Source organism: Syzygium oleosum, unplaced genomic scaffold (genome assembly GCF_021117445.2).
Source record: "Syzygium oleosum isolate NSW1041296 unplaced genomic scaffold, Sole_v2.1 Sole_v2.31, whole genome shotgun sequence".
In the NCBI taxonomy this organism is placed as follows: domain Eukaryota; kingdom Viridiplantae; phylum Streptophyta; class Magnoliopsida; order Myrtales; family Myrtaceae; genus Syzygium; species Syzygium oleosum.
In genome coordinates, this window is record NW_026607515.1 from 1,793,851 (window position 1) to 1,858,026 (window position 64,176).

The 64,176-nt window shown below is 39.7% G+C and overlaps 4 protein-coding genes and 1 long non-coding RNA gene across 5 annotated transcripts; 3 read left to right on the top strand and 2 right to left on the bottom strand.

Annotated features, from left to right (window-relative positions):
* The first annotated feature begins 12,101 nt into the window (after positions 1 to 12,101).
* LOC130135332 (uncharacterized) lies at positions 12,102 to 13,454 on the top strand. Its single transcript, XM_056304171.1, has 3 exons — positions 12,102 to 12,261; positions 12,347 to 12,673; positions 12,944 to 13,454. Exons 1-3 carry the CDS (start codon positions 12,192 to 12,194, stop codon positions 13,090 to 13,092), a joined length of 546 nt encoding a protein of 181 aa, XP_056160146.1. The 5' UTR covers positions 12,102 to 12,191; the 3' UTR covers positions 13,093 to 13,454.
* A 13,080-nt stretch (positions 13,455 to 26,534) lies between these two features.
* Positions 26,535 to 27,888, top strand: LOC115664476 (uncharacterized). Its single transcript, XM_030586403.2, has 3 exons — positions 26,535 to 26,713; positions 26,798 to 27,124; positions 27,395 to 27,888. Exons 1-3 carry the CDS (start codon positions 26,644 to 26,646, stop codon positions 27,541 to 27,543), a joined length of 546 nt encoding a protein of 181 aa, XP_030442263.2. The 5' UTR covers positions 26,535 to 26,643; the 3' UTR covers positions 27,544 to 27,888.
* An 11,434-nt stretch (positions 27,889 to 39,322) lies between these two features.
* On the bottom strand, positions 39,323 to 40,264 carry LOC130135340 (uncharacterized). Its single transcript, XR_008814761.1, has 2 exons — positions 39,884 to 40,264; positions 39,323 to 39,636 (listed from the first exon to the last, which is right to left on the bottom strand). It is a non-coding gene; the product is annotated as an uncharacterized LOC130135340 (long non-coding RNA).
* Positions 40,265 to 40,642: 378 nt separating this feature from the next.
* On the bottom strand, positions 40,643 to 44,368 carry LOC115694564 (tubulin beta-1 chain). Its single transcript, XM_030621662.2, has 3 exons — positions 43,865 to 44,368; positions 42,282 to 42,551; positions 40,643 to 41,512 (listed from the first exon to the last, which is right to left on the bottom strand). The coding sequence occupies exons 1-3, from the start codon at positions 44,256 to 44,258 to the stop codon at positions 40,833 to 40,835; spliced, it is 1,344 nt and encodes a 447-aa protein (XP_030477522.1). The 5' UTR covers positions 44,259 to 44,368; the 3' UTR covers positions 40,643 to 40,832.
* Positions 44,369 to 47,800: 3,432 nt separating this feature from the next.
* LOC115694566 (uncharacterized) lies at positions 47,801 to 53,400 on the top strand. Its single transcript, XM_056304134.1, has 9 exons — positions 47,801 to 48,222; positions 48,565 to 48,706; positions 49,132 to 49,223; positions 49,389 to 49,479; positions 50,659 to 50,857; positions 51,124 to 51,329; positions 51,688 to 51,824; positions 52,209 to 52,468; positions 53,025 to 53,400. The coding sequence occupies exons 1-9, from the start codon at positions 47,920 to 47,922 to the stop codon at positions 53,173 to 53,175; spliced, it is 1,581 nt and encodes a 526-aa protein (XP_056160109.1). The 5' UTR covers positions 47,801 to 47,919; the 3' UTR covers positions 53,176 to 53,400.
* The last annotated feature ends 10,776 nt before the right edge of the window (positions 53,401 to 64,176 follow it).

The following is a 64,176-nucleotide window of genomic DNA, read 5'->3' on the forward strand; positions in this document are numbered from 1 at the left end:
CCTTGTGGAGTAAATGGGTCCATAGTACCAAGTGTAGAGGCAATTCGATTATGCAGCTTGAAATCAAGGGCTCTATGGCATGGAGTTGGCGTTGTATTCTTCAACTAAGACCGGCTTTAGCTTCAATCATATCTAGACCAAGATATTGTTGCCAAGAGGTATACGATGAAACCAGAAATGTGAGACCGGTTGTGGAATGGTCCCAATTGATATGGAAAGGAGGTATTAGCAAGCATAACTTCATCGGCTGGCTAGTTTGTAGAGATAGACTACAAACAGCAGAAATCATATCACGTTGGAAGCCTGAAGTAGATATTCATTGCAATTTTTGTATGTCCGGTCTGGAAAGCAGAGACCATCTATTCTTCCAGTGCACCTGGACCGGAAGCATTTGGCGCACTATTCTGGCACAATACGGAATTCGACGCCCTGTAGAAGGATGGAATGATGAACTTAAATGGATGATCAATGCTACAAAAGGTAAGCACTTGGCGGCGAGACTTCTGAAGGTATCTTTCCTAGCGATCATATACTGTATTTGGATGAAGCGTAATCGTAGACGCTTCCAACAAAAGTCAAATGATGCCCATATCATTTTGGTTAAAGTTCGCAAACTTGTTAGACGGCGAGCTTTGCACTACAAATCTTTTAGACCGTCCCGAACAAATGAAACTTTGGCTACTATATGGAGACTCCCCCACTCCATTTTTTTGTAATCTTAGTTCTATTTGTAATGCTGGGGAATGCCCCTAAGCTTCTGTATGTTATCTTATACATACTAATTACATTTACACACAAAAAAAAATCTCTGGTAGTGCCATGTGAAGATTGTGCAATCGCGGATAGCTCCTACAAAGAGGTTTCTCAATCAATTAAAGTCTGGAATTAAATGCTCATTATTGGCGATTAACGCTTACGATGTTGAAACTGTTGAGAATCTATAGCAAATCATCGGTTCATTGAAGTTATGTGTTAGGAAAATATCAATAGGGAAGAATGGAATCAAATTTTGAGGTTAGTGTCTTTAAATAATTGTTTGCCCCACAAAATTGCTAATGGTTGGTTATCGACAGAGTGGCGAAATCTTTATGTGAATTTCAAAAGGACACAACTATTTATGTTTTTTAATTGTAAATTCAAATTAAAAATAATTTTCGATGTGGGACAATGCACCTCTTAATTTGTTTTACAAACAAACTATCAACATTAAGATTATAATTAAAGCCGACTACTTATCTATTGCTTCTAAAAAAAAGTGTTAGTTTAAATTAATTGGTGATATATGATCGAAATACTTTATGATGTTTGGATCTTGATGGGTTTTATAATTTTGGGCCGCCCATGTTGGGCTAACCCAGCCCGTTAGTCTTGAAAAGGTCCATGGGAAAAAAAAAGGGGAAAAAACACTCTGTGTGAATGTGCGTGAGTCAAGTATTCTCCCGCTCAAGGAGAAACTTCTCTCACTCAAACAGAAAAAAGGGCCCTCACTCGACGGTCAAAGAATCATACTCTCTCGGCGTTGCAATTGGAGCATTTAATCCGTGGAAAACTAGATACATCCTTCTTGGTCATGTACTTTAGATGATCGGTGATTCAAGTTCTCTTGGACACGTTTCAGCAAATGCTTTGATGTTACTCGATAGTTTGAGTTTTTCGTCTTTTAGGAATTTGTTTCGGTCTTTCCGCATTTTTTTAGGAATCCGTTTCCAACATTGGTATCAAAGCATGTCTTCTTGTTTCCTAATCATTTAACATGTTTATAAAATGGATTGTTAGTCGGAATTCGTGAAATGGCGCCGACGAACGCTCGGGTACGAAAAATCGACACCCGGCCGTACTGTTCGAGGTCGTTTTCTCGATTTTCATGCGTAGAAATTTATTTTTGAAAATGTAGGGTCGTAGTGCTCGTCGAGACGAGAAAAACAATGGGTGGTACGCCGCCGAGGGAGGCTGGACGCGCCTCCACGCGCGGTCGCAAGCGGCGGTTTCGCCAGCACGTACGTCGCACGTGCACAGCGGCCAAAAACCGCTGGCACATGCGTTGCGCGTGCGTGTCACGCAAGGGTGAGTGTGGCTCATGTCAACGTGACGTCAGCCACGCCGGTTATTCTCCCGGCCTGACCCGGCAGGTTTGACCCGACCTGGTTGGTCTGATCCAACTCGGTTTTCTGACCCGATGACCCGACTTGCGAACTAGTATGACCCGTTGACCCGACCCGGTCATCCGTTGACCCGACCTTCATCCGTTGATCGGCATTGACGGGTATTGACCTGCGTTGACCTGCCTTGACCTTTGTTGACCGATGTTGACCACCCAAAAAAAAAATTTGCTGATCATATGCTCTAAGGATTATGTGTAATCCTGTTTGGTTCTGCATTTGTTGCAAGAACAATGTCGCCTTGTAGGATGTGCATACCTACTATCCCATGATCAACTGAACAAAAGGCAAGACTTGCAGTGTTGAGAGTTGAGTTAGATGCTTATCAATGGGAAAGTGGCGATTTGGAGAATCATGTGGTCAAGGTCAATAAGATGATACAGAAAATCATCTGGAATGGTTATTGTATGTCGAACTTTGAGAAGTTGAATGTTCTGATCAACACTCTTCCATCTAAATGGAAAAAGGTGTTGCATCGCCTATGGGAGGTCAACGTGGTCCCAGACTACAAAAAACTTTCAATAGATTTTGTAAGGGAATATTATAGGATTGAGGCAACAAAAATTTCAACCTTAAGGATGAATGGAACTTGGCAAAGAATGAATGCACTATGGAGAAACCCTAAGGAATACCCAACAGTCTTTTCTTGGTTGCCAAAGAAAAAGATTAAGTTTTCAAAGAAATTTGATAAATCATTCCCTGTTTATTGGAAAGTTAGGTATCGTTGATTTTATATATATTTTTAGGTTGGTTTTAGATATCCTAGGTGGATATTTCTTTTCATGTTGATGTTGATGTTTCTTTCCTATGCTAGATTCGTTCCTTATGTAAATAGTATTTAGTTAATGAATATTGATGGATATTTTTTTGTTGTGAATAGTTTATGGTACTATTCTATTTTAATATCTATCTTATTAGTATCATGTGATTGAGTGGGAGTTCTAAAAGTTTTAGTAACTTTAAAGAACATAATTTTACCTTAATAATTATATTAACGATAATTTCAAATTAGATTTTTAGATAATGATTGGGAACATAGTGAATTTTTGAATCTAAGACCCATGTGAAATTACTCATTAATATAATCAATTTGTGTGAAATTGATGCATAAATGAGTGGCATTAATAACTCGTGCGTATATGTCTAAAATGTTAAGACTCAATGGCTCTAGCAACTAAGAACATAGTAGTTGAATTGAACAACAGAGAGAAATTGAACGGCGAAAATTATGAAATATGGAACATGAAAATCCAATATGTGCTGGAAGAGCAAGAGATACTAGAAGCTCTTAACCAAGTCATGGAAGAGCCTGAAGATGGAAACACTGCCCAACACAAGAGGGACAATGATGCATTTGCTGCTCGGAAGAAAAAGAACTCTCTTGCTTGCATTACGTTGCTGAGTAGCATGGAAAATGATATCATGCGAAAGTTTAGGCGTTTTGAGCATGCTAAAGAAATGTAGGAAGCATTAGCAGCAAGATTTGGTCATACATCGGTGACCAAGCTGGAACAGCTCACTGTAAGGTTTGACTTGTATAAAAAGCCTCATGGTCAGACCATGAAACAACACCTGAGAAAGATGTCGAACATGATCAATGAGCTGAAGGATGCCAGCCACATTCTGACTGATGAGCAGCAAGTGCAAGCAGTGATCCGTTCCTTGCCTCAAAGCTGGGAGCACATGAAGGTGCACCTGGCCCATAATGAGAACATCAAGACCTTTGAGGATGCCATGCGCCATCTTGAGTTGGAAGAGGATCGCCTCCTGGTGGTGAAACGAGAAATCGACATCTATTACGCTGGTTCTAGCTCACATGGGGCTTCGAGCTCCAAGCGCAAGCAACTCGAAAGGTTCATGAAATGGAAAGGTAAGGGAACAAGTTCTTTGGCTAATAAACCAAAATTTAACCAACATGATAAAGGAAAGCGTTCTTTCGTTAAGAAGATGTCAAAGGTGAAGTGCTACAATTGTAGCAAGAAGGGCTACTTCGCTCGTAATTGTGGCGAGCCAAAGAAGGTAAGTACCCCTTGCATTCTTGAGAACTTTGCTTGTGTGTTAAGTTATGTATTTCTAACTGAATCTAATCCATTGTGGACTGTAGATTCAGGAGCCACAGACCACGTAGCGAAGGAGAGAGATGCCTTCATGGAGTTCCGACGAGTTCCGACCAGAATGAACTAGATCTATGTAGGGAATAACTCCAAAACTGAAGTAAAAGGGATTGGCACCTACTAATTAAATATGTGTGGTGGACGCATTTTATTCCTACATGACGTATTATATGCTCTGGAGATTCGTCGGAATTTAGTGTCTATATTAGTGTTGGTTAAACTTGTTTTTTATTTGAACTTCCATAATAATGGTGTTGACTTGTATTTAGATACAAATTACTATGGTTATGGATACTTTCGGTATGGTTTTATTGTATTAGATGTTAACTGTGGTGATGCTAACGTTTGTTATTCCCTATTTACATCTTCCAAACTCCTATGATAATGATGTAAATGTGTGGCATGCTAGACTTTGTCATATTGGCCAACAACGAATGAATAGATTAGCCAAAGAGGGCTTATTAGGCAATATTAAAAAAGTTGATTTACCTATTTGCGAGCATTGACTGGTGGGAAAAACAATAAGGAAACCATTCGGAAAAGGCACAAGAGCTGAGTTTCATTTGCAACTAATCCATTCTGACATCTGTGGTCCAATGAATGTAAGAGCAAGGCATTGGGCTGTATATTTTATCACATTCATAGATGATTGTACTCGATTTGGATATGTCTATTTGATTTCTCATAAATTTGAGGCATTAAGTTGCTTTAAGAAATTTATGAACTTGATCGAAAATCAATTAGATAAGAAAATAAAAGCGTTAAGATCAAATCGAGGTCGAGAATATTTATCTGATGAGTTCAAAAATTTATGTCATGAAAAAGGAATAGAAAGACAGTTGTCTATTCTATATACTCCTCAATAAAATGGTGTTGCCGAAAGGAGAAACAAAACCCTATTGAAAATGATTAGGTCCATGATGGCACAAGCTAACTTACCAATCAATTTTTGGGATGATGCTTTGTTAACTGCTACCTATGTACTTAACTGTTTGCCTTCTAAATCAATTATTTCCACTCCGTATGAGTTATGGACAAGTAGAAAATCAGATTTAAGCTTTCTTAAACGTTGGGGTTGTGCTACTTATACTCACGAGCCCTCTCACAAGTATGGGAAACTGGGTCCCGGAGGCAAGAAGAGTATTTTCATAAGATACTCAGAGCACTCGAAAGGGTATGTGTTTATTGGAGAGCAAAGAAGTGGGGGTATAGCTGAATTTGAATCACGAGATGTCACATTCTTAAATAATGAATTTCCTAAGAATGGCGAAATAGGTGAGGATTACTGACTATTTGAAACCTTAGATCCTGATAATGAACTTAATGGAGTTCGTCTAAGTGGGAGCAATGTGAGAAGTGAGGAGTTAAATTCGACTCAATCTCAATTGCAATTGTTTGATGAGACGATACCGTCATTATCTAATCCAAGTGGGAGCGTAATGAAGAATGATGTAAAAAATGTACAATCTCCCGTACGTCGAATAAGTCGCAAAAGTATTCCACGACGACGTTTTGACATAGAAGGGGAAACTTTCATGATCGCTCCATAAGATAAAGATGAGCCAAGGAATGTAAATGAGGCTCTAAATTGCCCTGACAAGAAAAAATAGATGATTGCAATGGAAGAAGAAATGGAGTCACTGAAGTCAAATCATATTTGGGAATTGGTTGGTCTTCCAAAAGGACGCAAAGCTATTAGGAATAAATAGGTTCTCAAAATAAAGCGTAAAACTGATGGCTCAATAGAAAGATATAATGTTTGCCTCGTGGCGAAATGGTATAATTAACAGGAAGTAATTGATTATGAAGAAACTTTTTCTCCTGTAGTGAGATTTACCTCAATTTGCCTTATTCTGGAAATAGTGGTAAGTATGGTTCTTGAATTACATCAAATGGATGTAAAGACTGTTTTTCTAAATGGAGAATTAAAAGAAGAAATTTACATGGAACAACCCGTTGGCTTTATTGTGAAAGGCCAAAAAGATTTAATATCGATAATATGTTGAGTAATGGCGTTTTTAATACTATAGGATTTTATATTAATGAAAATTTGAGTATATATAATGATCCAAAATCAATTTTGTCTTATCATTATATGTTGAGAATATAATTGAAAGAACATGGGTGGCTATAAGGCTGGTTATATTCTTTGATGTTTGGAGTTAAGATTTCAAGATATTGTTCCAAGATATTATTGTCTCTTTCGCAAGAGACTTATATAAATAAGGTTCTTGAACGATTTTGTATGCAAGACTATAAATCCATGGATACTCCTATTGTAAAAAGTGTAGGATTGAGCTGTAGATTGTATCTTAAGACTCCACAAGAGAAGGAACAAATGAAACGTAGTCCTTATGCTAGTGCTGTTGGAAGTTTAATGTACGCTATGATATGTACAAGACCCGACATATGTTTTTCAGTTGGAATGGTAAGTAGATACCAATCTAATCCAGGTCAAGCACATTGGAAAGTCGTTAAAAGAATCATGAGGTATCTAAATGATACTGCTAATTACTCTCTGAGTTATCAAGGAAAGGATCTGCGACTTGAAATCTACTCAGCTGTTGACTGGGGATGAGATTTGGTTAAAAGAAAATCTACCTCTGGATTTGTTTACTTACTGAATAATAGCACCATATCTTGGAGCAGTAAGAAACAAACTTATATAGCCTTATCCACCATGGAAGCCGAGTTCGTGGCATTGTCAGCAGCAGTACAAGAGGGAGTTTGGCTTAAGAGATTTTTGGATTATTTAAGTGTTACTGAGAATGCTGCAAGCTCATTATTGGTTAATTATGATAGCCAAGCAGCGATAGCTTACACTAAGGATCCAAAATATTATTGCAAGACCAAACATATAGATACCAAGTGCAACTTTGTTAAAGATATGATAGCACGAAAGGATGTGAACTTGCAGTACATATCCACATATAGAATGATAGCAGATCTTATGACAAAGCCAATTCCTAGAATTGTTTTCTATAGTCATGTAAAATCTCTGGGACTGCGTAGAGAGTGATGTACTGAATATTGTATTTTCCCTGAATGTTCATGTTTAATAAAGTTGTTCTTTCATTATTAATGCTTATGAGTTTATTTGATATTTATGCATCTTAATGCTTAGTGCATTATATTGAGAAAGTGTGTCGGACAGATGAGATTAGCTCACTCACACGGATAATCGCCTCTATTTACCGTGTGATAAATAGAGATGAGACAATTTTAAGCTTATTATCTGGGTGATAATCGAGAGCTCAAGCTTAAAATACAGATGTCGCCTTAACTAAGTGTTAAGATGAAGACGTAATATTTACAATGCGCGAAAATAAAATAACCCACATAGTTTACTTTATCTGTCTTTGATACCAGATGTGAGTTCTGATGGATTCTTTGGAAGAGTAGATACGTGAACTCAAGTTTAGACATTGAGTATGTCTGAACTATCATCCGTACGGTATTGAATGTGAAAACATACGCTCCATGGGAAAGGAGTTAATACCGTAATATGTATTTTATGCTACGTATGCATGAGCCAACCAATAAGAGTGGCAAAAGTTTTTATCTCAACTATATGCTGTGTGAGACTCTTGAGAATAAGAATTCCTCATTTAGTGCCCTTACGACTCTGACTTATTTTCAAAGTTTCTATTTAGTGTTCGCTATCTTAGGGTGTTGCCAATGGTCATGAATGATTTGATCCAATGGGACATTTCTAGAAAAGCGAGCTAGATTGAAATGGAGAGGTTTAAGGAAAGAGGAAGATCAATTTGTTTATGATGTCACATTCTACAGGTCGACCAATTATGATTTTGAGTAAATCATCGTTGTAAATACAATATACGAGATACTAAAAGAGATCAAACGAGATATAAATGTGACTAATTGATCTGGGATACTGCATACTATATCTACTCGAAAACGTTATGTCCAATTTGAGCTGTTATGTATTCCTAACATATGCATAGCAACGAGCTCTCAAAGTATGCTGGTCGTATGTATTATTTGCTAATATGAACATTGCAGAAAAGAGAGAGTTATGTTTTGCCCATGTGTGAGTGGGAAAATAATGGATTTTATAATTTTGGGCCACCCATGTTGGGCTAACCCAGCCCATTAGTCTTGAAAGGGCCCATGAGAGAGAAATGTGGGAAAAATAAAAAATAAAAAAGGAAAAAAACTCTATGTGTGAGTGTGCGTGAGTCAAGTGTTCTCCCGCTCAAGAAGAAACTTCTCTCGCTCAAAAAGAAAAAAAGGGTTCTTACTTGACGATCGAAGAATCGTACTCTCTCGGCGTTGCAATTGGAGCATTTAATCCGTGAAAAACAAGGTAAGTCCTTTTTGGTGATGTACTTTAGACGATCGGTGATTCAAGTTCTCTTGGGCATGTTTCCGCAAATGTTTTGATGTTACTCGATAGTTTGAGTTTTCCGTCTTTTAGGAATTTCATTCCATCTTTCCGCATTTTTTAGGAATCCATTTCCGAGAGATCTCATTGAAAAATAATTTTAATCTCGTGATTTTATCTCAGACAAAAACAAATCCAAAATTTTTAATTACTTTTATTTTTATTTTTATTTTTTCTATATTTTTTTCAAAAAATTTGAATTTTTTATTATTTGAATTTTCTTTTTTCTCTTTTCTTTTTATTTTTCTTTTTATTTTTCCTCCTTCCTCTGCTGCAATCGGCCAGCGATGGCCACGGGTGAGCTCGAGCCCATGCATCTCAAGATAGATGCATGAGAGATGCACGAGAGATGCTCATATAAGAGGAACTCAAGAAGCTCAAAAACGAATGATTTATGTAACTTCCGAAAAGACTTGATTTGAAATAGACAATCAAGGAGATGGATCTTACAAGGACCTGGTTTTGGATGACAAATTATACTTGGAGAAGAAGCTCGAGGTTAAGAATAAGCCATTGCAAGGCACGAAAGAAAGATCAAATGAGACTTCCAACCCTCGGGAAAACTTAATTACTGAGAAATGAAAGGTTGAGCAATTTTATAATAAAGGTGTGCTCTACGCTTCTATCTTATAGATGCATCAAAACAAGTTTATTAGTTAAAGCAAGCTGCGAAATAATTGATGCAATTTTTATATTTTTTGTTTTCTTTTATGCCGCAACAAGCAGGATCTCAAAGAAATGATAGACTAAGAGGTGCTAAAAAAAGTCTAAGAGACTTCACCATTTTCTAGAACCGACTGAAATTCATGCATTTCTATTTGTTTGGCGTAATTTCCTTCTTAAATTTAGCTCCTCCCTTGTAGAGAATCTCAAGTCCATTTATGAACTCATGAAACCAAATGTGTATTTGTTGTTTATTCAATTCAGAGGCAAGAGGACATCTATATGAAAGGTGAGGTCCGTGAGATTCAGCTCTGAAACTAGAGAACAAGCGGCTGATGCGGACAATCACTTTGACAATCACTCTCTTGGAGGATAAGAGCGTATGGGAGTTGTGCTTGGGGATTCGAAAGAAAAGGAAGAAAAGCTCCAAGAGACAGAAGAGCTAAAACTCCCTCTTATCTTAAGATGTATGCACGTGAGATACATGAGAGATGCACTGGCATGTTTTCGAGGGGAAAACACGTGCGTTCTAATATAGAAGAAGAAGCTAAAAAATCTATGATTTATGTAATTTCCGAAAAGACTTGGTTTGAAACGGACAATCAGGGAAATGAATCTCACAAGGACCTAGAATTGAATGATGAACAAGCCTTTTAGCAAGTGTGAGACTTCGAAGCTTTTAACAAAAACACGTTGAACAAGCACAAGTTTGACTCCAAAGCTGCTGTGAACACCATTAAAACTGGAGACGAAGTACTTATTGATTAAAACTCCTAAATCTAGAATTAGATAGGAGACAAAAGCTCCCAGATCTAATATCGGGAGAGCAAGGACAGAAACAAAAAGAAATTAAACAAAAAAACAACGGGGGGAGGGGAGGGGAGGGAGAGATGTAGGTGAGAAGTTGAAGAGATGAGGAACGGACAAAACGCAAGAGAGAGAGAGAGGGGGGAAGGGAGAGAAGACCCTAGCCCGTTTTTCTTCAAGTGGTATCAAGTTAGGCCATGCCATGTTTGACCAGAAAGGAATGTGTCACGCAATGGGAACGTTGAAGGATACCACGTGACTCCGATATGCCACATCTTTAACTGATATCGGGTGCCTACTAACCATGATTTATCTTCACGCTTAATAGCGTGCTTCGCTAATTTCGCAATTCCAAAAACCGTCTCTGTCATTCGTACAGGCAATATCGACTAATGACATGATATGATTGATTGAATGCATTGAATAATTCACGAGCTTTTACTTTAATATTTAGGATGATAAAAAAAAAACTGGGGGTCCTTCTTGTCAGTCTTAGTAGTTAATATTTACCTAACCTAGAAACTTCTGGCACAACCTATAACCAAGGTCATCAAATTGTGAGCGAAGAGTACGGCTATGAGAATATATAGATTTTGCCCACCTCAAGCCTCATTAACGCACAAGAAAGTTGAGCTCAAGACCACTCTAAACACAGTTGATTAAGGCAGAGGACTTAAGACTGATTAAACCCATGAACTCAATTTTGTAGAGGAACAAGAGGGCTGGGTCAAATCAAAGATCCACGTTTAGGGAAAAGGGAAAGAGTAACATCTTTCTGGGTGTCCTAAGCTCGCAAGTGTCGCCATCAGATGCACCAAACTTTGACCCTCAGGTTCCATTAAACTACAGAAAGCATGGAAAAAGGGCGGCAGAAGGAGATTGATTTGGATCCATGTGTTGATTCAAACTTCTCTGGACGACCCGCCGAGATTGAAGTTCCACATGGCGGCAGAGGCCCCCATCCGCCACTGATGGCGGAGCCTTAACGGGCTTGGCCTCCGATGGAACATTCAGTCACAACAAAATTGGAGATGACATTTGGACATCTATGGACATTAAGTCTACCGTGTAGTTGGGATGAAGCTGATCTCTTTTTGCATGTTAGATATACTCATTTTTGTGAATAATTTGAAGATTATCAAGTTGAGTTTCCGTTTCGTTGCGAGCTTTGTTAATGTGTAACTTGATAGGAGACGGACTCTCTTTGTAGATAAGCACTATGTTGATTTCGAACCAAAGTTCGCATTAATGAACATACGAATTCGAATATAATTACGAATGACTCCATTTTGTTTCGCGAAAAAAGAATAATTTGAAAATCAATTTCCAAAAAAATGATCGCTTGTATTTCTTACATAAATGAACAAACGAAAAAACTTTCATCGTCCATGAAAATATTTAGACGTGAATTATTGTCGATAATGAAAGCATTTCTCGTTGACCAATTATTATAAGCGATACAAGCGATCATTTTTAAGAAAATATTTTCCAAATTGTTCATTTTCCGCAAAAAAAATGAAACCTTAACTTTGAAATTGGAATAATAATAAATCAAAAAAAAATTTACATGTGAAGGTTATCTATCTACTTGTCTATCTATTTATATTTACTCAATATTTATCGATCTGTTCATGCATAATAGAAGAGAAAAAGAGGATCTTTTCTGGGTTTGGGGATGTCAATCTTCTTCTCTTGCCAAATTGCCTTTGAAGATTATGATGGCGGAAGTGTGAGACAAAATGGGACTTTCCCTTCAAACACGTACCGTAATATCGTTTGACGAAGTTTAGCAAATATGGATCTAAAATGGAGTTCGTATCTGTCACTTTTTTACATGTCTCCTTCACACATTGAAAGTCCATGCTAAGTCTACCCATCTACACGCACGTCAACAGTTCCATTGACACCCCTATAAATGGCCTGGCCTCTCGCATTTGTTAGGCACTACTCGAAAACATTGAGAGAAAGAGTTCCATAAGCTTCCTCTCTAGCTCTCCCCACTCTCACCTTCTCTTCCTCTCGGAGCTTTGAATTCAGAAAACAATGGCTTCCAGCTTCTGCAACCTCGCGCTCCTCGGTCTCGCCATTGCATTCTGCGTTCAAGGAACCCTAGGTACTTGTATGCGTCGTGTTATCTTGAAAAGTGTTGATGTCTTTTCATGCATCTTGATATATATATGTTGGTGAGTCATTTGCAGGAGATATTGCATGCGAGAATCTTGACCACGGGTCGTGCGCGTTCGCCGTGTCGTCCACGGGCAAGCGGTGCGTGCTCGAGAAGCAGGTGAGGAGAAGCGGGGAGGAAGCGTACACGTGCCGGTCCTCAGAGATCGAGGCCGACAATCTGAAGGACTATATTGAGACCGACGAGTGCATCGCCGCGTGCAGGCTCGACCGGAAGACTCTTGGGGTCTCCTCGGATTCGCTCCTCGAGTCTCACTTCACCCAAAAGCTCTGCTCCTCCGGGTGCTACGAGAACTGCCCCAACATTGTCGATCTCTACTTCAGTCTCGCCGCCGGCGAAGGTAATTACATCAACTACGTTCCCTCGTCAATAAACCAAACCACTCGTAGTCGTAGCATCCGCTTGAAAAAGAAACGTAAAGTATTACAAGCTTGTCCAATATCTTAATCCCTCACTTAACAGTTTAGAAGAGCAGATTGGATTCGCCGATTAAAGAACAGAATCTTCATCTTAAAAATTGATTTCAATAGAGATTGTACATGGTAATCCTTTAATTTTCCGATAAGTACGCCTTTTGATTCAACTGCGCGCGTAAAATTTCTTTGTGCAGGTGTGTTTCTTCCCAAACTATGCGAGGCACAAAGAGGGATTGCGCGCAGAGGAATGGCAGAGATCCGAAGCTCCGGCGACGTGGCTCCAGGACCAATTCAACCTGTCAAGTTCATAGGTGTCGCCCCCGCGATGGCGCCTTCTTACTAATCGCTTCGCTTCATTCTCCAAAGCATATCTCTGCAGAAGTTATGTCAATAGAATAGGCTATACGGGTTTGTTTTGATTTCATTATACTCCTCGACCGATGGTTGCCGGGCCTGCACGCTTCGCCGTCGTGTCACGTGCGTGCAGACGTGCATTGGTATACTTAAACGATGTATGCACAAAGCATTTTCGATTGAAGCTCAAACATATAGATATCTGCAATAAGGTGCTCTATAGGAGCATCGAAGTTTATGTATTGTTCCGAGTTGGGTGGTGTTTTTGCTTCAAGTTTAGTTCGTTGTCCATGGATTTTGGAAATGAATAAGATTCTGTAACGCGTATTCTGCATATTTAAAGTTGTGAAATGAGCAGAATTCCATCGTATCGCTTATAAAAAAGTACATATTTTTTTTTCCATCTTGGTAATTCTAATAAGTATTGACAAATATCAACAAAATTGTTGGTTCAAAAAAAAATGATGGGTAAATTTTTTTTAGGTGAATTGTTGGTAATTTATTAATAATTTTATGAAATTACTAATTTATTACGATAGTTTGCAATTAGTAATTTTGTACAAACTGACCAATTTTTAATCGCATAGCTTACCAATGTTTCCATTTTACTAGCTCTTTTATGAAATGATGATCCGAAACTAGAGCGATTAACCAACTTTTGTCAGGTTAAATTACCTATTATTCACCGGTCATGAACTCTCATATGAGTTACCGAATAACTTTTAATTCAGCTATTCCTTTTGAGTTATCAACTTTTATTTGTCTTGGTCAATTACCCCTTACAATTATTAACTCTGAATTACCGTGACTAGTTAACTTTTCTCCCATTAATCCGATAGTTTCTCCTATGTTTTTTTAGGAGAAGGCTTTTACAAATATGGTACAAGATGGGAAAAATTGATAATTTGCATGGTACTAAAAAAAGAGTCGATAATTTCATAAAAAGTGTCGGTAAATTACCAATAAACTATCAAGAAATTAGGTGACCTTTTAGCAACAATTCACTAAATAAAGGTTTTTTTTTCCTAGAACAAAACAATAGAATCATCCGATGGGATGAGATGAGATCCAATAAGAACAATAAAATTTTAAAAGAAAAGCGGCGATGAAGTTCCTTCTTTATTCATTTATCTAGGTATAAAGTATGAATAATGGAAGATTATTCTATGGTTTGAAAATGCTTACATCATCGGAAGTAACCGATTTGGTTTACAGTTCGTTGATCAAGGATAGCCGGGGCATAACCCGCCGCAATACATCAAGCAGACATCCTTGCTGAGGTTTCCACACTGCTTTTTCGAGTGAATGCACTTTTCGTAACATCGCAACTATGGCGTTACATATGTTACATACGGAGGGTATTCCGAAGCTTCCGCACAGCTATCATTGTCCCAGCAATCCTTCGTGACGCCAAAAGCCACCAACTCCGTCGAAGATAGTACACAGGCGCAACCACCTGCAATGTGATGTTAAAGCCAAAGCATTTTATCTACCAACCATACCGAAATTATATCTGTCCTCATCAAATGAAGCTTTGCGTGTGTGGGGTCTAAGCTGATATTTTCTCTAGTAATGAATGACGAGCTCAGGTTAATTGATCATGCTTTGTACTAGTAAAAACATTCTTGATGCAAGTTGATGTACACCACGTGTGCAGAAATGCTGAATCGTACCTGTATAGTCCTTGTTGTTCTTCTCTATTCTCAAATTTGTAATGGGGTTGCGAGCTTATTACATAATCTCTGGTAGTGCCATGTGAAGATTGTGCAATCGTGGAGAGCTTCTACACAGAGGTTTCTCAATCAATTAAAGTCTGGAATTGAATGCTCATTATTGGCGATTGATGCTTACGATGTTGAAACTGTCGAGAATCTATAGCAGATCATTGGTTCATTGAAGTTACGTGTTAGGAAAATATCAATAGGGAAGAATGGAATCAAATTTTAAGGCGTCAATATATTGTCTTTAAATAATTGTTTGCCCTACAAAATTACTAATGGTTGGTTATCGATAGAGTGGCGAAATTTTTATGTGAATTTCAAAAGGACACAACTATTTATGTTTTTTAATTGTAAATTCAAATTAAAAATAATTTTTGATGTGGGACAATGCACCTCTTAATTTGTTTTACAAACAAACTATCAACATTAAGATTATAATTAAAGCCGACTACTTATCTATTGCTTCTAAAAAAAGTGTTAGTTTAAATTAATTGGTGATATATGATCGAAATACTTTATGATGTTTGGATCTTGATGGGTTTTATAATTTTGGGCTGCCCATGTTGGGCTAACCCAGCCCGTTAGTCTTGAAAAGGCCCATGAGAAAGAAATAACCGCCAAGGCAGTTATTTGTGGGGAAAAAAACACTCTGTGTGAATGTGCGAGAGTCAAGTGTTCTCCCGCTCAGGAAGAAACTTCTCTCACTCAAAAAGAAAAAAGGGCTCTCACTCGACGATCGAAGAATCGTACTCTCTCAACGTTGCAATTGGAGCATTTAATCCATGGAAAACAAGATACGTCCTTCTTGGTCATGTACTTCAGATGATCAGTGATTCAAGTTCTCTTGGACACGTTTCCGCAAATGCTTTGATGTTACTCGATAGTTTGAGTTTTTCGTCTTTTAGGAATTTGTTTCCGCCTTTCCGCATTTTTTTAGGAATCCATTTCCGACATTGGTATCAAAGCATGTCTTCTTGTTTCCTGATCATTTAACATGTTTATAAAACGCATTGTTAGCCGGAATTCGTGAAACGGCACCGACAAACGCTCGGGTACGAAAAATCGACACTCGGTTGTATTGTTCGAGGTCGTTTCTTGATTTTCATGCGTTGAAATTTATTTTTGAAAGTGTAGGGTCGTAGTGCTCATCGAGACGAGAAAAACGATGGGTGGCACACCGCCGGGGGAGGGCAGATGCACCTCCACGCGCGGCCGCAAGCGGCGGCTTCGCCAGCACGTACGTCGCATGTGCACAGCGGGCAAAAACCACTGGCGTGCGCGTCACGCGAGGGTGAGCGTGGCTCATGTCAACGTGATGTCAACCACGCCGGTTATTCTCCTGGCCCAAACCGGCAGGCTTGACCCAACCCGGTTGGTCCGATCCAACTCGATTTTCTGACTCGATGACCCGACTTGCATACCAATATGACCCATTGACCCGACCCGGTCATCCATTGACCGGCATTGATCATTGTTGACTGGCATTGACCACCGTTGACTGGTATTGACCTGCGTTGACCACCAAAAAAAAAATTGCTGATCATATGCTCTAAGGATTATGTGTAATCATGTTTGGTTTTGCATTTGTTGCAGGAACAATATCGCCCCGTAGGATGCGCACACCTACTATCCCACGATCGGCTGAACAAAAGGCAAGACTTGCAGCGTTGAGAGCTGAGTTAGATGCTTATCAATGAGAAAGTGCCGATTTGGAGAATCATGTGGTCAAGGTCAATAAGATGATACAGAAAATCATCTGGAATGGTTATTGTATGCCGGACTTTGAGAAGTTGAATGTTCTGATCAACACTCTTCCATGTGAATGGAAAAAGGTATTGCATCGCCTATGGGAGGTCAATGTGGTCCCAGGCTACAAAAAGCTTGCAATAGATTTTGTGAGGGAATACTATAGGATTGAGGCAACAAAGACTTCAACCCTACGGTTATATGCAACTTGGCGAAGAATGAATGCGCCATGGAGAAACCCTAATGGATACCCGACAGTCTTTTCTTGATTGCCAAAAAAAAGATTAAGTTTTCTAAGAAATTTGATAAATCATTCCCTATTTATAGGAAAGTCAGGTATCGTTGATTTTATATATTTTTTGGGTTGGTTTTAGATATCCTAGGTAGATATTTCTTTTCATGTTGATGTTGATGTTTCTTTCCTATGCTATATTCGTTCCTTATTGAAATAGTATTTAGTTAATGAATATTAATGGATATTTTTTTGTTGTGAATAGTTTATGGTACTATTCTATTTTAATATCTATCTTATTAGTATCATGTGGTTGAGTGGGAGTTCTAAAAGTTTTATTAACTTTAAAGAACATAATTTTACCTTAATAATTATATTAACGATAATTTCAAATTAGATTTTCAGATGATGATTGGCAACATAGTGAATTTTCAAATCTAAAACCCATGTGAAATTACTCATTAATATAATCAATTTGTGTAAAATTGATGCATAAATGAGTGGCATTAATAATTCGTGTGTAGATGTCTAAAATGTTAAGATTCAATGACTTCAGCAACTAAGAACATAGTAGCTGAATTGAACAAAAGAGAGAAATTGAATGGCGAAAATTATGAAATATGGAACATGAAAATCCAATATGTGTTGGAAGAGCAAGAGGCACTAGAAGCTCTTAACCAAGTCATGGAAGAGCCTGAAGAAGGAAACATTGCCCAACACAAGAGGGACAAGGATGCATTTGCTAGTTGGAAGAAAAATAACTCTCTTGCTCGCATTACGTTGCTAAGTAGTATGGAGAATAATATCATGCGAAAGTTTAGGCGTTTTGAGCATGCCGAAGAAATGTAGGAAGCATTAGCAGCAAAATTTGGTCATACATCGGTGACCAGGCTAAAACAGCTCAATGTAAGGTTTGACTCGTATAAAAAGCCTCATGGTCAGACTATGAAACAACGCCTGAGAAAGATATCAAACATGATCAATGAGCTGAAGGATGCTGGTCACATACTAACTGATGAGCAGTAAGTGCAAGCAGTGATCCGTTCCTTGACTCAAAGCTAGGAGCACATGAAGGTGCACCTGGCCCATAATGAGAACATCAAGACCTTTGAGGATGCCATGCGCCATCTTGAGTTGGAAGAGGATCGCCTCCTGGTGGTGAAACCAGAAATCGACATCTATTATGCTGGTTCTAGCTCACATGGGGCTTCGAGCTCCAAGTGCAAGCGACTCGAATGGTTCATGAAATGGAAAGGCAAGGGAACAAGTTCTTCGGCTAAGAAACCGAAATTTAACCAACATGATAAAGGAAAGCGTTCTTTCGTTAAGAAGATGTCAAGGGTGAAGTGTTACAATTGTAGCAAGAAGGGCCACTTCGCTCACGATTGTGGCAAGCCAAAGAAGGTAAGCACCCCTTGCATTCTTGAGAACTTTGCTTATATGTCAAGTTCTGTATTTCTAACTGAGTCTAATCCTTTGTGGACTGTAGATTCAGGAGCCACAGACCACGTAACGAAGGACAAAGATGCCTTCGTGGAGTTCCGACGGGTTCCGACCAGAACGAAATAGATCTATGTAGGGAACGACTCCAAAACTGAAGTAAAAGGGATTGACACCTGCTAATTAAATATGCATGGTGGACGCACTTTATTCCTACATAACGTATTATATGCTCCGGAGATTCGTCGGAATTTAGTGTCTGTATTAGTGTTGGTTAAACTTGATTTTTATTTAAACTTCCGTAATAGTGGTGTTGACTTGTATTTGGATACAAATTACTATGGTTGTGGATACTTTCTGGATGCTTTTATTGTATTAGATGTTAACTGTGGTGATGCTAACGTTTGTTATTTCCTATTTACATCTTCCAACTCCTATGATAATGATGTGAATGTGTGGCATGTTAGACTTGGTTATATTGGCCAACAACGAATGAATAGATTAGCCAAAGAGGGCTTATTAGGCAATATTAAAAAAGTCGATTTGCCTATTTGCGAGCATTGCCTGGCAGGAAAAATAATAAGGAAACCATTTGGAAAAGGCACAAGAGCTGAGTTTCATTTGCAACTAATCCATTCTGACATCTGTGGTCTAATGAATGTAAGAGCAAGGCATTGGGTTGTATATTTTATCACATTCATAGATGATTGTACTCGATTTGGATATGTCTATTTGATTTCTCATAAATCTGAGGCATTGAGTTGCTTTAAGAAATTTATGAACTTGGTAGAAAATCAATTATATAAGAAAATAAAAGCGTTAAGATCAAATCGAAGTCGAGAACATTTATATGATGAGTTCAAAATTTTATGTAATGAAAAAGGAATAAAAAGACAGTTGTCTATTCCATATACTCCTCAACAAAATGGTGTTGTCGAAAGAAAAAAAAGAACCCTATTGAAAATGGTTAGGTCCATGATGGCACAAGTTAACTTACCAATCACTTTTTGAGATAATGCTTTATTAACTGCTACCTATGTATTTAATTGTGTGCCTTCTAAATCAGTTATTTCCACTCCGTAGGATTTATGGACAAGTAAAAAACCCGATTTAAGTTTTCTTAAACGTTGGGGTTGTGCTACTTATACTCACGAGCCCTCTCACAAGTATGGCAAACTGGGTCTCAGAGACAAGAAGAGTATTTTCATAAGATATTCAGAGCACTCGAAAGGGTATGTGTTTATAGGTGAGCAAGAAAGTAGGAGTATAACTGAATTTGAATCATGAGATGTCACATTCTTAGAGAATGAATTTCCTAAGAAGGACGAAATAGGTGAGGATTACTCACTATTTGAAACCTTAAATCTTGATAATGAACTTAATGGAGTTCGTCCAAGTAGGAGCAATGTGAGAAGTGAGGAGTTAAATTCGAGTCAATCTCAATTGCAACTGTTTGATGAGACGATACCGTCATTACCTAATCCAAGTGGGAGCGTAATGAAGAATGATGTAAAAAATGTATAGTCTCCCATACGTCGAACAAGTCGCAAAAGTATTCCACGACAACGTTTTGACATAGAAGGGAAACTTTCATGGTCGCTCCATAAGATAAAGATGAGCCAAGGAATGTAAATGAGGCTCTAAATTGCTCTGACAAGGAAAAATGGATGATTACAATGGAAAAAGAAATGGAGTTAATGAAGTCAAACCATGTTTGGGAACTAGTTGGTCTTCCAAAAGGACGCAAAGCTATTGGGAATAAATAAGTTCTCAAAATAAAGCGTAAAGCTGATGGCTCAATAGAATGATATAATGCTCGCCTCGTGGCGAAAGGGTATAATCAATAGGAAGTAATTGATTATGAAGAAACTTTTTCTCCTATAGTGAGATTTACCTCAATTTGCCTTATTCTGGAAATAGTGGTAAGTATGGATCTTGAATTACATCAAATGGATGTAAAGACTGTTTTTCTAAATGGAGAATCAAAAGAAGAAATTTACATGGAATAATCCGTTGGCTTCACTGTGAAAGGCCAAGAACAAAAAGTATGTCAACTTTTAAGATCGATATATGGCCTTAAGTAGTTTTCGAGACAATGGTATACACATTTTCATAATACCATAGCGGCATATGATTTTACAATGATTGATGAAAATCATTGCGTATATATCAAAACATCCAAAGATCAATTTATGATCCTATCATTATATATTAATGACATACTAATTGCCAAAAGCAATATGAAGTTGGTTAATATTGTTAAGAGTTGGCTATTGTCTAACTTTGAGATGAAATATATAGGTGAGGCTGCATATATTTTTAGAGTTAAGATTTCTAGATATCGTTCTAAGAGATTATTGTCTCTTTCGCAAAAGACTTATATAAATAAGGTTCTTGAACGATTTTGTATGCAAGACTATAAATCCATGGATACTCCTACTGTAAAAGGTGAAGGATTGAGCCGTAGATTGTATCCTAAGACTCCACAAGAGAAGGAACAAATGAAACGTAGTCCTTATGCTAGTGCTGTTGGAAGTTTAATGTACACTATGATGTGTACAAGACCCGACATATGTTTTTCATTTGGAATGGTAAGTAGATACCAATCTAATCCAGGTCAAGCACATTGGAAAGCCATTAAAAGAATCATGAGGTATCTAAAGGATACTGCTAATTACTCTCTGAGTTATCAAGGAAAGGATCTGTGACTTGAAGTCTACTCAGATGTTGACTGGGGAGGAGATTTGGATGAAAGGAAATCTACCTCTGGATTTGTTTACTTACAGAATAATGGCACCATATCTTAGAGCAGTAAAAAACAAACTTGCATAGCCTTATCCACCATGAAAGCCGAGTTCGTGGCATTGTCAGCAGCAATACAAGAGGGAGTTTGGTTGAAGAGATTTTTGGATCATTTAAGTGTTGATGAGAATGCTGCAAGCTCATTATTGGTTAATTGTGATAGCCAAGCAGCGATAGCTTACACTAAGGATCCAAAATATCATTGCAAGACTAAACATATAGATACCAAGTACAACTTTGTTAAAGATATGATAGCACGAAAGGATGTGAACTTACAGTACATATCTACGTATAGAATGATAGCAGATCCTATGACAAAGCCAATTCCTAGAAATGTTTTCTATGGTCATGTAAAATCTCTGGAACTGCGTAGAGAGTGATGTATTGAATATTGTATTTTCCCTAAATATTTATATTTAATAAAGTTGTTCTTTCATTATTAATGCTTATGAGTTTATTTGATATTTATGCATCTTAATGCTTAGTGCATTATATTGAAAAAGTATGTCGGACAGATGAGATTAGCCCACTCACACAGGTAATCGCCTCTATTTACTATGTGATAAATAGAGATGAGACAATTTTAAGCTTATTATCTGGTTGATGATCGAAAGCTCAAGCTTAAAATACAGATGTCGCCTTAACTAAGTGTTAAAATGAAGACATAATATTTACTATGTGTGAAAATAAAATAACCCGCATAGTTTACTTTATCTGTCTTTGATACCAGATGTGAGTTCTAATGGATTCTTTGAAAGAGTAGATACGTGAACTCAAGTTTAGACATTAAGTATGTCTGAACTATCACATGTACGGTATTGAATGTGAAGACATACGCTCCATGTGAAAGGAGTTAATACCGTAATACGTATTTTATACTACGTATGCATGAGCCGACCAATAAGAGTGGCAAAAGTTTTTATCTCAACTTTATGCCGTGTGAGACTCTTGAGAATAAGAATTCCTCATTTAGTGCTTTTATGACTCTGACTTATTTTTAAAGTTTCTATTTAGTGTTCGCTATATTAGGGTGTTGCCAATGGTCATGAATGATTTGATCTAATGGGACATTTCTAGAAAAGCGAGCTGGACTGAAATGGAGAGGTTTAAGGAAAGAGAAAGATCAATTTGTTTATGATGTCACATTCTATTTTTGTATTCACAGGTCGACCAATTATGATTTTGAGTAAATCATAGTTGTGAATACAATATATGAGATACTAAAAGAGATCAATAGAGATATAAATGTGATTGATTGATCTGGGATACTGCATACTATATCTACTCGAAAACGTTATGCCCAATTGGAGCTGTTATGTATTCCTAACATATGCATAGCAACGAGCTCTCAAAGTATGCTGGTCGCATGTATTATTTGCTGATATGAACATTGCAGAGAAGATAGAGTTATGTTTAGCCCATGTGTGAGTGGGAAAATAATGGGTTTTATAATTTTGGGTCGCCCATGTTGGGCTAACCCGGCCCGTTAGTCTTGAAAGTGCCCATGAGAGAGAAATAACCGCAAAGGCAGTTATTTGTGGAGAAAATGGAAAAAAAAAAAAAAGGAAAAAAACTCTCTGTGCGAATATACGTGAGTCAAGTGTTCTCCCGCTCAAGAAGAAACTTCTCTCACTCAAAAAGAAAAAAGGGCTCTTACTCGACGATCGAAGAATCGTACTCTCTCGGCGTTGCAATTGGAGCATTTAATCCGTGGAAAACAAGGTAAGTCCTTTTTGGTGATGTACTTTAGACGATCGGTGATTCAAGTTCTCTTGGGCACGTTTCCGCAAATGTTTTGATGTTACTCGATAGTTTGAGTTTTCCGTTTTTTAGAAATTTGTTTCCGTCTTTTCGCATTTTTTTAGGAATCTGTTTCCAACAGATCTCATTGAGAAATAATTTCAATCTCATGATTTTATCTCAGACAAAAAAAAATCCAAAATTTTTAATTACTTTTATTTTTATTTTTATTTTTTCTATATTTTTTCAAAAGATTGAATTTTTAATTATTTTAATTTTCTTTTTTCTCTTTTCTTTTTATTTTTCTTATATTTCCTTCTATTTTTCCTCCTTCCTCTGCCGCAATCGGCCAGCGATGGCCACAGGTGAGCTCGAGCCCATGCATCTCAAGATAGATGCATGAGAGATGCACGAGAGATGCTCATATAGGAGGAACTCAAGAAGCTCAAAAACAAATGATTTATGTAACTTCCGAAAAGACTTGGTTTGAAATAGACAATCAATGAGATGGATCTTACAAGGACCTGGTTTTGGATGATAAATTATGCTTGGAGAAGAAGCTCGAGGTTAAGAATATGCCATTGCAACACACGGAAGACAGATCAAACGAGACTTCCAACTCTCAGGATTGAGCAATTTTATAATAAAGGTGTGCTCTACGCTTCTATCTTATACATGCATCAAAACAAGTTTATTAGTTAAAGCAAGATGCGAAATAACTGATGAAATTTTTATAATTTTTGTTTTCTTTTATGCCGCAACAAGCAGGATCTCAAAGAAATGATAGACTAAGAGGTGCTAAAAAAAGTTTAAGAGACTTCACCATTTTCTAGAACCGACTAAAATTCATGCATTTCTATTTGTTTGGCGTAATTTCTTTCTTAAATTTAGCTCCTCCATTGTAGAGAATCTCAAGTCCATTTATGAACTCATGAAACCAAATGTGTATTTGTTGTTTATTCAATTCAGAGGCAAGAGGACATCTATATGAAAGGTGAGATCCATGAGATTCAGCTCTGAAACTAGAGAACAAGCGGCTGATGCGAACAATCACTTTGACAATCACTCTCTTGGAGGATAAGAGCGTATGGGAGTTGTGCTTGGGGATTCGAAAGAAAAAGAAGAAAAGCTCCAAGAGACAAAAGAGCTAAATCTCCCTCTTATCTGAAGATGTATGCACATGAGATGCATGAGAGATGCACCGGCGTATTTTCGAGGGGAAAACACATGCGTTCTAATATAGAAGAAGAAGCTCAAAAATCTAAGATTTATGTAATTTCCGAAAAGACTTGGTTTGAAACGGACAATCAGGGAAATGAATCTCACAAGGACCTAGTATTGAATGATGAACAAGCCTTTTAGCAAGTGCGAGACTCCGAAGCTTTTAACAAAAACACGTTGAACGAGCACAAATTTGACACCAAAACTGTTGTGAACACCATTAAAACTGGAGACGAAATACTTATTCATTAAAACTCCTAAATCTAAAATTAGATAGGAGACAAAAGCTCCCAGATCCAATATCTGGAGAGCAAAACTCCCAGATCTAAAATTAGATCGGGAGAGCAAGGAAAGAAACAAAAAGAAATTAAACAAAAAAACAACGGGGGAGGGGAGGGGAGGGAGAGATCTAGGTCAAATCCCTCCCCTCCAGAAGTTGAAGAGACGAAGAACGGGCAAAACGCGAGAGAGAGAGAGAGAGAGAGAGAGAGAGAGGGGGGGGGGGGGGGGGGGCGGGGGCGGCGAGGGAGAGAAGACCCAAGCCAGTTTTTCTTTCTTCAAGTGGTATCAAATTAGGCCATGCCTTGTTTGACCAGAAAGGAACGTGTCACGCAATGGGAACGTTGAAGGATACCACGAGAGTCCGATATACCACGTCTTTAACTGATATCGGGTGCCTACTAATCATGATTTATCTTCACGCTTAATAACGTGCTTAGCTAATTTCGCAATTCCAAAAACCGTATATGTCATATATATACAGACAATATCGACTGATGACATAATATGATTGATTGAATGCATTGAATTAATATTCACAAGCTTTTACTTTCTTTTTTTTTTTTTTGGTAACCCAGGGAACCCCCGCACGGCCAACAACCGGGGAGTAAACCCTGGGGGCGACACGTGCTAGCCACCACACACGTGCCACCGGTTAAGTCACCCTGCGGCGCCCGGGATTCGAACACTCAACCTTTTGCGAGAGGAAGAGTGCGCGCTCCAGCAGCGCCACACAGGCGGGTGGACACAAGCTTTTACTTTAATTTTTAGGATGATAAAAAAAAAAAACTGGGGGTCCTTCTTGTCATTTTTAGTAGTTAATATTTACCTAACCTAGAAACTTCTGGCACAACCTATAACCAAGGTCATCAAATTGTGAGCGACGAGCACGGCTATGAGAATATATAGATTTTGCCCACCTCAAGCCTCATTAACGCACAAGAAAGTTGAGCTCAAGACCACTCTAAACACAGTTGATTAAGGCAGAGGACTTAAGACTGATTAAACCCATGAGCTCAATTTTATAAGGGAACAAGAGGGTTGGGTCAAATCATAGATCCACGTTTAGCGAAAAGGGAAAGAGCAACATCTTTCTGGGTGTCCTAAGCTCGCAAGTGTCGCCATCAGATGCACCAAACTTTGACCCTCAGGTTCCATTAAACTACAGAAAGCATGGAAAAAGGGCGGCAGAAGGAGATTGATTTGGATCCATGTGTTGATTCAAACTTCTCTGGACGACCCGCCGAGATTGAAGTTCCACATGGCGGCAGAGGCCCCCATCCGCCACTGATGGCGGAGCCTTAACGGGCTTGGCCTCCGATGGAACATTCAGTCACAACAAAATTGGAGATGACATTTGGACATCTATGGACATTAAGTCTACCGTGTAGTTGGGATGAAGCTGATCTCTTTTTGCATGTTAGATATACTCATTTTTGTGAATAATTTGAAGATTATCAAGTTGAGTTTCCGTTTCGTTGCGAGCTTTGTTAGTGTGTAACTTGATAGGAGACGGACTCTCTTTGTAGATAAGCACTATGTTGATTTCGAACCAAAGTTCGCATTAATGAACATACGAATTCGAATATAATTACGAATGGCTCCATTTTGTTTCGCGAAAAATGAATAATTTGAAAATCAATTTCCAAAAAAATGATCGCTTGTATTTCTTACAGAAATAAACGAACGAAAAAACTTTCATCCTCCACGAAAATATTTAGACGTGAATTATTGTCGATAATGAAAGCATTTCTCGTTGACCAATTATTATGAGCGATACAAGCAATCATTTTTAAGAAAATATTTTCCAAATTGTTCATTTTCCGCAAAAAAAACGAAACCTTAACTTTGAAATTGGAATAATAATAAATCAAAAAAAAATTTACATGTGAAGGTTATCTATCTACTTGTCTATCTATTTATATTTACTCAATATTTATCGATCTGTTCATGCATAATAGAAGAGAAAAAGAGGATCTTTTCTGGGTTTGGGGATGTCAATCTTCTTCTCTTGCCAAATTGCCTTTGAAGATTATGATGGCGGAAGTGTGAGACAAAATGGGACTTTCCCTTCAAACACGTACCGTAATATCGTTTGACGAAGTTTAGCAAATATGGATCTAAAATGGAGTTCGTATCTGTCACTTTTTTACATGTCTCCTTCACACATTGAAAGTCCATGCTAAGTCTACCCATCTACACGCACGTCAACAGTTCCATTGAAACCCTATAAATGGCCTGGCCTCTCGCATTTGTTAGGCACTACTCGAAAACATTGAGAAAGAGTTCCATAAGCCTCCTCTCTAGCTCTCCCCACTCTCACCTTCTCTTCCTCTCGGAGCTTTGAATTCAGAAAACAATGGCTTCCAGCTTCTGCAACCTCGCGCTCCTCACTCTCGCCATTGCATTCTGCGTTCAAGGAACCCTAGGTACTTGTATGCGTCGTGTTATCCTGAAAAGTGTTGATGTCTTTACGTGCATCTTGATATATATGTTGGTGAGTTTATTCGCAGGAGATATTGCATGCGAGAATCTTGACCACGGGTCGTGCGCGTTCGCCGTGTCGTCCACGGGCAAGCGGTGCGTGCTCGAGAAGCAGGTGAGGAGAAGCGGGGAGGAAGCATACACGTGCCGGTCCTCGGAGATCGAGGCCGACAACCTGAAGGACTATATCGAGACCGACGAGTGCATCACCGGGTGCGGGCTCGACCGGAAGACTCTTGGGGTCTCCTCAGATTCGCTCCTCGAGTCTCACTTCACCCAAAAGCTCTGCTCCTCCGGGTGCTACGAGAACTGCCCCAACATTGTCGATCTCTACTTCAGTCTCGCCGCCGGCGAAGGTAATTACATCAACTACGTTCCCTCGTCAATAAACCAAACCACTCGTAGTCGTAGCATCCGCTTGAAAAAGAAACGTAAAGTATTACAAGCTTGTCCAATATCTTAATCCCTCACTTAACAGTTTAGAAGAGCAGATTGGATTCGCCGATTAAAGAACAGAATCTTCATCTTAAAAATTGATTTCAATAGAGATTGTACATGGTAATCCTTTAATTTTCCGATAAGTACGCCTTTTGATTCAACTGTGCGCGTAAAATTTCTTTGTGCAGGTGTGTTTCTTCCCAAACTATGCGAGGCACAAAGAGGGATTGCGCGCAGAGGAATGGCAGAGATCCGAAGCTCCGGCGACGTGGCTCCAGGACCAGTTCAACCTGTCAAGTTCATAGGTGTCGCCCCCACGATGGCGCCTTCTTACTAATCGCTTCGCTTCATTCTCCAAGGCATATCTCTGCAGAAGTTCTGTCAATAGAATAGGCTATGCGGGTTTGTTTTGATTTCATTATACTCCTCGACCGATGGTTGCCGGGCCTGCACGCTTCGCCATCTCGTCGTGTGCGTGCAGACGTGCATTGGTATACTTAAACGATGTATGCACAAAGCATTTTCGGTTGAAGTTCAAACATATAGATATCTGCAATAAGGTGCTCTATAGGAGCATCAAAGTTTATGTATTGTTCCCATTCGTGTGGTGTCTTTGCTTCAAGTTTTGTTCGTTGTCCATGGATTTTGGAAATGAATAAGAATCTGTAACGCTTATTTTGCATATTTGAAGTTGTGAAATGAGGAGAATTCTATCGTATCGCTATAAAAAAGTACACATTTTTTTTCCATCTTGGTAATTCTAGTAAGTATTGACAAATAACAACAAAATTGTTGGTTAAAAAAAATGATGGGTGAATTTTTCTTAGGTGAATTGTTGGTAATTTATTAATAATTATATGAAATTACTAATTTATTATGATAGTTTGCAATTAGTTATTTTGTACAAACTGACCAATTTTTAATCGGATAGCTTACCATTGTTTCCATTTTACTAGCTCTTTTATGAAATGATGATCCGAAACTAGAGCGATTAACCAACTTTTGTTTGGCTAAATTACCTATTATTCACGGGTCACGAACTCTCATATAGTTACCAAACAACTTTTAATTCAGCTATTCCTTTTGAGTTGTCAACTTTTATTTGTCTTGGTCAATTACCCCTTACAATTATTAACTATGAATTACCGTGACTTGTTAACTTTTCTCCCATTAATCCCATAGTTTATCCTATGTTTTTTTAGGAGAAGGCTTTTACAAATATGGTACAAGATGGGAAAAATTGATAATTTGCATGGTACTAAAAAAAAGAGTCGATAATTTCATAAAAAGTGTCGGTAAATTACCAATAAGCTATCAAGAAATCAGGTGACCTATTAGCAACCATTCACAAAATAAAGGTTTTTTTTTCCTCGAAGAGAACAATAGAATCATCCGATGGGATGAGATGAGATCCAATAAGAACAATAAAATTTTAAAAGAAAAGCGGCGATGAAGTTCCTTCTTTATTCATTTATCTAGGTATAAAGTATGAATAATGGACGATTATTCTATGGTTTGAAAATGCTTACATCATCGGAAGTAACCGATTTGGTTTACAGTTCGTTAATCAAGGATAGCCGGGTAATATCCCGCCACAATACATCAAGTAGACATCCTTGATGAGGTTTCCACACTGATTTTTTCGAATGAATGCACTTTTGGTAACATCGCAACTATGGCGTTGCATATGTTACATACGGAGGGTATTCCAAAGCTTCTGAACAGCTATCATTGTCCCAGCAATCCTTCGCGACGCCAAGAACTACCGACGCTGTCAAAGATAGTACACAGGCGTGATCAGCATCAGTACCGCAGCTCGTTTATCAGCCATCCCAACCACCTGCAATGTGATGTTAAAGCCAAAGCATGTTATATACCAACCATGCCAACATTATATCTGTCCTCATCAAATGAAGCTTTGCGTGTGGGGTCTAAGCTGATATTTTCTCTAGTAATGAATGACGAGCTCAGGTTAATTGATCATCCTTTGTACTAGAAAAAACATTCTTGATGTAAGTTGATGTACACAACGTGTGCAGAAATGTTGAATCGTGCCTGTATAGTCCTAGTTGTTCTTCTCTGTTCTCAGATTTGTAATGGGGTTACGAGCTTATTACATAATCTCTGGTAGTGCCATGTGAAGATTGTGCAATCGCGGATAGCTCCTACAAAGAGGTTTCTCAATCAATTAAAGTCTGGAATTGAATGCTCATTATTGGCAATTGATGCATACGATGTTGAAACTGTCGAGAATCTATAGCAGATCATCGGTTCATTGAAGTTATGTGTTAGGAAAAAAAATTTGTGGTGTCAATATATTGTCTTTAAATAATTGTTTGCCCCACAAAGTTGCTAATCGACAAAGTGGGGAAATCTTTATGTGAATTTCAAAAGGACACAACTATTTATGTTTTTTAATTGTAAATTCGAATTAAAAATAATTTTCAATGGGGGACAATGCACCTCTTAATTTATTTTACAAACAAACTATCAACATTAAGATTATAATTAAAGCCAACTATTGATCTATTGCTTCTAAAAAAAAGTGTTAGTTTAAATTAATTGGTGATTTATGGTTGAAATATTTTCTGATGTTTGGATCTCATTGGAAAATAATTTCAATCTCATAATTTTATCTCAGACAAAAACAAATCCAATTTTTTTTTTTTTTAAATCGAATTTTTAATCATTTTTATTTCTTTTTTTCTTTTTTTCTTTTTTTTTCAAAAAAATCGAATTTTTAATTATTTTTCTTTTTCTTTTCTTTCCTTCTATTTTTCCTCCTTCCTATGCCACAATCGGCTAGTGATGGTCACAAGTGAGCTCGAGGCCGTGCATCTCAAGATAGATGCACGAGAGATGCTCATATAGGAGGAACTCAAGAAGCTCAAAAACAGATGATTTATGTAACTTCCAAAATGATTTGGTTTGAAATAGACATTCAAGGAGATGGATCTCACAAGGACCTACTTTTGGATGATAAATTATACTTGGAGAAGAAGCTCGAGGTTAAGAATATGCCAGTGCAAGCCACAGAAGAAAGATCAAATGAGACTTCCAACTCTCGGGAAAACTTAATCACTGAGAAATGAAAGCTTGAGCAATTTTATAATGAAGGTGTGCTCTACGCTTCTATCTTATACATGCATCAAAACAAGTTTATTAGTTAAAGCAAGATGCGAAATAATTGATGCAATTTTTATATTTTTTGTTTTCTTTTATGCCGCAACAAGCAGGATCTCAAAGAAATGATAGACTAAGAGGTGCTAAAAAAAAGTGCAAGAGACTTCACTATTTTCTAGAACCGATTGAAATTCGTGCATTTCTATTTGTTTGGCGTAATTTCCTTCTTAAATTTAGCTCCTCCATTGTAGAGAATCTCAAGTCCATTTATGAACTCATGAAACCAAATGTGTATTTGTTGTCTATTCAATTCAGAGGCAAGAGGACATCTATATGAAAGGTGAGGTCCATGAGATTCAAGCCCCGAAACTAGAGAACGAGCAGCTGATGCGGACAATCACTCTCATGGAGGATAAGAGCGTACGAGAGTTGTGCTTGGGGATTCGAAGGAAAAGGAAGAAAAGCTCCAAGAGACAGAAGAGCTGAATCTCCCTCTTATCTTAAGATATATGCACATGAGATGCACGAGAGATGCACCGGCGTGTTTTCAAGGGAAAACACGTGCATTCTCATATAGGAGAAGAAGCTCAAAAACCGATGATTCATGTAATTTCCAAGAAGACTTGGTTTGAAATGGACAATCAAGGAAATGAATCTCACAAGAACTTGGAATTGAATGATGAATTATACTTCGAGAAGAAGGTTAAGAATATGACATTGCAAGACACGGACGAGACATCCAACTATCGGGAAAACTCAATCATTGAGAAACGAAAGCTTGAGCAATTTTATAATGAAGGTGTGCTCTATGCTTCTATCTTTTAGATGTATCAAAACAAGTTTATTAGTTAAAACAAGATGCAAAATATCTGATGCAATTTTTATATTTTTTTTATGCCGCAACAAGCACGATCTCAAAGAAATGACAGGCAAGAGGTGCTAAAAAAGGTGTAAGAGACTTCACCATTTTCTAGAAGTGACTGAAATTCATGCATTTCTATTTGTTTGGCGTAACTTCCTTCTTAAATTTAGTTCCTGCAATGTAGAGAATCTCATGTCCATTTCTGTACTTATGAAACCAAGCGTGTATTTGTTGTCTATTCAATTCATAGGCAAGTGGACATCCATATGGAAGGTCAGGTCTGACGCAGCATTCCGCGAGTAATTCAAGCAAAACCTTGCTTAGAGAGAAAAAATCTCGAAATTCAATATTGATGATAAGAATGTTCTGTCTTCAAAACAACCCTAAACACCCTTTTATAGGGGTTAAACCTAATTACAATAGGAAACCTAATCATAATAGGAAAGTTACCTAATCTAAATTGGAAACCTAATCATAATAGGAAAGTTACCTAATCTGAATTGGAAACCTAATCATAATAGGAAAGTTACCTAATCTAAATTGGAAAGCGTAAAACATCAAAATTAGAAACTGCCTTTTTAAATTAACTCATAAAAAATATCGATGTCGTCGATGGTCCACTTGGTTCTAGTCACATCACCTGTTTCGCCTTCTGTTTGGACTTCGCTGTCCAATCGCCCGTAAACGCACCACTAATAGATTCCGCATCATTCTCCTCCACTTGAAAAGAACTCGTCCTCGAATTAAAATCGGGATCTGGATATAACGGCTCGTGGACTCATGAAACGGTGACAAATCAAGAACATTAAAAGTGTTGGATATGCCCATGCTATGTGGAAGGTCTATAACATAAGCATTATCGTTGATTTTCTTGCTGACAACATAAGGTCCATACTTCTTTGGCTATAATTTACTTTAAGATCCAGCTGGTAATCGCTCTTTACGAAGAAAAATCATGACACTTGATCACCTACGCAAACACCTTCCGTAGTGCTTATCTCTTCTTGCTTTATACTTTGATTAGTTTCCTCCGACTTCTATTTGACTTCACGATGCACCTCCACAATCTATTTAGCCATATGATCCGCTGTTACACTTTTATCCGCTTTCTTAGGCGACCTGCCAATAGAACTATGAACTGCATTATTATAAGCAAACTCTGCTTGTGATAAAGCAACATCCCATTGCGCCCGGCTTATCTCCACAAATGCTTCGAATCAAGTTTCCCGAGTTCTATTAACCACCTCTGTTTGCCCATCGATCTGGGTGAGTGTGCTCACTGAAATTCAAAGATGAATCAAACAGTTTCCATAAAGTCCGCCAAAAATGCCCTAGAAATTTACTATCCTTATCTGAGGTAATAGACTTGGGCACACAATGCAAACGAACCACTTCCTTAAAGAATAATCTGGCCACACTTACTGCATCAGAAGTTTTCCTACAAGGAATGAAGTGCGCCATCTTGGAAAATCTGTCAACCACAACGAAAACAGAATCCACGCCTTTTTGTGTCCGTGGTAAACCAAGCACAAAATCCATAGACAGATCTTCCCATATATTGTTAGGAACAGGTAAAGGCATATACAGGCCTATATTCTTAGATTGACCCTTAGCAGTCTGGCAAACATAACACTTTTGTACGTACCTACTGACATCTCTACGCAACTGGGGCCAGTAAAATCGCTCCCGGACTGCAGCAATAGTTTTATCACGACCTAGATATGCAGCTAATCCACCATCATGTAAATCACGAATTACCTTCTCTCGTAATGATGTTCGAGGAAGGCAAAGCTGGTTGCTACGCATCAAATAGCCATTCTGAACATAAAATTCTTGTACAGGTTGACCAGCAGCACATGACTCCCAAATTTTTCCAAAGTCATCATCATCTGCATAAGAGTCTTTCAACTGCTCAAACCCCAAGATGTCTTGGCTTAATATAATTAACAAGCCAGCTCTCATACTCAATGCATCTGCTACGACATTATGCACACCTGACTTGTGCTGTAATCTGAAAGGAAATTTTTGCAAGAATTGACACCATCGCGCATCCATATCTTTGCTAATCCTCTTGACTATTCGGATACTTCAAAGCTTCATGATCGAGAATAAAAGACAAATTCTTTCCTAATTAAATAATGCTCCCAGGTCTTCAAAGCTCTTACGACAGAATAGAATTCTTTATCATAAGTGCTCCACTTACGCCTTGCGTCGAGTTTCTCACTAAAATAGCAAACTGAGTCTGCGCTCTTGAGATAAAACAGCTCTATACCCCTCCATTAGCATCACAGTCCACTTCAAACAGGTTTATCAAAACCGGGTAAAGCAAGAACAGGTACGATTACATAACTTCTCCTTCAAAATAGCAAAACTATTCTCGGCTTCCTCTCCCTACGAAATTTGCCTTTCTTCATACATTCGTAATTGGGGCTGCGATAGTACTAAAATTCTTAATAAATCGCCGATAAAAAGTAGCCAACCCATGAAAACTCCTAACGTCAGAAACTGTTTTAGGAGTCGGCCACTCTCTGATTGCTCTTACCTTTGCCTCATCTACCTCTATTCCTTGCGGTAATAATAAATCCAAAGAATAACAGTTTATTAATTAAAAAGCTGCACTTCTTAAGATTAATATATAGCTTATTAATCTGCAAAGTCATCAACACCTCCCTTAAATGCATGGATGATCCTCCTCGGTCTTACTATAAATCAGGATATCATCAAAATAAACTACAACAAATTTGCCAATAAAGATTTGAACTTTGATTCATAAGCCTCATGAAAGTGCTTGGAGCATTGGAAAGTCCGAAAAGCATCACCAACCATTCGTACAACCCCTCCTTTGTTTTGAAAGCTGTCTTCCACTCATCTCCGGGCCGAATCCGAATCTAATGGTATCCATTCTTCAAATCCAGCTTCGAAAACCACTTAGCACCTTGCAACCTATCCAACATGTCATCCAATCTTGGAATTGGAAACTTGTAACCCACGGTTATTTTATTAATAGCCCTGCTATCTACACACATCCGCCAACTCCCATCTTTCTTAGGAGTCAACAAGGCCAGAACAGCACATGGGCTCATGCTATTCGAATGTGTCCCTTCGCAACAACTCCTCCACCTTCTCTTTTAGAATCTCGCTCTCTTTTGGACTCATCCTGTAGTGTGGTAAATTTGGAGACTAGCACCGGGGAATTAAGTCTATATGGTCTTGAATATCGCGCATAGGCGGCAACCCATCTGGAATCTCTTCGAGGCATCGGTTCGCTAAATTCCTTCAATAAAGGTTTAACCGATTCGGGCTGCTCCTCCACTTGTAATTCAGCCTCGGTCTCAATTGTTTGTTTCACGACCCGGCACGTGAATACATGAGTCTCCTTAACCTCGGCTTCAAATTTCCTCGTAAGGGTAAGCAAATTATTTTCAGTGATTGTTTTCCTTTGTTCTTCGATAAGCGATACGTATACTTCACTCCATCCTTCACGAGGTTATCTGATTACTTATTCCCGAATGCTGAGCATCTACGTCAAATTGCCACGATCTCCCAAATAACACATGGCATACATCCATGTCTACTACATCACAATACAGCTCATCATGATATTTACCGATAGAGAATGGAATTTTGCATCGTTCAGTCACATGAATACTTTCCGCTCCAGATTTAATCCATCCTAACGTATAGGGATTAGGATGCTTCTCCACGGGTATCCCCAGCTTCCTCACTACCTCCTTCCCAATGATATTCTCCATACTTCCACTATCAATAACCACAGCAAAGATCTTTCCCAGAATGGTGCACCTGGTTCGGAATAACTGATGGCGCTGCGAATCATCTTCTTGTTTTGGGGCCAACATCATTCTCACTACCTCCTTCCCAATGATATTCTGCATACTTCCACTATCAATAACCACAACAAAGATCTTTCCCAGAATGGTGCACCTGGTTCGGAATAACTAATAGCGCTGCGAATCATCTTCTTGTTTTGGGGCCAACATCATTCTACGCACCGCACAGTTTACTTGCTCCTCTTCTTCATCTTCAAAATCATCGTCCTCACCATCCGGCGCACAGCAATATCCACATTCATCCTCTTCTCTCGCTGCTACGTTTACGGTCTTTTTCTGAGGGCATTCATTAGAACGGTGCCCAGGCTGATTACACCTATAACACTTTATCACAGCTAGTTTAGTATAAGGGTTAGGGTTCGCAGTTTTCTGTGCTTGCGTTCCCTTATCCCTCGGCTCGTTCATAGAGCGTTTTCTACCGCCTTATCTTCTTGATTTCGCCCTACGTTAAGCGATTATTGGAATTGCTCTTTTCTGACTGCTCGAAGCTGCTACCTCGATAATTTTCGTAGCCTCTTCTTCCCTGTCTTCTTGCATCAATTCCGCCTTTATCGCCATATTCTTCGCTTCAGTTAAATTTCGTAGAAATTGCACTCCAATTTTATCTCGAATGAAGGGTTTCAAACCATCGAGATATCGGGCCACTTGCTGTCCCTCCGTCTCTGATAAATTATTCCGCTCCACCAATCTCATAAATTCGGCCGTATACTCATGCACAGTCCGATTGCCCTGCTGGCAACGTTGGTATTGCTGGAACATAATCTGCTCATAGTCGGGTGGAAGGAATTCTTGCTTCAGCAGACCTCCTCATCCTAGTCCAAGTTCGAACTCTCTCTTTCCCTTCTCGTTCCCTCCTATTCTGTAATCTCTCCCACCATGCAGACGCACCGCCCTTTAATCTACAAGCTACTAACCGCACCCTTTTCTCACCAGGGATCTCCATATAGTCGAAAAATCTATCTATATCAGCAAGCCAATCCAGAAATTCTTCTATGCCCAGACTACCATTAAAATAAGGGATATCGACTTTCAATTTAAAATCGTTACCTTCACGATCGTCATAGCGTCGTCTTCCATCTCTCCGATCATATCCTCTTTGAAATCCTCCATGACGACGTCTGCCGCCATAATCAGCACGTTTCTCATCAAAATTTTCAGTTTCTTCTTCTTCCGAACTCTCTGAAAACAAAGGGTTGAACTGCCTGCGGACAGGAACAGGCCTATCAACAGGATCACCGCGAGCAAGATCTGCACCCGGCCTTCTGTCGTTCCGCCGATTTTGGTTCACATCAACGCCGAGACCTTCGAATTGTTCTGTTAACTCGTCAAATCGTTCTTCGAAACGACAAAGACTTTGATCGAATCGTTGATCCAAGCGTTCCATTAAAGCGCCTTTGCTCCAAAGCGTTGCGGCGCGTCGTCCCCAGGGTTGGGGCTCCAGTCTCGAGCATCGTCACGAAGACCACCGCCAGTCGCCATAGGCTTTGATACCACCTGACGCAGCGTTCCGCGAATAATTCAAGCAAAGCCTTGCTTAGAGAGAAAAAATCTCGAAATTCAATATTGATGATAAGAATGTTCTGTCTTCAAAACAACCCTAAACACCCTTTTATAGGGGTTAAACCTAATTACAATAGGAAACCTAATCATAATAGGAAAGTTACCTAATCTAAATTGAAAACCTAATCATAATAGGAAAGTTATCCAATCTGAATTGGAAACCTAATCATAATAGGAAAGTTACCTAATCTAAATTGGAAAGCGTAAAACATCAAAATTAGGAAACTGCCTTTTTAAATTAACTCATAAAAAATATCCGATGTCGTCGATCGGGTCCACCGGTTCTAGTCACATCACTGTTTCGCCTTCCGTTTGGACTTCTGCCTGTCCAATCGATCCAGAAACGCACCACTAATAAATTTCGCATCAAGGTCCGTGAGATTTAGGCGTTGAAACTAGAGAACGAGCAGCTGATGCGAACAATCACTCTCATGGAGGATAAGGAGACTAAACTTCTAAAGCAGGAGTTGTACTCGGGAATTCGAAAGAAAAGGAAGAAAAGCTCAAGAAGAGCTGAATCTCCCGCTCATCTCAAGATAGATGCACGAGAGATACACGGGCAAGTTTTCGAGGGGAAAACACGCACATTTGCATATAGGAGGAACTGCAAGAAGCTAAAAAACCGATGATTTATGTAACTTCCAAAAAGACTTGGTTTGAAATGGACAATCGGGGATATGAATCGGCAAAAGAACACTACAAGTGCCATAACTTGTGTACGGCGCTTACTTTGGTGCCATAATTTTTTTTTGGATCACTTTAGTGCTAAAATTTTTGAAAAACGATCACTTAAGTGCTAAAATTTTTGAAAATGATCACTTAAGTGCCAACTCCGGTGTCGTACACAATTTTTCGCCGAAATCCGACGTGGCATTTTTTTATTAATTTCTGAAGCTAACGTGGCTCGCCGGAGATTGGCACTTAAGTGATCGTTTTTCAAAAAATTTAGCACTTAAATGATCGTTTTTAAAAATTTTAGCACTTAAGTGATCGTTTTTCAAAAATTTTAGCACCGAGTGATCCAAAAAAACTTATGACACTTAAGTGATCGTTTTCCTCCGACTTGGCACCAAAGTGATCCGAAAAAAAGTTATAGCACCAAAGTGATCTCCGTACACAAGTTATGACACTTATAGTGTCCTTTTGCCGATATGAATCTCATAAGGACCAGGAATTGGATGATGAATTATACTCGGAGAAGAAGCTCGAGGTTAAGAATATGATATTGCAAGACACGGAAGAAATATCAAACGAGTCTTTCAATTCTTGGGAAAACTTAATCGCTGAGAAACGAAAGCTTGAGCAATGTTATAACGAACGTGTGCTCTACGGTTCAATCTTTTAGATGCATCAAAACAAGTTTATTAGTTAAAGCAAGATGCGAAATATCTAATGCAAGTTTTAAATTTAATTTTATGTCGCAACAAGCACGATCTCAAAGAAATGACAGGTAAGAGGTGCTAAAAAAAAGTGTTAAGAGACTTCACCATTTTCTAGAAGTAACTGAAATTCGTGCATTTCTATTTGTTTGACGTAATTTCCTTCTTAAATTTAGCTTCTGCATTGTAGAGAATCTCAAGTCCTTTTATGAACTCATGAAACCAAATGTATATTTGTTGTTTATTCAATTTAGAGTCATCTGGATGGTCAGGTCCGTGAGATTCAAACACCGAAACTAGATAACGAGCGGCTGAGGCGGACAATCACTCTCATTGTCCCAGAACGAGAAGGTGATTCCCCACTTGAGCCCAAACTTCATCCAAGATCCAAGCCCATAGTGCTCTCAATTAGCCTGGCCCACCCAATTCTAGAACATCAGTCCAGTCTTCTTTCCATTAACACTGTAGTCGAGCAAACAAAGGTGAGAGGTTTTTCTTTTTTCTTTCCTTTTTGCCATACAGATTTAGAGCTCAACTATTTGCTAAATAGAAGTGCTATTTGTGCAATTACATTTTCTTAAAACTCTTAGGAATTTTCAGTTCGATTAGTACCCAGTATGCAATCGTACTGTCCATATGTCTAGAGTAAAATTCGATCGGTAGGATAGTAGACGTGACCCTCAATATAAAACATGATGGAACATGAAATATATTATATCGAACCAAACACTCATAAAGCCAATCAATTCCTTGGAGTGAACAATTAACCTATAGCATTACGAATTAGCAGGACAGATTTTAATGACGACATTTGACATGATGTGGACAATTTATCTTTGACCTGACCAAAAAGGCGGATTTAATCTAATCGAAGAAAACTATCATAGATATCGACATTGCACCGTATAAGTGAAAGAACACATCTAATGATTGCTACTGATCGTAACAACATCGTCCCCCCGACAAAAATGATCTTTCCACCTTTTGATATGTTGTCATTAATCACATACATGCTTGGATCGCTCAATCCTCGCACATGGAGAAGAGTTTGGCCATCTCAGAAAAACACACTCAGAAGCCAAAAGTTTCATAAGCAGATCAATTAGGTATCAAAGAAGAAAAGGCATTTCTTTGTTTAATCTGAAATGGAGTGCAACACGTTGATTCACAGTGCAACAGGACATTCGCTTCCGATTAGGTAGAGAACCTTTCTAACCCGAAGAGCTTCTAATCTCTCCGACCTAAGAAAGAAATACCAGACAAATTCAAACCTATCACTACAACACCAACTGACATTTTAAGCTAATACGAAAACGAAATGACACTTGAGATGCACTTCCTTCGGGGAGATGCGAATACATCTTATTATGTTTCAAAGCACACGGACATCATTGGTTCTGCGACGGGAGTAGCTGTCATTCATGGTGGAGACATTCTAACGCGCAGTCGGACAGGCAGAGGTCCTTCGGAAACGCGTGCCTGCAATTCCTATTATAGCAACCCGTCATGCAAAGTCTTCTGGGAAATTCTGGTGAGGGCGTCGGGCCCCTCAAACAATTCTCCGTGCCGCTGCACCCAAGGGCCGTCGACGCCATCGACGACAGGACGCAGCTGATGAGGACCAGCATCGCAACCGTTTTGTTAGCCATTGCTCTGTTCTGCCATCGGAAACAAACGAAGAATACATGTGAGTTTGACGGATCTCGTCTCTCTAGAAATGATCAAATTATACTGATGCATCATGTAAGCGTAATTCCATCGATACGGGTGATACGAATTCTTAATTTTGCCGGAGTGCGGCCAAGTGAAAAGATTAGTTGATAGAGGTATGATAACATCGTCCAAACAATGTGCATGACGTACTTTTGGTTTCTACTTTCCCTAAGAGAAGTGCAGAATCAATACCAGTCTCTGGTTTAGCCTCTTCACGTGATACTTTTCCGTGCTCTTCAAAGATCCACAGCTCACCTGGGGATTGCGGACTATTTGTGCTCTTGCAGCATAACGTGAAGACAGGAATTATGGAGAGTTTCTACAAAGAGGTTTTCAATTTCATTAATGAAGACGGACAATAAGTGCTCATTAAGAATGTCAAAACCGCCGCGACTTTAATCCATTAGAGTGACAAGAAGATCATAAAACTGAGTTCTTCTTCATTTGCCATTTGAAAATGTAGCTATTCTTAACCTTTTTTCGTACCGCTGTTTGGATGCACAAACTGAAAGAACACGGCAAGGCTCGACCTCAGCGTGGTCGTGCGCCTATTCACCATTTATCTCGATTCGCCTATTCACTTTACTCAAAACTCTATGATCTAAGGATGGCACCAACAAAGCGGCCTGTAGATGAGCTCATTGATTTAGGGCATTTTGACGGTACGATATTACCGAAAATCGTGATTTTAGGAAGAGGAAAGAAGAAATTTATCAATTGCCGAAGAACTTACAGAGCTAGTTCTTTCTCATGTTGCTAGGCTCTTTGCTTCGAGTTACGATTTTAGTTAACATACATAAATTTGGAAAGAAAGCACACTCCAATAGTACTTCATAAGATAGGTCGAAATGTTGTTGGCTGAACACACTGCACGTACAAAATTGAGAAACAAAATGCCATCAACACTTTCCTCAAAATAAGCAAAGCATCGCTTCACAATGGCCACAAACATAACGGAAAATTTAGGTCTCATTACAGCAAATTCACTAACTAGTTAAGACAGCACAAAGGTAAAACCAACTGCAGGACATATTCATCCCCAGTGCCACAATTCAAACGCCCAAATAAGCCATTCAGGAAAAAGGTAAACAAAATCCACACAAAATATGAGATTTTAGAGACTTGCTATAGGAAAAGCACTCTACGCTTCTTCCTGAATTTCTTCCTCGTCCTCATATTCATAACCCTCCTCATCAGCTGTCGCATCCTGGTACTGCTGGTACTCGGAGACCAGATCGTTCATGTTACTCTCAGCCTCAGTGAACTCCATCTCGTCCATGCCTTCGCCGGTGTACCAATGCAAGAAAGCCTTCCTGCGGAACATAGCAGTGAACTGCTCGCTCACCCGGCGGAACATTTCTTGAATGGAGGTGGAGTTTCCAATGAAAGTGGATGCCATCTTCAGACCAGTCGGAGGAATGTCACACACAGTCGACTTGACGTTGTTTGGTATCCACTCCACAAAGTAGGATGAGTTCTTGTTTTGCACATTAATCATCTGCTCGTCTACTTCCTTGGTGCTCATCTTGCCACGGAACATCGCTGAGGCAGTGAGATAACGGCCATGGCGTGGATCTGCAGCACACATCATGTTTTTCGCGTCCCACATTTGCTGAGTGAGCTCAGGAACAGTGAGGGCTCGGTATTGTTGGGACCCACGAGATGTGAGCGGAGCAAACCCAACCATGAAGAAGTGCAAACGAGGGAATGGGATGAGGTTGACTGCAAGCTTGCGGAGGTCAGAGTTGAGTTGGCCAGGGAAACGCAAGCAGCATGTGACTCCACTCATGGTCGCAGATATGAGGTGATTCAAGTCTCCAACTGAAATGAGAACAATGGAGATCAAACGTCTCAGCAGAATTAAGTCAAAGATGTATTTAACCAGTTGATTAAATCAAACTACTGAACTCTTAATAAGGTACTAGCCAAAAGATACTATATGACCCACAATCAAGAACTTGAGAGCGACAGTATTAAGATATGGGGTCCAACTGCCCACAGCATGTTGGGAAAAAACATCCGCCAGAGACAACTGGATGCTATGGCCCAAAGGTAACAGACTGACAAAGCACATGTGGAAAGGCTTGACTTCTAAGTGATCCAAGGTATCTCATTTAACATGCCAGATCCAGGTCTCAGCATGTGGGGTTCCAAGCAACCACTGGATAAGTATATAAAAAGGAATATTCTGAACCAACAGATCATAGCTATGATAAACTTATCATAAATAGTCAGAATGGAACTACTTCCAAGAAAACCTCCACATGGGATCACATATTCCTGAGATTAATAAACAGAAAACAAATAGATAATAGCACTAAAGTGCACTTTACTACAGGGATATAACAACAGAAATTGCTAGGAGAGTGAAGAAAAAGAAGTATTGAAATTCCGGCCGTTATATGCAGTCAAATAGATTAGGTAGTGCCTGTTCTCATTCTGAAGTCCAAAAACTTCAGAATCTGAACTAAAGAAGATATGCAATTGGATTTTGCATTAATCTAGACTGGACAACTAAACAATTGCAATTTGGTCCAATAGCTAAAAAACAAAAAGGCCTTCTCTAGCACAGCCAAAAGGAGATACTTACAGCTAGGCGTAGTGAGCTTCAAAGTCCGGAAGCAAATATCATAGAGTGCCTCATTGTCCAAAACCATGCATTCATCTGCATTCTCAACAAGCTGATGAACAGAAAGAGTTGCATTGTAGGGTTCAACGACGGTGTCGGACACCTTAGGGGAAGGGAACACAGAGAAAGTAAGCATCATTCTATCAGGATATTCTTCACGGATCTTAGAGATGAGGAGTGTTCCCATGCCAGATCCAGTTCCACCACCCAGAGAGTGGCAAACCTGGAAACCTGAAATCAATAAACAAACAAGGATTCAGCTTCATTTATAACAAACAAGCAGTCACTTAAGCAAAACAGAATAGCAGCTTAATAGGGGGGAAGAAATCGGTAACCATCTCTAGCACTCAAATGAGGAAGTGCAACAAGCAATGTCGGCAAACACAAAAAGCACTCTCTAAAGCATCATAAAAGAATGCAGCTCAAGTTAAAAAGGGTTGAACTGATGAAGCATACGAGTCACATCTGAGATAGAAAGCCTGACATTAAAGCATTCTAATGTTGTAACCACATGACGGAAAATAAGTCCAGACATGCTCCCACACAATTGCTTAACCTCTGAACTTTCCAATTAGAAATGCATTCTACCTTATGGCAGCTGCCCACTTAAACTTGCAAGTAAGTAGAACCATTACGAGCGAGGGCAACAAGCAATGTCTCCACATACAAAAGCACTAATTTTTACAGCACCAAAAAGCAATACAGCTCGCACTAACGATCAAGCATTCAAGATTGATTATACTGAAAATGTAAACGGTTTCAATGAGAATTCTTTCTCTTCAAACAAAAATGGGGACAGCACCGAGTAAAATCAACAGGCATCAAGGCAAATTGATGAAGTCTAGCAAATGATAATGAACTCAAACTGACCAATGTCAAACGAAGATCTAGCAGATAACTCACAACTGATAATGATAGTGCAAGAGGGCCACTGAAACACTGTAATCGAATCCAAACGACTTCCAAAGGGCAGTATCATTGACAAAACCGTTGGAAATTTTGCAGCTAGAAACACTTACCGACTCATGCGCAGCGCACAGTAACCACTCACGAGTAACTCACGCCCGAGACACATTCTAAAATCAGCAGATCGCAAACAAAAACTACACGACGGCTCCATTTTAACGGATAAATCTCCAACACACTCCCTTCAGGTCGATAAATCAGCAGGTGAAACAGAATTGAACGGCCAGAAATGCTTCAAGAAAGTGATTTCAACAAACGGAACGCACAGGTCGGAAGCAATCAGCGCCGAAAATTGCTTACTACCTTCACAGCAACCGACCATAAGCAGGAAACCCGTCCATCGCACACAAATCTACACACTAAACCACTGACTCTGCGAATCGACACGCACGAGACGCGTTTCAAAAGTAGCAGATCGAGAAAAAACAAACAGAGCTAGAGGACAAGGCATGAACCGCGAACAATGCCTAAGCCGAATCAAAACCTAGTTCCCACGGAGAGCTCAACAGAGCATCCACCGAACCGAAAGCAAAACTTCTCCGATGAACAGCGGAGACCAGACCGAGCACCACCATTACCTTGCAAGCAGTCGCAGTTCTCAGCCTCCTTCCTCACGACGTCGAGCACGGAGTCGATCAGCTCGGCGCCCTCGGTGTAGTGGCCCTTGGCCCAGTTGTTGCCGGCGCCGGACTGGCCGAACACGAAGTTGTCCGGGCGGAAGATCTGGCCGTACGGCCCAGATCTGACGCTGTCCATGGTGCCGGGCTCCAGATCCATGAGGACGGCGCGGGGGACGAAGCGGCCGCAGCTCGCCTCGTTGTAGTAGACATTGACGCGCTCGAGCTGCAGGTCGTTGTCCCCCTGGTACCGGCCGGTGGAGTCGATGCCGTGCTCGGCGCAGACCACCTCCCAGAACTTGGCGCCGATCTGGTTGCCGCACTGGCCGCCCTGGATGTGCAGGATCTCACGCATCTTCGAGAAGAGAGAGAAAGAGTGAGGCGGAGGTTCGGGACTGTAGTGAGAGAAAGCAACCTGAGCTTTGTGTGTGTTTCTTCTTCTGCTGCAGAGAGAGTATGGGGGCCTGAGAAAGGAAGGGCGTTACGTTATATAGGAAGAAGGAGACGGAAGGGGGTGGGCGCCGTTAGGGATTTGACGGCCGTTTGGTTTGAGTGGGAATTCGAAATTTGAAAAAAGAAATGATAAAACGAGGACTGTTGCTGCGCCTCGCTCCTTGGGAATTGCGAGGGGAGGGTCGCGGGGGGTTCGGACCACGCGCGTTGCTCCGGCGGGTGGACGGCACGCGCTCCGGCGAGTGGGGTCGCAGGGCGCATGTGCCGAGCCGAATCGAACCTGAAAAGTGGAAAGGGTGTTGAGACAAATTAAAGAATAATTGAGATTACCATAATAATCTAACTGGCAGTATAATAATAATAACGCTGATAATATTAATAATAATTGTGACAACATACAAGGAAACACTTGAGCAAAAGTGGGCCACCGATGAAAATTGACATTCAAGAATTATTGAAGGCCCTAGGGATAATGACAGGTGATCCTAGAATTTTGGTTCACTGAGTAACGTGATCCTCAAATTTTCAATTTATTCAACGTGATTCTTGCATTATAATTTAATGTGCAAGTTTAGTATGGTCCCTGAACTTTTGGAATTTATTTGAACTAGTTCTTAAATTATATGAAAATAACCAATGTTATAATTCCATTAATTTAAGGATCCCACAAGTAAATAGAAAGTTGGATCTACATTGGATCTCATCTGAATCGCTCCATCTATCCTCCTAAGGAGGGGAGGTTTGGTTTTAAACCTGATTCGAACAGGAAAGGTACGACATATTAATATGCCTTGGATTAGGGATAACTATGAATCGAATTGAATATGTACCAAAGGTTTAAGAATTACATCGAATAAATTAAAAGTTTATAAATGATATTGTACATTAGGCTAAAGTTCAGGGACCGCATTAAACATCATGTCATTATCCAAGAACTATTTATATCATTTTTGCAAGATCCTGAGTCAAGAGCTGAGGGTGCACACGCCATTTCAGCGTACGATTCACTCCATCTTTTTGCAGATAACACTCGAGCAAAGTGGGCCAACGATGGAAACCCAAAGAACAAGTCTTCCTCCGATTCACCCCATTCGATTCATTCATCCATAGAAAAAGAAAGTTGCGCAGTGGGCATCAAGAAAGCTCCCTCCCACTTCGCACACCACCCCCATCACTGCTCTGACAAAAGGGTGATCGACCCTTCATGCTAAAGCAAAGCAAGCACCTCCCAAAATCTCATGAAAGCCTCCAGATGCCAACAACCTGAAGGATCATCGTCATTGCAACTATATAAACTTGAAGAGAATCTATGATTTCAACAATTGTGATGTAAAGATGTTGTCAAACATAAGACAATCAGACATGTTCTAATGAAAGGATTTCTCAGGTTATTTGAATCCAAACGCATGTCAATGTGCTTTTCCAGCTCGGGAAAGATCGATTGGGACTCGATCGTACGAAATAGCCGACTCAAACCCGGAACCTACTTTTCAAAACAATGGAAGACTGAGTATAGTTCGACATCGATTATTATTTGCGTCGTGTAAGCAAAACAGGACAATAGGAGCGGGCTTTCTGCAATAAAGGAAAATAAGCTGAACTGCATCAGTTGGAAGCGACTGTGCAACGTACTGTTACCAATGCGGACGCAATTGGAAGCTTTGGAAGCAACTTAAAGGACAAGTGAAGAGACTCTAAAGAGAAACGACGGTCTCATCGGCACCAAAAAGTCCATTAGACCATCCCAACCTGGTGCTGCCAGAAGCAGCAATTTTGAGGTCACCTTTTTTTTTCATTTTATGTCTATAAATGAGGTCAAGAACTATTGATCGCCCAAGAGATTTGCTAGTTTCATTCTTCGGCTAATGAAGCACGATACATGTTTGCTCGACACAACGTAATGTGCTAGTGTAGTAGACATAATTCGGAGAAACTGATGGGTTGGATATCGAGATTTAATTCACATCATTAGAATTTTCGAAGTAGCGTGCTTGCCCTGATGACATTGAAGTCACAGCAACCCAGGCACGTGGAGCCCTGCTTATTTGGAATTAGGTCTGTGAAAATGGATCGTGGTTGCAGCCCGCAACACGCGAGATCTAAGTTGGTGTAGCCACAACTTTACCCAACTGCAACGCTCAAGTGGCTCAATTTAAAATTGGTCATCAACAGGTCAGCTTAAGGCTGAAAGTTGACGAATGCATTGGAAGTTGACAGATTACCATGGAAATACCCTTTTCAAATGTTGCACTTGGGTGGTACTTCTAATCAATTTTGGCCCGTCAACCTAAAGTCGACCTTCCAATTTTGAAAAAGAGAAAAACAAAATAAGAGAGGACGGTCCGTTGATCTCAAAAAGCAATTGATTTTGACGTCAGGACGACCGGTTTCTCCGATTGCAGAAGGAGATTAAGGGCCGTGTGGCTTTAGCCTTAAATGAAAAACAAGGAAGGGATCCTAGCTAGAAATTTTTTGAAAGCTGCTATTTATGTGGAGTTTTGGACCCGAGCACGCCTTTAAAAACTTCAACCCAATACTCTAGGGTCATTAAAATAACATGGTATGCCCTTTTCACAGGGAAGATAATATACCTAGAAGATCACGGGTGTAGGACGTACGGACACCGATGCGTTAAAATAAGGAGCACATCTGTAGAGCCCACCTAGTAGAACCAAGCAAGTAGCAAAGATCCCTACAGGAAGGAAGCTAAAGCTTCATGTAGTAAGGGTTTTACATGTTTTTGTTTTGTATCAGACATTTTTAACGAAAGTATCTGATAAATGTTGTAGCAAGATTGCTATCTTCGGCCATTGCTCAAAAGTTAGTGCCGAATTGCCGAATTCCACGACTTAGAATGTGCAATCCGGAGGTCTTCGTTATCCCCTGAAAATAAGAGACCATCATGCTAACATCTTTAAAGATGTTCTATAAAACCAGCTTTACTAGAATTAAGATTCATTTGAAATTACATGATTTGTGATATGACATCAAAAGATCATTATCGCATCTACCGGCAAGGAAACTTGATATCTCAAACTTGTTGACTGGAAACACAAAATTGGTGTTGTTCCACCAACTCAATAAAGCTTCAAGACCTATCTAGCATCTCTTTAAAAATACACGACAATTCCATCTCGATTTTTCCCCGTAACTTGAATAAACAGATATAATGAAATTACTTGATCACATAAAATTGTTATAAATTTCATCATTTAATTTTCTGATATAGAAATTTTCAGATTCAATTGCACTTTGGATATTCGTTACATTTATTATTGAAATTCAATCTTTCCTTTCTTTACAAAAATTTGTTGCTCGCAATAACAAAACAGTTCCAAAATTTTACACGTCATAAAAAAAAAAAGAAGAATAACAATTTCATACCCAAAAAAGAAATATAACAAAAAAATTGAAAATTCCAAATAAAGACTGAAAAAGAAAATATCGCCGTCGGCCCAATACACCCCACTCGAAGAACCCTAAAACATCCGCCGGTACGAGACCGCGCCACCTCTGCTAGCTCCAAGGCGAAACCAAACCACGCCGGCGCCGAGCCTCGCGAGATGGTGAGCCAAAGGCAGAGGCTCGCTCGCAAGCGATTCAAAGAAGCACACCCCGAGCTGTTCCCCGAACCGGAGCCAGCCCCACCCAAGGACCCGACCAAGAAGAAGAAGAAGAAGAAGCTGGACAAATTCAAGCGCAAGAAGTCGGATTCCGATGGCCCCAGAAGACCCACCAAGAAAACCCTCAAAAGACACCCGCTTAGAGTTCCCGGATTGATGCCTGGCGAGGGCTGTTTCATCTGCAAAGGTCAGGACCATATTGCCAAGCTCTGCCCTGAGAAAGCTCAGTGGGAGAAGAATAAGGTTCGTTCTTTCTTGTTCTTTGGGCCTTGGACCGAATTGGCTATCCTAACTTCTTGATAGCATTTTAGCATTGGGGATTCTTGGGTTTATATGAGAGTCATTTCCTTGTCTGACTCATGTGGAGGTTGCTTGAGAAACAGTGTGCCGGTCCATGAACCTTTGCTCAGGTGGTTTCTTGATTTTTTTTTTTTTTTTGGTTTTTTTTGGGTGTTGATGAGCGTCCAATCAATCCAGGCGTGTGCATTTGAATACCCAGGGTCCAGAATTTTACTTCCTTCAGTTTCTTGGTGGTGTTGCTTAGGTTGTCTGACTCTTGGGTTTTATGCTGTTTGATGTCTGCAGATATGTTTGCTTTGCCGTCGGCGCGGCCATAGTCTCAAAAGCTGTCCGGAGAAGAATGACGAGTCTGTTGACAGGAAGTTGTGTTATAATTGCGGGGATACGGGGCATTCTCTTGCAAACTGTCCTCAACCCCTTAAAGACGGTAATTTGATCTTATGAGATTGTACTGAAAAATAAAAATTGTCATTCTATTTTGATATTTACTGATAATGAATTACATATTGCGAGCCATATAATTTGGATGTCCACTAATGCAGAGGTCATTTTCCCTCCTTTTTCTCTGTATATTGTAGACTAGCATTTTACTTTTCTTATCGGTCTATCTTTTAATTCGTGTCATTCTGAACTTGCTTCTTAAATCCTCTTCTCAAAAGGTTAAACTTAAGTTTACTTACATAAGCCTAATTTTGGGTGATGTGCTGGATCGGCTTTTTTTATCATCTAGAGAAGAATCACTTAAACGTGTCTGCTCATATTAACTTCCATCCATTGTTCTGCTACTGTGGTGTTTTCTTTTACGTCATGATGATGTTTCCCACGATCATTTACTCTCCTATGTGGTGACAGGAGGAACTAAGTTCGCCAGCTGCTTTATTTGTAAAGAGCAGGGTCACTTGAGCAAAAACTGCCCTCAAAATGCTCATGGAATTTATCCAAAGGTACATTGTTTTGTTTACTGTAAATGGCATCGGTAGAAGTTAAAAGAAAAATGGGTTTTTGCTAAATCTTCTTTTATACAAATCGATACGTGCTTTGGTCTACATTTGTCTATACTCATTGCAATACTCTCATGAATAGGAGACATCTCACTTGCTCTTCTGTAGGGTGGTTGCTGCAAAATCTGTGGTGGTGTGACACATTTGGCCAAGGATTGCCCTGAAAAAGGCAAAAGAGGTTCCGGAATTGGCGGTAGACGTGAGTCATCTTCTCTATATCTTAAACTTGTGTTGGCCTGAAGGATTCTTAATTCTTATGGTGTTCTGTGGCAAAGTCTATTTGCATTTTGAGGATAAATATTGCAGCCGATGGTACAAATTCTTCCCACAACCCTTATTATTTTTCAATGGAATGTTCCTCAGCCATTAGGAACCGAGGATAAACCAGATAAACTTAAGTATTAGAGATTAAAACAGTGTAACAATTTGCTAATATCTTGAGCCTCCACAACCTTTGGACATTAACTCCTCCAGCATGTGTAAAGAACGGTTGGGTGAGATGATCGGCTGCTTAAGCGTGAAAGAATGGAGAAAAATGACTTCAGTGTATCCAGACAATTTTCTCTTATTCTTGAACTGAGCAGCCTGGCCTTGGTGTAGGAAGGAAAGAGAAGATCTATGTAGGCCTGGCAGGTAGATGAAGACGGGTTTGTTACTTTAGCTATTTTGTGATTCTTATGGTTCTGGATCATGGACTTACTCTTGTCATGAATAGATAAATCACACTGGATCTTCATAGTGATTCCTCCATAAAGAACGTTAGACCTGTCCTCTTGGTGTCTTATTGCTAGATCCTTGTTTTAAGATAATCATATTTCTCCTATGATCTCGTTCACTTATTCAATCTACCCCATTGCAGTTTGGATACAGAAAATTGTCATACTGACTTCTTTGTCATTGTAATTGCTGGTACTGTATGAAATAATTGGCAAGAGTTCTCTTTATATCAGCAAGTCCGGTGCTTCTGAGTTTGCCTTGATGGGCTATTGCCTTATTGGTGGCTAACATTTGGAATGCATATTGGAATTGGGGCTTGGCTATTAACATGATATTTGAAGTTCAGGATGTCAATTCGGCCATCTTAAAGTGACTTCGGTTTGACAGCCTTAATTCTTATGTGGATCTGATTCTTTGCTTGTAAAGTAAAATCCTCTGTTTGACCAGCGCAAGCTTTCCATAGAATGTTCACATGGGTTAAAGGTAGAGTGGCACAGATATAGTATTTTGGTACTTGTTCTGTAATTTCTGCCGTTTCTTTTGAATGCTTCCCTGCTTAATGTCCTCAAATGTTACTTCTCGTTGACAAGTTAAATTGCTTATATAGCATTGTACGACTTAAAGGTTTTTTTCTGATGCTGTCTCTTTGTCTTGTCTCCAGTAGCTGAAACAGAAGAGGCGCCGAGACCCCAAGTTACCAAATTCTTTAGCGGGGACGATCTTGATGATGACTTTATGGTGGACGAAACACCCGCTAAGAAAGACAAGTCTAGTGCATGTGTAGCTGATACTTCTGGCTCAAAAGAAGGTCATGTAAAAGCCAAGAGAAAACAGAGTACAAAAGTCGTTAATTTTGTTGGGTAATCATTGTCGATTTATGAGAGATAGCTAGGACTACAGCGTTGCTGGCCTTTTCTTCATTTGTGGTCCTTCGAGCAATTTTGACCCTCGGATACAGTGAGTTTGGGATCGCTACTTTCACGGAAGTGAACCAAAAGAAATGCAGGAAAAATACTATAGTATTTATCGACCGTCGACAATATGTTGTAGTTGCAATGGAACTTGTACCGTGTAGTCGGAAATCCTTGAATTGATGGTTCATCATTTGAAACTTTGAGTTATACAGAGACTCCGTCATGCGGCTTATAATGCGTGAGGTGCATGCGCTCTCCTTTTCTCTATTCGACGATAAAACATTTGATGACATATGCGACCTCGGCTTCCCTCTAAAGCCAACCCCACGAACTCGACTCCCGTATTGGCTCGATGTCATTTGCTGTCTATCATTCGAGATCATTGATTGCGAGGATCGCAAGGATGCATTGCGGAACCGTGTGCATTGAAGGGGTTGAACGAAATAGTCAATGGAAGGGTATGACCAAGGCATGCCATTCATGTAGTACATGAACTTTAGCGAAAGTGGGCAGATTGCTGCTGCTATATTTGGGAACTTGCATTTACAAGAAAAGAACAAGGGGAAAGATAACAAGGAACTTTAGATCTATCTATCCTATGCATCGACGAAACGAAATAGACGTGCCATGCAAGATGGCATCATCAAGAACGTGGCGACATCAAAGTGTTTGGTCGTTGGCGCTGGCGTTGGAGGGGCGTGATCCATTTTTTAGCAGCCTCTTCCTTTTCCTCCAATTCCTCCTCTCCACCGGCTTTAGAAATCCCCGGGATTAAGGATCACCTTCATCTGTCTCGGCCTCTCTCGCCCTCTTCTCCTCCTCATTCTCTTCCTCTCATCATATTTTGCTCCTTCCTCCATTTCTCTCTTCTCGCTGGGAGCTTCTTCTGTCTCTCTCGTTGAAGGCAAAAATGGTACGTTCCGCCCATCTCCGATCTCTCCGAAGGCATAGTCTTTTCATACTTTGGAAGATTACGAACGGACGGAGAAAGATATGGATACCGTTTCGACGTTTCTTTTGATCATGGTTCACGTTAAAGATGATCGTGCGTTTTTTGTTCTTCATGATAATCTAGGTTGTGATTGTTGTCGATGGGCATGATCTAGGTAGAACTCTATTAAATGGGTCAAGGTGATTGTAATTGTTCGTATCGAGAATTATGTGTAGAGTATCGGGACGTGCATGAACGACCGGCCTCTCCTGTTGTCCTCATTTTCATCATCGGCAATTTGAATCTTATGATCGTCCTGACCATCTGACATCTTGTTGCACCGACTTGAAAATGAATGAATTATAGGCGAATGCGGCTTCTGGAATGGCTGTCAATGACGAGTGCAAGCTGAAATTCATGGAGCTAAAAGCGAAGCGGATTTACCGGTTCATCATCTTCAAGATTGAGAACCAGCAGGTGGTGGTAGAGAAGGTTGGGAGTCCGGAGGAAACTTACGAGGATTTCACGGCCTCTTTTCCTGCTGATGAGTGCCGCTATTCGGTATTCGACTTCGACTTCATCACCGACGAGAATTGCCAGAAAAGCAAGATCTTCTTCATTGCATGGTAACGCTATATCTCTCGACCGATATGACCTAGCTTTTATCTATGTGACTAGTCTAATGGTTTAAGTACCTTTCGGTATCAGAAAGACGATGATAGTTAGTCATGTAGCGTTGTTGCTTACGGAAGATCTGCACTTCCTCATTCGAAACGATCGTATACGCGTGGCGTGCCAGAATTTTCCACTTGGATTTATTTCCTCTTGACTTTCCAAGTTGAGTCTGAGGTTCCAAATTTCATTCACAAACTCATGCAAATTTTCAATCAATGTGACCTCTGTTTATCTTATAGTTCCAAATGCATGTTAAAGGTATACATCCAGTTTCTCAACTTTTTTCGGGAATTCGAGCATATATTTCGTGCTGGTCCTCAATTCCAAAAGTTCGACCAGTCTATTGCAGTTGTGCTGAGCTTTATATGTTATCTGTTCGCTTTCTTGTGAATCGTTGTCTACATAATCAAAAGGATAGAAAAAAAGCTCTCTCTGCGCGAAAATGAGAAAACGATCAGACTGAACTGAACAGAGACAGAGCTTCACTGATTGAATGTGTGTTGGTAGGGCACCCGATACCGCAAAGATAAGGAGTAAGATGGTGTACGCCAGCTCCAAGGACAGGTTCAAGAGGGAATTGGATGGCATTCAAGTGGAGTTGCAAGCCACGGACCCGAGCGAAATGAGCTTCGACATCATCAAAGGCCGAGCACTCTAGATGCTCAATTCAATACAATCTCAATGTCACTTTTGATTCTACTGGATTTTTTGTTCACGGTATTTGTGTGTGAGAGGCTGAGAGCGGTTGCTTCTTCCGTCTAAAAAAGTATTTTTCCTTTCCATTCCTCAATCGGTGATGTTGTATGAGTGTCACAACAGTCTTCCCTAGCTCAAACTCAATGTATCTGCTGCAACATGTAATATACAATCTTTTTAGTCTGCACTGCTTTTCCTGGGGTGGTGTAATTTGATAGCCTGTCATGTTGTTGCTGTATTATGCTAATCATCTTTTATCAAGACATGCATGGCTATGTAATCTATAGGAAGTAATCCTCTTGGGTTGTCATCAAGCTAACAAATTAATGTGTGGTTTTGGAATCTAATTGCCTCATCAAGGCAGGCTTTGGGGTCAAGTCTCTGGAGAATTTCTTAGGGAGAACACTTAAAAAAGGCTAGAAGATAGACTCATAACGTGTGTTAAACATATTCATTAACACTATTGAACTTTCGACCTAAATCATGTGTATTGAACTGTATAATCGTCTTGCTAAAAAGTTTAAACAAATGCCCTTCGATCGAACAATAAGTGATTAAATTCGCTATCATTCCTTCTCCGGCTCTCTATGAATGCCATTTGTCTGGTCTCAAAGAAAAAAACCAAACCAACTTCCCAATGCTTAAAACAAATGTAACCAAGCCTAAAACTAGAAGCCATAGCATTAAGATTGTCAAGCAATGGCAATGAACATTTGGTGCTTGAGAGGGTTATACATGCAAACTCGTAGGTCATGATCACAAGGGTTGCGCTTTTATATAAATGCGAACTCTTAGGTCAAAATCACAACGGACATTTGTCTATTGATCGAACATTATACAAGACACCTGGATAGGGCAATTGTACACCTTGATTGGTACTAATCAAATCGAAAGTTCTAATAGCTATACGAAAATGTAATTGCACGAATAGCACTTCTATTTGACAAACAATTAAGCTCTTAATCTGTAGGGCAAAAAGAAAAGAAAAAAGAAAAACCCTTTACCTTTGCTGGTTCGAGCAAATAAGCCACTGGGCTCGATTAATGTTCTAGAATTGGGTGGGCCAGGCTAATTGAGAGCACTATGGGCTCGGATCCTAGATAAAGTTTGGGCCCAAATGGATAAATACATAACTTAAGGAAGTAAACATCATCTTCTAGGACAAATTGTGCTTTCATGCGAATTTAGTTTAATTTCGCACTTTAGGAGTTTACGATAGATTTTTAGACATGAATTTCATATCTGAAAACTTTAGGTGCCTCTGTGAATATGATATGGATACAGGTGTTGCATATCAAATGAGTGGTTTGCTTACTCGCACATTGGGCAGATGGACCTGATTTATATGTTTAGAATGTAAAGTTGGTGATCAAACTGTGAATCATAAGTTTTGTATGTCAAAATTAATAATTGCGCGAAATCAGTTTCTCCGTTGCTGGGGAAGATGGCCTCGTCATGGCTAGGTGAGGCTTAAACTTGCTTTGCCAGAGGTTAGGAGGTCTGGCGAAGCTCACCCTTGCTGGCCTTTGTCTCTGGCTGATCGCCGAGGCCTGACGATCGGTTAAAGGAAGAAGCGAAGGAAAAAAAAAAAGAAAGAGAAAGAAAAAAAAAATATAACTAAAAAAATTCGAAAAAATAAAATATTCTTAAAAAACCGTACATGTCAGTACCGACAATGCCACATTGGACAGCCGACATCAACGTCAGTAATTTCCAGCCAAAATTTATCGGATAGACTCAATTGGCAAAACGTGAAAATATTTAGGACTCAATTGATAAAATTAAAAAGTTTAGGACTGAATTGACAAAAGAACAATAGGTTTATGACTTTTTGGACAATTATCTCGTGTTAATTCAAACACGATTGGAATTGAAGAGACGCGTTTTAATTATGTTTGTATGTTGTGCTGTAGATTCTGGACAGTTTTAACATCGGATGAATCAATTACCAATAATGAGCATTCATTTTCAGACTTCAGCTGATTAAGAAACGTCTTGACAGAAACTCTCCATGATTCCAAAATCTTCACACCGCATTGCCAGAGTATATATCAGTAGTTCGCAACCCCATCACAAACCTGCAAGAATAGAGAGCAAGAAGTAGGACTGCACAGGTATGATTCAGCATTTCTGCACATGTAATGAACACAATCATACTTAGAATTATGTCAACATGATCAATCGAAATCTAAGCTCCTCCTTCATTTACCAGAGAAGAGATCAGCTTAAACCCTCACGCGCACGCTTCATTTGACGATGACAAATCTGATCTAGCATCGTCGGTATGTCGTTACATGTTCTGGCTTTAACATTGTACTGCAGGTGCTCACAATGGATTATAAACAAGCTACAGCACTGATGCTGATCGGATGTATCGTGTCTTCCATGGTGCTGGTAGCTCTTGGTGCCCCGAACGGTTGCTCGGACGACGAGAATTGCGCCGAAGCTTCGAAATACTATTCGGGATTCCCAGAAACGGATGGAGATTATCGCTGTTTACAACATTGCAAGCAGTCGGGATCGGGGAATTGCTTCTCAAAATGCTCAGGCCTCGGCTGACCGACGAACTGTAAACCTAATCGGTTACTTCCGATGACGTAAACCAAGTGTATTTCCCATTTTTATTGGAATCTTTGTTCACGTTTAAGTTGTTCTGAAATGTTCCTTCATCTTTTTACTATCAACCGATACCTAACATAAATCAGGCTCGATGTTAGTGAAGAAGCACAAAACCCTTGCTGCAAATCACGATCGTATGTACCAATCTGCGTTTGCTTTTAATTTTAGGGTGCGTTCGTTTCGTGGAAAATGAGTAATTTGGAAAACATTTTCCGAAAAATGAGTGCTTATATTGTGTAGAAAAATTAGTCAATGAAAAATATTTTTGTTGTAGTAGTTACCAAAATCTTAAGAAATTGCTAATTTGTTAAAATCATGCACTAAGACGTCAGTAATAAGAAGGTACTGAATATACTTTTGGTAGAAAATAAACGGCATATTCACCAAAGTGTTAATTCAAACCCAATTGGAATTGAAGAAACGTGTTTTAAATGAGAAAAATTATCCAAAAAGTCTTAAATATATTTCACTTTGGCTAATTCAGTCTTCAACTTTTTTGACAATTTGTCAATTTAGTTCATCTTGCCAATTTTAACCGGAAATTATTGACGTGGACGCGAGTCTTACGTGGTACCATTGATTCTGATGTGGACATTTTTTTTTATAATTTTTTTTTATTTTTATTTTCCTTTATTTCTTTAGTTTTTTTCCCTTGCCGGCCGCAAAAGTCTTGCCTAGACTGGGCAAGGGCTGCCTTGGCCGCTGCCGGTGGTGTTGCGAAGGCCTTTGGGCAAGGCCATCGTGCCCTCGCCGGCCGCGGGTGAGGGCGTTCGCACCTTTGCCAGATCTGGCGAAGAGGACACTGAGCGACGCGAAGAGATCGAGATGGACTCGCCATCGGAAGATTCTCTGAGCAGCGGGAAGCTCAGGTTTGAGGCGTCAGAGGTAGATTTGGAGCTATGATGGAGAAAATGCATCACTGATCTGGACGAAGGTTGGGTGTTTTTCTGAGTCGACTCAGCGCGCTTAGGGTTCTGATTCTGGTCGATCTTCTTGAGGTAGAGGAGCTCCTTCCAGTGATTTGAGTTCATTTTGATCCTCCGCCTACGCTCGGAGTTGTTCTCCGGCGACTAGAGGCTGACCGCAGAGGGCGCTTCATGCGACAAGGAGCTGGAGGGAGACGATTTTCTCGTCGGAGAAGCGATCGCCAACCGGGAGCATGGGGACGAGATCTTTGAGGTAGAACTTGAAGTCTCCGGGGGCGGAAGGCTCGGGGCATTCCGACGGATCCGCCGTGGGACATCGCCGGTAGTGGCCAAGGCAGCCCTCGCCCAATTTGGGTGAGACCTTTGCGGCTGGCGAGGGTCACCAGTGACCCTCATTGGCACATGAAAAAAAGCAAAATAAAAAAAGAGAAGAAAATAAAAATTACAAAAAATAAAATTTTTAAAAAATTATAAAAAATATCCATATCAATACTGGCGGTGCCATGTAGAACGACTAGCATCCAGGTTAGCGATTTTTTGTCAAAATTGATCGGAATAACTAAATTGGTAAATTATTAGAAGATTTAGAATTCAATTGGCAAAGTTGAAATGTTTAGAACTGACCAAAGTGCAATAGGTTGATGACTTTTTAGACAAATTTTCCTTTTAATCATGTATGTGTTTTCTGCTATAAATTCTGGACAGTTTTAACATCGGATGCATCAATTACCAATAATGAGCATTCAATTTCAGACTTCACTTTATTAGAAACCTCTTCAGAGAGAAACTCTCCAAGATTCCAAAATCTTGCCAGAGTTTATATCAGTAGTTCGTAACCTCATTACAAACCTGCGAGAATAGAGAAGAAGTAGAACTGCACAGGTATGATTCAACATTATATTAGTAGTTCGTAACCCCATTCGTTGGTATGTTATATGTTCTGGCTTTAACATTATATTGCGGGTGGTTGCAATGCTTTATAAACAAGCTGCAGTACTGATGCTGATCGGCTGTATCCCGTCTTTGATAGCATTGGCGGCTCTTGGCATCCCGAACGGTTGCTCGGGTGGCGAGAACTGTGCGGAATCTTCGAAAAACTATTCGGATTTCCTGGATTTAGAAGCAGAATTTCGCTGTTACAACAATTGCATTCCCTCGAGATCAGAGAATTGCATCGAGAAATGCTTCCAGCTCTGATTGACTGACGAACTGTAAGCCGAGTCGGTCACTTCTGACGATGAAAACCAAAAATAGGGATGTCTTCAATTATATAGCCCCTTCGAATGCAGATAGTCTCGCGCTTTGAAACACATGTGCAAGGTATATTTCACGTGTACGTTGTTCTGAAATGCTGAAAAATATAGGTCAAAAAGACAATTTCTCCATCAATACCAATGGAGATACAAATTACTGTTAATTGGGCAAAATCCATACAATAATCTCGACTCTTCGGTTAATTAGTCGACACCAAACCACGTACGTTGTTGGATTGTGGAAGCATATTGGTGGTACACACGAGATACACTTAAATTAAAATCCGGTACTAGTAGATCACTCAAATGAAATATAATCGCACGCAACTTTTACAATTTATTTTCTCACACTACACACGCAAGACGCTGAAAGCAAATTAGCTCATATGAAGACACACTGAACTCTTATATTTCGTTCGCTCGCTCGCTCGCAGACGATCAACTCTCTTTTCTCTCTCTATTGGGAGCTCTCCCATCTTAAATTCTAAGTCCTTCCAATGCACCTATTTATAGGCTCTAATCTACTGGTCAGTCGGAGACCATTACTTTTCCAATTACGGCTCCATGAGGGAGACGTGCAGCCAAAATTCACACGTTCATGAATAGGTTTGAAGCCTACAAACTTCGGAAGACACAACCCTTGAACTTAGGAGCATGACTTCAAGAGCTCCTCATCTTCATATTCACGTGAATACATTTATAGCATGTTTTCTAATAGTTCCCTACTATCAGCCTTACCTAAGCCACATCGTAGATATATATATTGTTGACACCTAAATTTTGACGATTCAGTCAGTCGTTCGTTGCATAAAAATTAGGGATCATTCCCGGTCCCTAGAAAAAAATTAATTAGTTAAATTGCATATAGATATTAGGAGCATTTGCATCAGTAATTAGGCCCATATAATTGCATTTACACTAGACCGGCGGTGGGTGGACTTGAGTGAATGGTTATGAGTTTAAAGGGACTAAGCTCGCGGTGGCTAAAAATCACGTGCATCAAGTCAAGAAAATCTGATTATCAAGATTTAGCTATCTCATGGTAGATAAAAAAATCAGGGATAATCTTTGGGGTATATGTGCGTACGTGGTGGATTTTGAGAAAATTCGGTCATCATGGGAGCAAGAAAATTGACCGGCATTGAATAAAGAGGAAAGAATTGATGCATGATTCTCTGGCCATATTCACACAATATTGGCAAAATAATAAAGAAAGGGAAGGAGAAAAAGTGAATCTCACGTTATTGGCAAGGGATAAAAGAATATATTTCTTTTCCTTGTCCAAAGTTTTGATATCCTGGCCTATATAAAGGAGAGTGAGGCCATGCAGCCGGGGGGGCAACAATTGAGAGAAACACAGAGAGGGGGCTCTTCCCACACACACTCATGGTACACAGTACACGGCCACAAGAGGGAGAGTAAAGGGAGAGAGTTTCTGGTCATGTGGTAAACGTCAAAGAGTTCTTTCTGGGAGCACAGACGGTCAAAGGTCAAGGAAAGAAACTGGTCTTTTTTCTCTCTCTCCTCCCTGGGCAAGTCGCGTCCTTTGCCCAAATTCCAGACGCTTTCTGCGGCTTTCCCCGACGCTCCCAGCCATCGTTTGACACAGTAGGCATCTCGGACACCTCGGAACAGTGAGCCCGGCTACGTCTAGCGAATCGAGCTGCTGCTTAGCCCACCGACGACCAACGATCACCCGACGCTCTTGCTCATCCACATCGCTCGCTGCTTCAGCACGCATTGTGACGACAAAAGCTGCCCGTGATCCTGAACCGAGAAACCTGCAGCTGCTCCAACCCCTGATCGACGTCGTTGCTACCCTGGCGTCACACCGAGTGCCCCTTTGTGCTATCCGTGATACGTTGTTCTTGTGCCTCTGCAGGTTAAAGGAAAATTCCAAGCGGTGGTCAAAAGGGCTTTAGTGGAAGTTGGATTAAAAAAAATAGTAATTGGAGGCATTCCAAAGTGGGGGACGCTCAGCAAAGAAGAAAAAATTCACTTAGAGGTCTTCTATTGGGGAGACGTACGAACAGGAGAAAAGAAAATCACACATGGTTTTCTTCTGAGAACTGACACAGAGACTGACGACACCCAAAGGAGTTTTTCACGATACGTCGAGGAAAAAGTTCTCTCTTTTCCTCAGCCACTTCTCAATTCGTGCGTTTGTTTCGCTGATATTTGCAGAATTTTGGTCGTGTCCAACAATACCAACGTAGCCCCCACCGAGCTGAGAGTCCACACGACCAAGGCACCATCACGATCAGCCTTGCCGTGAGTCGCCGGTCACGGTCGATCCCGAGTCGAACTCTATTTTACAGGTTTATTTTTTTTGGCAAGTTCGTGAACCATCCAGCCGCGATTCCAATCGAGCGTCAACCCGCCACCGTCCGCCGGTCCAAACTTGGAAAGCAAATATTGCGAATTAGGTAAGAATCTTCATTAATTCGATTTTCGTATATTTTGTTGCCTAATTTGTGAAATTGCATTATTGTTTGAATCTTCAAATATTATTCATATCAATGAAATCCTCAAGCAGATTTAAATTAGGAATTATTTCCTAATTTCATAACGTGCTATGGTCGTCAATCCAATCTCCTGCCCGAGATACGATTTGCGATTGCACGGAAAATCGTCAATTCGATCTCCCGCCCGAGATACGATTTGCGATTGTGTTGAAAATTGGCCAATCCGATCCTCATGCCCGAGATGTGATTTGCCAATTTATTTTCCAAATTTGAATGGATATGGATGGTATCTTGGGTGATTGGATGCTATCTTTGGTTTTGGTTTGAATCTTTGATTGGATTTGAATCTCCCAAAAAGATTAGATAGGATCAAGGTAAGTCTTTTTTAAATAGATTGCATACTTTTATAGGGTTTATCTAGTTAGGATAACATTCCGATTTAAATTAGGATTTGACCTAGTTTATTTCCTAAAATGAATTGGATAATATCTTGCACTAGATAATAAATTTTCATTATTTTCTAATTCCGAATTTCATTGGAAAAATACCAAAAATAAATCATTTGTCCGTCATTAGAATTAGGTCACGTCGTCGCATGACATATAGTTTGCATGTTAGGCTGCATTAATCGCATGTTAATTTTTTTGCACGTCATTGCATATAGGTTAGTTTGCATTTTAATAAAGCGCAAACCCTAATGAACATCTTGAGTGCCTTGCTTTGTTAATTAGAAATCATATTAGGATTGTCTGTGTGATTTTCTACTAACAAAGCAGATGCTTGCGTGGCTTTAAGGTATGTTATCCTGCTATTTATTTACTGCTTTCTTGGGTGTTAAATTGGTAGTTTGCGCACTCGCATGAACATCTCACATGTTAGAGATTAGGTAATAAAATGGATCCAGACTGCATGCATAAATATTTTTGAAAAGAAAAGGTACCGAAAGGGCGTTAGACTAGATCTAGCGTAACCAAGTCCCCGAGCTTAGAATCTCTGGTTCGTAGAAATAAAACATATCTCCCTATATTTTATTTAGGTTTCTAATCGACCTACTACAAATTGATTAGTGGCGACTCCAAGCATGAAAATTTTTGCATGTTAAAAAATTAAACCCTAAGTTGCGAATTGGTAGGGTTTGGGAGGGCCGTTAGGCTTAATCTTAACAATCCATTAGCCTGAGAGAAAATTTAGGTCACGACATATATATATATATCTTGGAAAGTTCCCCTTAAGGGTCAAATCTCTTAAAAAGCTCCATACCCAATTGATGAGCAACCAATAAGAGTGGACGGTTTTAGGTTCCGTACAGGTAAAAAATCTCTCAAAAGTTCCATACCCAATTGATGAGCAACCAATAGGATTGGGCGGTTCTAGGTTCCGTACATGTTCTACCTGGAACTTGAAACTTACCAATAGGAACAGATTTATCATTTTTTGGAACTTGAAATCTACTCTATATATCTTGAAACCAGGAATCTATCATGTCATAGGTTTCATAGTCGGTTCCAGGGTATACCCAGTTTTCACATGTATTATTAATTGAACAATTGCAGTGAATCATCACCTTTAATGACCGCCACTTATTTCTACGATCCATTGACCACAACTTATATTTAGAAACAAGAAGAATATGAAACATTAACAAGTCATAAAATGAAAGCTTAAACTAGTGGTTCCAGATTATACACTCATTATCTAACGCCATGGAACACCGCAGGATCACGCGAAGACATAGACCAAGAAATCACACAAAAAACTTATTTAAGGTTTCAGGTTATAGGTAGATGGAACTTAGAACCCGAAACCTACCTATCGAAACATGTTCTCTAATTTTTGAAACTTGTAACCTATCTTACATACCTTGAAGCCCGAAACCTACAAATTTTCACCGGTTAGGTTCTCAGATTTCAGGTTTCATCTTGGAATCATGCTCACCCCTGGCCACCAGGTCCTCTCCATCGAGCCAGAGGAAAGGAGGTTTACACTCGGCATCTGACTACGCTTCAACCAACCAATAGAATAGCTTCTTTTTCTCATTTATCCATACATATCCCAAATACCGAGCAAAACTTCACTTTCTGGTGATCTTGGCATTTGCTGCTTCATCTATTGAAGGTCTTGCAGTATTTGGGATATGTATGGATAAATGAGAAAAGGAAGCTAATTCTATTGGTTGGTTGAAGCGTCACGAGATGCAGAGTGTAAACCTCTCAATGGAGGACTTGGTTGCTCATCAATTGGGTATGGAGCTTTTCAAGAGATCTGATATAAAAGCTACCATGTAGCTTAGGTAAGGCTAATAGGAGGGAACTATTAGGAAACATACTGTAAATGTGTTCACATGAATATGAAGATGAGGAGCTCTTGAAGTCATGCTCCTAAGAGACCATTCTCACGGAACACAGGTAATTTTATTTAGCAATGCTACTCTATATTCTATTAAATAATCTTGTCTCTTTGGTTAATGAGTTGACACTAAAACACGCATATTGTTGGATTGCGGAAGCGTAGCGGCGGTAACACGAGATAATTATAATAGGCAACTCGAAATACATATATATCGTCAAGATGCGGTATAAATATATCACTCCAATAAAATATTATCTCACCCAATTTTTGCAATTTATTTTCTCATGTTAGGCACAAGACACTAAAAGAGTAAATTAGCGCATATAAAGATGCACTCTCTTGACCCTTTTATATTTCACTCCCTTACAAACGTGGGGTTTGGAAAGATTCGAACTCAGGACCTCCGGTTCTGATATCATGTGAGATTTTGTGGGACTACTGTCAACTGTTCTAAAAGCTTAAGCTGTTAAATGAAGATGTGATTTAATATTTAATTACTCTAACAAGCTCTCTCAGCTTAAATTCTAAGGCCTTCCAAGTTCCGATGCCCTATTTATAGGCTCTTATCTACTGCTCTGTTGAGGACTATTATTGCTCCACTGACGGCTCCATGAGGGAGGTGTACAGCCAAAATTCACACGTTCAGACGTATCCATGTGAAAACATTTATCGAGCGTTCCTAATATTTCCCTACTATTAGCCTTATGGTAGCTTAGGGAAGTGGATGTTGACTTCTAACAAATATTTATAACTATAATTATGTGTGTGCATATATATAACACTCAAGTATAAAGAGAAAAGGATTCAAAGAACATTAAGGAGCCTCAGCAAGACACAGAACGAAAGATGGAAAAACTCTAACCGAGAAACGCTTCTCACGTTCTCTTGTTGAGCTTACTCATGTTGTCTATCACTGCAAGAGAAGCAGATGCCAAGATCACGAACTTGACCGGGCAACCTGAAGACGTCATTTTTTCTCAGTATTCCGGATACGTATCTATTGATCAGAACAAGAAGTTATTTTACTGGTTGGTTGAAGCGTCAACAGACGCAGACCTTAAACCTCTTCTCCTCTGGCTCAATGGATGACCTGGTTGTTCTTCAATAGGCTATGGCGCTTTTCAAGAGATCGGACCCTTTCGTGTCCTGCCGAACGGGAAACTCTCCAAGAGACAATTCTCATGGAAAACTGGTGATTTTATTTGAGCAATGCTTAAATATTTAGGAGCAATCATCTATTGAATGACGTGAATGGTTGTTAAGTATGTGTGAAGTTCTATGATGCTAATTTGTGATGCGATGGGACGCTGCCAACAGAAACCAAAGCAATGAATTTTTCATGCAGCGAGAC

Excerpts from the sequence above, each read along its gene's own strand:
- LOC130135332 (XM_056304171.1), top strand. The coding sequence starts at position 12,192 with ATGGCTTCCAGCTTCTGCAACCTCGCGCTCCTCGGTCTCGCCATTGCA. Across the intron at positions 12,262-12,346 it reads CTGCGTTCAAGGAACCCTAG|GAGATATTGCATGCGAGAAT; the intron begins GTACTTGTATGC and ends AGTCATTTGCAG. Across the intron at positions 12,674-12,943 it reads CAGTCTCGCCGCCGGCGAAG|GTGTGTTTCTTCCCAAACTA; the intron begins GTAATTACATCA and ends TTCTTTGTGCAG.
- LOC115694564 (XM_030621662.2), bottom strand. The coding sequence starts at position 44,258 with ATGCGTGAGATCCTGCACATCCAGGGCGGCCAGTGCGGCAACCAGATC. Across the intron at positions 42,552-43,864 it reads GAACTGCGACTGCTTGCAAG|GTTTCCAGGTTTGCCACTCT; the intron begins GTAATGGTGGTG and ends TATTGATTTCAG. Across the intron at positions 41,513-42,281 it reads GAAGCTCACTACGCCTAGCT|TTGGAGACTTGAATCACCTC; the intron begins GTAAGTATCTCC and ends TTCTCATTTCAG.
- LOC115694566 (XM_056304134.1), top strand. The coding sequence starts at position 47,920 with ATGGTGAGCCAAAGGCAGAGGCTCGCTCGCAAGCGATTCAAAGAAGCA. Across the intron at positions 51,330-51,687 it reads CAAGGATGCATTGCGGAACC|GATCACCTTCATCTGTCTCG; the intron begins GTGTGCATTGAA and ends CCCGGGATTAAG. Across the intron at positions 52,469-53,024 it reads AAGATCTTCTTCATTGCATG|GGCACCCGATACCGCAAAGA; the intron begins GTAACGCTATAT and ends GTGTGTTGGTAG.
- LOC115664476 (XM_030586403.2), top strand. The coding sequence starts at position 26,644 with ATGGCTTCCAGCTTCTGCAACCTCGCGCTCCTCACTCTCGCCATTGCA. Across the intron at positions 26,714-26,797 it reads CTGCGTTCAAGGAACCCTAG|GAGATATTGCATGCGAGAAT; the intron begins GTACTTGTATGC and ends GTTTATTCGCAG. Across the intron at positions 27,125-27,394 it reads CAGTCTCGCCGCCGGCGAAG|GTGTGTTTCTTCCCAAACTA; the intron begins GTAATTACATCA and ends TTCTTTGTGCAG.